Source organism: Saccoglossus kowalevskii, chromosome 7 (genome assembly GCF_978046115.1).
Source record: "Saccoglossus kowalevskii chromosome 7, keSacKowa6.1, whole genome shotgun sequence".
Taxonomy (NCBI): Eukaryota; Metazoa; Hemichordata; class Enteropneusta; family Harrimaniidae; genus Saccoglossus; species Saccoglossus kowalevskii.
In genome coordinates, this window is record NC_140647.1 from 20,830,633 (window position 1) to 20,902,721 (window position 72,089).

The following is a 72,089-nucleotide window of genomic DNA, read 5'->3' on the forward strand; positions in this document are numbered from 1 at the left end:
AAACCAAAAATTGTCATTCCAGCTCAGCAACCAATCAGCGACGCCCTCACAGTTAAATGACAATTTTGGTTTCAAATACCTCGAGAAAGTGTTCTATGTTCTTCGTGTAATTAGGTGTTCATATTTAAGGGATTTTTCCACACAAAAACGACGAATTCGGACGTTTTTTGTTATAGTTTGGCTTAATATTACCCCAACGGATCGTATTTCTGTGAAAGATTGGCATTTTTGTCCTGATTTGTGGAAATCGGAAAAAAACGCTTTTCACAACTTGTCTCTTATTTAGTTTTATGCTGCATTCAAGATGGCGGCCCCCATATAGTAAATATCGCCTTTATTTTATTATCATTTGTGCGCCAGCTGACTGTGCGTGTACCATATGGAATGCAGATCTACAGTGACTATAGATGTTTATGTATGATGTCATTGTTTTTCTCATTTTCTTTTAGTCAGCTGGAGTCTAACTTGATAAAAGATATTGAAAGTCCAATGTTTGGAGCAGGATCTACAGCGGGAGTATTAGATTTAGAGTTCAACAAGTTGACAACACTGGATGCTGATATCTTCAGTGGTATGACTCTGAAGGAAGTGTAAGTTATCTGTGGTAATGCTAGCCATCAAAGAGTATAATATATAGTGCTCTTTGCCTTTAAAAACATGGTATTGGTTTGCAAGACTGGTCACCACTTGCAATTAGCATGAAAAACAACGAAAAACTCCCATGTATGGAAATGTTGCTGGACACAAAAATCAATCAATCCTTAGCCAAAGGGCATACCAGTATACCACTGTTGGTCATGTAACCTATTTTATATTCTCATGAACACCTGTCATATTGCTATGTTTGTTTTCATCTCACATATTGCTTGTAAAACTATAATATTGTTTTCATGTACAATTTAATTGGCCTGCACACTTTGTATTGAATTTTTCTTCATCTGTTGAAAAGGGATAGAATCAAAGCATGGAATTTCAGACCCATATCAAATTATGAGAAGGATATTGAGAATAGGAGAAGATAGAAGATAGCATAGTGAGGATAGGAGGTAGTATATTGAGGTAGCATAGTTAAGGTAGCATAGTGAGGATATGAGGTAGCATAGTGAAGGCAGGAGGTAGCATATTTAGGACAGGAGGTAGCATAATGAGGGTAGAAGGTGGCATAGTGAGGATAGGCAGTAGCATAATGAAGGCAGGAGGTAGCATAGTGAGGGCAGGAGGTAGCATATTGAGGACAGGAGGTAGCATATTGAGGACAGGAGGTAGCATAATGAGGGTAGAAGGTAGCATAGTGAGGATAGGAGGTAGAATAGTGAAGGCAGGAGGTAGCATATTGAGGACAGGAGGTAGCATAATGAGGGTAGAAGGTAGCATAGTGAGGATAGGCAGTAGCACAGTGAGGACAGGAGGTAGCATTGTGAGGACAGGAGTTAGCATAGTGACACTGTTAAAATGATTACAAAAAGATCTTGTGAAGCAAATCATAGAATTAATATTAATATGAACATTCAGAAGCTAATGAGGCAGCAAAAAGTATGTATGAACAAAATGTACTCCTTAAGTAAAGATAGGAGCCTGGGGGAAAGTCTATAAGCATTGGGCTTCCCTGTTTTTGGATCTCTGAACCACTAGGCCTAGTACAATTTGCATCAGCTAAACAGTTTGCCAAGGGGTAGGGGACCTTTACCTCTATATATTGGGAAATTTAATATATTCAAATGTACTTTTAATATTGATTGATAGATAGGTTTTTTATTATTAGAGCAGATGGTAAAGCTCTCCATATACAGTGGTAATGAAAATTAAATGTCCAGAAAACAAGCGATGACTAAAGAACTTACAACCAGACAATTTCATGATTTCTATTTTTTTTTTTTTCAAACCATGTGTCACAAACAATCAACTACTAGGTCTAGGCATGATATGGACAATTATTGCAATTCTTGCTAGTCATATTGCATTGCGTGAATGAGCAGTCCAAGGTATATTGTATACCATTCAACTGTCCAATAAATCTTTTTTTTTTTTCAGTGTTCTTAAAAATAATTTGTTGACAGTCTACCCTGCTGAAGCATTATCCACACAAACATTAGATGCTATATACTTGTCTGACAACCTCATTGCAAAAATTCCTGACTCGGCCTTCACGTCACAGACTAGTCTCACCGAACTGTAAGTACATGTATACATTGCATAAACACATGATGACAAAACCACAAAGACAGTTGCCAACATCAAAAACATGCAGATACCAGCAAACAATATGGTACTCTAGTCATGTGTTCATAAAATTTCTTTAAATACCACACTTTTATGGTACTGTGAAAATAATAATTAAAAATAAAAAAATGGCAAACAAGAATCATAGTGCTATAGTGGCGTTTAAACATCGCAGAACATTTTGGGGGTATTTCTAAACTTAATGTGCTATTCACATTTGATGTTAGTTAATTTTGATGGAGTAAGCATCTCAATATTTTACTCTGTAAACTTGGCATTTCAACATCAAAGTATAAAAAAAAATTAAGTTAAAGCGAGGGAGTCGTCACCTGCGCGTACGTCAGATGGCCATAGCGTGTCATTGTTTACAAACAAGCGTCTACCCATGAGCCTTTGCGTTTCAATTCCCGCGTGTGTGCAGGTGACGATCCTCCCACTTTAAAATTCAAAATATTTAATTTCTGTGGTAGACGCTTGGTCATGCCTTTCAAACAATACACAAGATCTTTAAATGAAAAGAAAATCATCTATTAATACTTTTTGCAATTTGCCAAATATTAGTTAATTATATGTCTCATTGTGTCTGTTATAGTATAAATCATATGGGTTTTCGACAATCAACAACACATTACATGTACATTTTACATTGATTTTATTGTGTTTTGTAGTTATTTGGATAATAATATCATAACTGAACTTCAAGCTGATGTATTTGCTGATTTGGCGAACTTGCAGACACTGTAAGTATATTGGATATGATCAAATATGTTTTTAGCTAATTATATGACATAGTGTGCTATTATCAAATACATTACAGGTTTTTGTTCTCAATGTTGGAAGTAATATCACTTACTGCTAGACATTATTATATTATTTTTAGCTCCGCTGTCGACTTTGTCGAGCGGAGCTTGTCATATGAGTGGTTGTTCGTCGTCGTCGTCCGTGTCAATGTTTTACTTTTTCGACTTCTTCTTGAAAACTACAAGCCTGAATGCTTTGATACTTGGTGTATATGTACCTTGGGTAACCCTCTCTCAGATTTGTTAATTTCATGATGAGATCTTCAATTCTCTAATTTTGGTGAATATTTTTGTCATTTTTGGTAAAAAGTGATATTTTCGACTTCTAGTTAAAAATCGCAAGTCCAATGGCTTTGATATTACATATATAGGTACTACATGTGGACCTTTCTCAGATTTGTTCATTTTGCAATGATATCTTTAATTCTCTAATTTTGGTGAATATTTTTGGTAAAAAGTGATATTTTTGACTTCTTGTAAATAACCGCAATCATTTTGTAATAATATCTTTAATTCTCTAATTTTCATGAATATTTTTGTCATTTTTGGTAAAAAGTGATATTTTCAACTTCTTGTTAAAAACTGCAAGTCTAATTGCTTTGATTTTATATATACATATATAGGTACTACAGGTAGACCTCTCTCAGATTTGTTCATTTTGCGAAGATTTTGTTCTTCAATTATCTAATTTTAATGAATATTTTTAATAGAAAGTTATATTTTCAAATTTAAGTCAAGTCCGATTGCTTTAATACTATACATATTGTTCATTTTCTGATGATATCTTCAGTTCTTTAATTGAAATGTGTATTGATAACAGCAGAGCTATCTCAGCCGACAGGCTACTAGTTTGAATTATAAATGTGTCTTTTTATGGTAATCTCATATTTTGCTTAACTCTTTGATAGCCAAAGTCACCATTCACAAAACAAAATATGTTATATTTTTCACAGAATTGTAATTTAGACCTGTAGCTAATAAAATATTATGTCTGTTTGGTCTAAAATGATCGAAAATCTTATGGAAAATACTTAAAAATAAGCAAAGTATTGCACCAGAATTATTGCACTCAAAAGGTTAAGTTTGAATGGAATGTTCTTCGTCTACCCCACCTGTTGCATCTTATACATCTAATTCAATACAAAAATTATAATTTATTTATTACTTTGAACCAGTCTCAATAAATCATAGTTACAATTGTTGGCTTACATTTATCTTTATGATTATTACAGGAGCATAAAAAACAACAAAATATGGTATGTGGACCCCACAGCTTTTAATGGGTTTGATGCCATCAATACTATGTAAGTTTTTGCATATGCAACTGTTTAATATGATTTTCTTTAATTTTTACAACTTTATGAATTTTAGATCTTTCAGGCATGTTCTAACTATGAATATAATTTTTTTTTTTTTTTTAATAAAATTGAAACTAAAACCAATCAACTTGCATTAATTGAATTATTTGGTTTTTTACCTTGCCCGTACCATCAAAGATGGAAGGGAAAGGTATATTAAGGGAAAAAAATTGTCTGTCGTTGTCGTTGTCATCGTAGTCATTAATAATTGTGCATAATAACTTTACTAATACTATTCCAAACTTCATCAAACTTGGTCACCTTATTTATCAGTATAACATCTTCCCTGAGTTTGAACAACAGATGTCCTGTATTAAAATATCATGCAAAAATTGAGAAAATCTGATAAAATATTTTGACTGTTTCTTGTAATAATATCCTTGGTAATGTATCCCCCAAATCCCATGGGAATACTATACTGGGTTTCAAAACCAACTCATGGAGATATTTTGTACACAGTCTGATACTCATTTGCAAACCTACCAATAAAATCTTTACAGGAAACAAGATGTCAGAAAATCAATATAAGCACTTCTATGAACTGGGTGCCAAACTTTGATCAAGATCTGAAGCTAATAGAAAATCTGTTTAGTTCAAAGTTATCAAATCAAAAACAATACATAAAAAAATACATAAAAAGCAAAACGTTGCATCCACATTTTGAAAAGAAAATTGTACTAAAATATATGTATTCTGTATTTGACAAACAGTTCATTCGACAAATGAAAACTCACAGGAATATGTTTCAGCTATTAGAACAGAATGAGTTTTTATAATACTAGTGTAAAAATGCACTTCAAAAACAAAGATTGCAGTGTTTGAAGATGTAGATTCTCAGGAGGTATGTACGACCTAGAAATAGTGCCGTATGCGAGTACCAAGTTGCGAGTCGCAAGTAGCAAAATATGCCATATGCTAGTGGTAAAAACGGCATATGCGAGTGGTAAAATGTATTGTTTGCTAGTAGCAAAAAAGCCCTATGCGAGGGGTAATACAAAGGCTTGTAACGTTTGCTTATAATATAACAACGTACGTTCAATTGTGTTTTATCACAGTAAAATCAAATATTTACCATGGTTATGAAATGATGTGTAGATGGTTGGTTAAGATTGGCATGATGCTGTATCAAAAAAGTTCGTTCAGTCGTTTGCATAGAATCGATGTTTGCTCTTCACGAAATTGCACAGGAAAGGTGAAAGCACAATAATTTAATAAACGGCCATGACCAGCCAGCACACTCCGCATAACATGTGAAAATTGTTTTTTCTTTCGGTAAAATTAGTATGAACCCGTGGTCAGCGATTAAAGAATCATAGAATTTTAAGTGTAGTTAGTAACTGGTGCATGTTCACCGAAGGGTCACAGACATGCCGCCATTTAAATGAAGACAATGGCAGGTTTCAAAAGTAGCCACACCTGGGAGAGGTGTTAAATTTGCCACAACCCAAGTGTTAACTAGCACACAATTCCATAATACATAGTATGTAATAAAGAAATAAAGTGCATGTTGAGTGATAAGTCCGCATGTTTACGAGACGTCCCTCACACATGGAATGTATTTACACGCAACCCGGATCAAATTTGAATTGAAACAAATTGAAACAAAGAAGCGTCTGCCGTTGCTTGGTCAGGATAGAGAGACAATTTTCATGGGTAAATGCTAGTAGAAGACTTAGCCTCAATGCCCCAAATACTTCGACCTAACCACTTTATTTGTACAAGTAGAAAAAGTGTTATGTTTCGTTAAAACATAGACCTTAGAAAAGATAATAACAATAAAAATATACAGTTCACATATATACTCTCAAGCAAAGATCCTGGCATAATTATAGAACTGGCCAATTATATTTACACAACACAAAGATTTATTTAACATTTAGGAAGCAACAGTACTGTTGACTTCTCTCTCCACTGGACACCAACTAACTATTTAAGTTGATTTGCATACAAAGCAGAGCTTACAACATGATAGCTATTCATAGAGGGTGTTTTTTTTTTTTACTTTTCATATAATACAGTAGTCACACAATGAGGCAGCTCATATTTGTCTCAGTGAATCATTAATTTTTGACTGACACCTGTACAAAATACTTGGACAAAAGCCAGCTAAGATTTTCTGTTATCTTGCATGTTTTATGAATCTATTCACGTCTATGCGATGAGGCATTTGTTTTTATACTAAAATATCTGAATTACTTTGAATAAAGCTGGAAATTATGTCCCTTAAAATAATTAAACAAATAAGGCACCAATGTTTTTGTAAGATATTTACATCTTTTAAGGACATTCGGTAGACTGATTCCCCACTGTTGTTTCAACCCCAAAACTTGTTTGTAATCAAAATTAATTATGACAATGCATATTTATATTGAAACAATCTATGATAAAGGGAATTATATTATATAACAAAGGGCAAGGTCACCAGAGTTCAACTATGTTTCTTATTAATACAATGCTTTTCTTATAGAGATGTACATTACGTAGTAATTATTTGTACATGTACAGTACTTCTCCATGCAACCAGTGGAGCATTCAGTGTGACAAAAAACAAATAATTTAAATTATTTTTTGTTTAATTTTGTAATAAATTCGTCATTCTAAAATCAGTATATACCAAATAAGTTTCTCTTAATAAACACTTTCAAATTTTGAATTGCCTTTATTTTTTCTGATTCATTCGGTCTATACTGAATTAAAAATATTCTACTTTTTTATATACATGTATTAAGAATGATATTATCTGGTATTTACTCTTCAGGATTCTATGTTAATCACTCTTACTATTACCTGCTACATTGTATATCTGTAATCAAAATGTTTTTTTTCTCTTCTTATGTATATTCTTCACATCATGTTTTCATTATTATAGACTTCTTTCCAATAATGCCATAGAATACTTACCAACTTTACCAGACCTTAGTAAATTATCGTCGCTGTAAGTATACCATGTATATATATATTATATATCATGTATATATTATCCATGTTACTATACTTTTTATCGTATTCTCGTTTCGTACTTTGTCTACTTCTGTTGAATTTCTTGTCTAGTCAGGATGTTATTTTAGAACTTTAAATGTCTTTGATATGGTTGACAGCAGGGTGTTCAAACAAAATAAATAATACACATTTTAGCTAGTTTGTGAAGTGTTCCTGTCTTGTCAGGTAAGTTTACAATATTAAAACATTTGAATACACTTTTCATAACTGCAGTGCCTTCTAGCAGTGAATCGATTTTACGATGTACAAATGATACAAAAGGATGAAAAAAAGTTGTTCATAGCGACAAACTTGGTTCATTTGCCATTCATAATTTAGACAAACCACTAAAAAATTCAAATTTTTTAAATCTTGAACGAATGGATATCACAACATTGCATTGATTCTTAGAACCGACTTTCATCCATTGCAGAAAAAATGTGTCACTATAGAGGGCGCTGTTAATAAGGAAAGTTGTATTAATGACTCCACAGGTATCTAAAATTGTATGATTGTTCTATGTTTCAGTGACCTTTCTCATAACAGTATTGAAGCTTTAGGTCCTGATGCTTTTGGAAACACGCTTGTAGAAAAGTTAAATAGTGTGTAAGTAACAGTTTTACTGTCATGTAGTTCTTTGCTATGTCAAAACAATGTTGAAAAGTTGATCAAGATGTAGCCAGTGGCGAATTACTGGTACACCCTTTCATCCAAAATAAAAGTAAAATGAAAAATGTATAAGATTTAGTTGAAAAAAAATGGCATTTAAAGGGATAACAATACTTGGTATTTCTTCTCTGCAGTAATTTTGCAAATAATCCATTGGGGTGTGACTGTATTACGTATTATTCATTGAAGTATGTGAATGAGTCAATTAAAGGTGGTGAATGTACAATGCCTGCTGCTGCCAGTGGTGTAACATGGGTATACAGTGACAAAGATGAAAATAATTATTTTGACAATGTGGACAAGTCTGTGTTTCAGTGTGGTGAGTTGAATAATTGAATTTTTTTTTGTGCCAGGCAACACTTTGTTTATATGTAATGTGCAAGTGCTGAAATATAGTTATATAAATATATATTTTGCCTCTGAGACCATCTTCCAGTTTAGGACTACATGACATGATTGTGAGACTATCTTCCTATCATAGTGGTATTATGGCAATTTAATGCACTAAACTTGGCATCAGTCAGGCCCAGTCGAATACAAGCACTTGCAGATTTTAACCAAGGTTCTCCCAAAGTTGCATTCATTAGTGAATGAAACTCGGCCACTTCATTTAGCCTTGCTATTTGGACTGTGGCACACTCACCTAAGGTAGGGGTTGATGCTTTTTAGTGTTCAACCCTAGGTGGGATATCATCTTTGGTTTAACTTTCATGAGTACAAATCTACAATGCTTATAAACCATGAAGAGAGTGTCAGCCAATCAAATTCCTGTTGTGTATACACATATATAAAAGTGAAGCCTAATTTGTCGTCAATTTGTCACATATTCAAATTTGTTGGTAATATGTTGTACAATGTCATAGCCATGTTATGACATATAACCACGGTGATTACATGTATATAACTGTTCCGCAAAGGCTTTGTTCAGACAATGAACTTCCTTTGCATTCACAAATCACTGAAATGCCACAACAAATTTATTGTTGTTATTGTCTACATCCATGTATGTTCATTTAATGTTGATCAACTAAACAATTTTCATTTTAGTAAATATTCTTGTATCTTGAAAATAGCTGATTGATTTGATATTCCTGTCTCGTTATGCATCTGAAAGAGCTGAGCTATATCAGTCAACATGCTGGTTATTTTTTTTAAATTCTAACAAAATATATTCAAGGCAACTAAGCAATTATTTGGTTTTTTAGAGTATCTTTGCAAGTTCTCTGTCCGTATGTGTATTTTGTCAGTCTAGGCACTTTTGGTCATACTACATTAAACTTGACATACAAATGATAAATGGAGCCCTTTGGAAAACATAAATATCTATCTTATGTGATTTGTACTGAACGCTGAGATCCATTACCAGTAAAAAACAACACTGATACATGTACTGTGCCATGTCAATGCTAAAAACATTCTATTGTTTTGTCCCCTGTGCCTGCTTTACTGAGATGTATTATTAAAAATAATTATTATCTGTGATATAGCTGGGGGTGATGTAACTGCAAGTGCTCCTGATTTCTATGAGCTGTTAGTGGAATGGACTGAGCCAGCTGAAGAATATCCTGGTGGACCAGACAGTGGAACCAGTGCAGACACATGGTAACATATGAATGACTATTTATTTTCTGAAAGCTTAAATTCTTGAATATCAAAATTTGAATGTATCTTCTAAAGGCTATCTTTTGAAGTTTGATTAATTGTATATTCTAAAAGCTTTAATATGAACATTTGAATATGACCTCATCAGAGAATTACCATAATGGAATGAATTTTATATTGTCTTTCTGTAGGGAATATATAGTCATGTGTGTAAACGCTGCCGTGAGCACCCTGAGTGTAACAACAACTGATCTATCTCATCTTTTCACTGCATCTGATGGCGTACAAGCTGGTGTGGATTACACATGTACAGTTCAAATGAGACTTGGTACTGACATTAGTGCATCAGGACAACCTTCCTATATCTTGACTTTAGAGACTTTGCCAACAGTGAATATAACAAACATTGGTCCACATGATTTTATCCTGCCCATCACGTATTACGACTTCAGGTGAGAAAGTTCACCATCTTCTAAATGGTATGGTCCAACATTGTAAAGATATGGTTTAGTCCATTGTTGTAATAAGGGTGTTACTGGTTATATACATTGTATATATACATTAGTGTACCACTGGTAATTCAGGTTTTATTTTTATATATTTTCACACTTTTATGAATCACATGTACATTATAGCGATTGCATAAACTTACGCTTGGCATTGTATTGCATTTGCATCACATTTGCATATATGCTGCATTCTACAGTGGTAAAATTGCTGAAAATTCCACTCAACCATGTCAGCTGATGACTTGAATTTTCTCAGGTCAAACTATTAGGACAACTAACCAATTAAATTATTTTTTTACAGTTCATCTCATATTGATTTTTCCTATGAAGATGATGTAGTGAAGATAGATTCCCCGTCCTTTGTTGCCAGTCCTTATGACAGCTGGTTGGCAATATCAGACACACCGACCGCTGACACATTCTCTGATTGGTTCCGCAATACAGACAATAATATAAAATATGATCATTATTTTGTGCTACCATGGGATGACACATCAGGATTTACAGATCCCATCAACATGTGAGTACCTAACACTCCCCCCCCCCCACCAAGCATTGTACTGTGAGAACATTAAAGGAAACATCAATCCAAACAACCTAATGACCTCTAGAGAAAAAGCTCCACAAATGTAGGAGAATGCAATTTACAGTTTTTTAATATCACTTTTCAATCTCTAGATATTCAACTTTTCATCAGTATTATGTAAAAAAAAACACTATTTTGATATATTAAGAATTTTAATAAAAAAATTTCCAGTGACGCAATGAGTTGTATTGTAATTTTATGTGTTTTGCATAGATATATATAATTTAGCAGGTTTTATTTAACTGAATAATTAAAATGCATTTGCAGTATTATAAACTCATACACCTGCATGAAATTAAACATCATCTACTGTTGTACACAAATCTAAGTCCAAACAGTTTGTGTTACAAACATATACTATTCAAGTACTATTATAATTATTTATAATAAATTAAGTTGTTTTTTCTATACTAACAACATCTTTAATTTTACCAATATGTAATAATTATATTACAGTTGTAAAAATATTTGAAATTGTTGATGGTGGAATAAAAACAAGGTTCTTATGTAACTTAGTAATGTCTTGTTCAATTATATTTTATCAACAGTTTCTTTTCGGATGAGTATTGGCCAATGGACAATCTAGGGTACAGATCAGAGGGTATACTGTTTGATTGTGATTCCCAACTTAGAAATCTTGGGTGAGTATTATAGAAACATTCGAGCATTCGGTAATATTCGGAGCATGTTCGGAAGCGATAGACGAACCTCACATGTACAATACTGAAAATGGCGTCTAGTTTGAATGCTGTTGTTTCCGGAGATTTTGGCGAACTTTAATGAAAAATTGGCAGATATAACATCGATTGAGGAAGAACTGATGAACTATCATGAATCTTTTTGTATTTGTAATGGTGATGAGACTTAATCAATGATTGCCTGTGACAATAACCATTGCATTATTCCATGGTACCATTGTCATTGCGTACTAGTACGTCCACGGTTTGACGCCTGAAACTATTGAAATTTTCGACCATGGGGCATCGGCAAACACCACCAGAAAAGATAGTATCGAAAGAAGGGCATGCCTGGACACTTTCTCTGTGATAATATTTGATAGGAGTCCTCAGGAGTTTTTGTTGTAGACACTCAAAACCTTGTTCTTGTTACAGTTGCTAATAATTAAAACATGTGAAATCTGTGAAGTCAAACGTTCATCTGTTGAATTTCCGGCTGTGAAATACGTATTTTGACCTTTCACAACTAAACAAACCGAGTGCGCATATGTGATGACCAAAGTTTCATAATGCGCATACATTTTATCGTCACATTTAAAAATCGGCAAGGTTATGTCATATCCCGCTAACTTGTTACTTGTGTAAACAACCACAAACTATCATTGACATCAAAGATGAACTAGACAATGTCCTCATCTGGATTATTAAACTTGGGTTGAAATAAAAGAAAATAAGCCTGTTAAGAAGATTAAGTGGCCACCTGAGAGGCGTTGTGGCTCCTTCCATTAGTACCTTCCATGATAATAATAAGGTTATAGCCTGATGTCATCTAAAGCTGTATGGTTCATCATGCTCGATATGGGCAGTAACTACTGCCCTCATGGGGCTTTGTGTGATTATACATTTAAGAGTTTGTGTTGATGAGAGAGAGAATAATCCACTATTATTTTTAGCTCCGCTGTTGACTTTGTCGAGCGGAGCTTATCATATGAGTGATTGTCCGTCTCCGTCGTCGTCGTCCGTCGTCCGTGTCAATGTTTTACTTTTTCGACTTCTTCTTGAAAACTACAAGCCTAAATGCTTTGATACTTGGTGTATATGTACCTTGGGTAGACCTCTCTTAGGTTTGTTCATTTCATGTTGATATCTTTAATTCTCTAATTTTGATGAATATTTTTGTCATTTTTGGTAAAAACTGATATTTTCGACTTCTTGTTAAAAACCGCAAGTGCAATTGCTTTGATACTACATCTATAGGTACTACATGTGGACCTCTCTCAGATTTGTTAATTTTGTAATGATATCTTTAATTTTTTAATTTTGGTGAATATTTTTGTCATTTTTGGTAAAAACTGATATTTTCGACTTCTTGTTAAAAACCGCAAGTGCAATTGCTTTGATATTACATATATAGATACTACATGTGGACCTCTCTCAGATTTGTTCATTTTGTAATGATATCTTTAATTCTCTAATTTTGGTGAATATTTTTGTCATTTTTGGTAAAAACTGATATTTTCGACTTCTTGTTAAAAACCGCAAGTGTAAATGCTTTGATATTACATATATAGGTACTACATGTGGACCTCTCTCAGATTTGTTCATTTTGTAATGATATCTTTAATTCTCTAATTTTGGTGAATATTTTTTTCATTTTTTGGTGAAAAGTGATATTTTCGACTTCTTGTTAAAAACCGCAAGTCCAATTGCTTTGATACTACATATATAGGTACTACATGTAGACCTCTCTCAGATTTGTTTATTTCGTGATGATATCTTCAATTCTCTAATTTTGGTGAATATTTTTGTCATTTTTGGTAAAAAGTGATATTTTTGACTTCTTGTTAAAAACCGCAAGTCCGATTGCTTTGATATTACATATATAGGTACTACATGTGGACCTCTCTCAGATTTGTTCATTTTGTGATGATATCTTCAATTCTCTAATTTTGGTGAATATTTTTGTCATTTTTGGTAAAAAGTGATATTTTCGACTTCTTGTTGAAAACTGTAAGTCCGATTGCTTTGATATTACATATATAGGTACTACATGTGGACCTCTCTCAGATTTGTTCGTTTTGTGATGATATCTTCAATTCTCTAATTAATTTATTTTGGTGAATATTTTTGTAATTTTTGGTAAAAAGTGATATTTTCGACTTCTTGTTAAAAACTGTAAGTCCGATTGCTTTGATACTATTCATATTGTTCATTTTCTAATGATGTCTTCAGTTCTTTAATTGAAATGTGCATTGCTAACAGCGGAGCTATCTCAGCCGATAGGCTGCTTGTTCTAATTATTACTGTGATATTCATTTGTATTATTGATTCAATATGTTATCTTTTCCAGTGACGAGTAATGAAAGCAGTTTATTAGATATCGTTTATTTATTTTTCCTGAACTCCGCGCTAATTAGGATTGACATAAGTGTTCTCAATTCTTTTCCCCCCACAGTTTGTGTCTATCCGGATTCAGTTTGTCATTCGTTATCTTGGGAATAAACATCTAGGCATTTTCACCACAACTGGTGAAAACAATGGGAAAAACTTTCAAAAAACTGTGTTTTGGGCTAGTTCTTGAGACTCTTCCGAACAGGGTAACAAGATTACCCCTGATTGTTCGAATAGTCTCATAGTTGAGTTTTAGCTGTTTTCTCGACTTTAGTTGTTTTCTTCAACCGGCGTTTCATAGCAGCTCATGCAGAGGCCATAGAAATACATGGTACAGTATTGCACGTCTTAGCAACGTAGAACGTCCGGTGATAGACATGTAGATCTGCCCTCAAGAATAACAGTTTGTTACCTTTGTGATGATAAAAATGCCATCGAGACATGCAACTTCAGTAGAATTAATATATACATTATACTCTTTACATTTAGGTTTACCAATGCAATCCGAGCTGGTTTCCGATTTCAAGGCACAGAACGTATTGTGGTTGGTGGGGCTGATGAATTGTGGTTATTTATAAATCAAGTGTACATGATTCAAGTGCATTCAGACTCAACACAATCAGCCGATATCAGCTGTAAACAAATTGATCTGAGTAATGCTGTTAATTCTGGTAAGTTGTACTTAATACATACAAATGAGGACGAAATAGAGTCATGTACATGTTGTGCTACGGTTGTTGTTTGTGTAAACTATTACAGTAATTTACGTTTTGTAATAAGTGATTATTCACATAGTTCATAAAAGGTGTGAATCAAGCATCGGTCGTGAAAATTGAATGATCTGATTTGTACTTGATTTTTTTTCATTGCTCAATGTCAAAATGCTGATCTTTCAGATAGAAATATGGCATTGAGATACACTTACTTCATCAAAATTGACCATCATAAAATGTGTACAGCACATATATTATCAGGCTCTAAAAATATTTATGCATTTAACACGTCTCCCTAATGCTATCTTTGTTTGTCCTGGTTTTATGTTCGATTTCACACATAACGCATGATCTAACAGTGAACAGAAAATGGTGTATTATTTCATATACAGCATATGAAATTAGAAATTAATCCTACTAAGATTAGATATGGTGGTAAATTATGTTCGATTTCACACATATCGCATGATCTAACAGTGAACAGAAAATGGTGTATTCATGTACAGCATATAAAATTAAAAATTAATCCTACTAAGATTAGATATGGTGGTAAATTATGTTCGATTTCACACATATCGCATGATCTAACAGTGAACAGAAAATGGTCTATTCATGTACAGCATATAAAATTTGAAATTAATCCAACTAAGATTAGATATGGTGGTAAATAACAAAAAACAAGGACAGCAAATATTGAGAACTTGTGTCTCCTGACTCACATCATGCAAGGGACAGTATGCTGTCCTTGGCCATGTCAACCCCCGTTTCTCTGAAATAACTGGCCTGATTCAATTCATCTTTTATTTTGGGTTATAATTTTCAGTATATTTTTCATAATTCATAATTGCACCAAGCACAAACAACATATGATATGCAACACTTTTAACAGAAATATTTCCACTTGTGTTATGACTCATTTTCTCTGCTTTTTTAAAACCCCTTTCCAGCAATTTGTATTGTAAAATACAAAATGTGTTGACTCAGAACACAAATTGAATAGTGCTGTATTAGAAATTGCCACAACTGTCACTATCAAAGACTAAAAGAGTTTTTTGACTCCCGTGTGCGAAGCACAAAAAGGGAGTCTTTGCAGTTAGTGTGTCTGTATGTGTGTGTGTATGTGTGTCCGTCTGTTCCACTGATATCTCAAGAACCATACAACAGTTTTTGATGAAACTTGGTGCATAGATGCTCTGGGCCAATGCGCAGATTTGATTAGGTTTTGGTAAAAATCCATGCATATTAATTACCTAATTTACATGATAATTAGCTGATTTTTAGCTGTTTCATGACTGTTCCACTGTTATCTAAAGAACCACTCATTGGATTTTGATGAAACTTGGCACACAGATGCTCCAAACTAATGCGCAGATTTGATTAGTTTTGGGTAAAAATCTGTGCAATATTAATTACCTAATTTGCATAATGATTAATCAATTTTCGGCTTTTCCACTGATATCTCAAGTACTGATCATCACATTTCAATAAAACTTGGTACATAGATGTCATAGGACACTGCACAAACCTGAAAGTTTTTAGGGTAATATCAGTAGATATTAATTACCTAATTAGCATAATTAATTAATTTTCAGCTTTTGATATTTCAAGTAGTAATTGTCACATTTCAATGAAACTTGGTACATAGATGTCATAGGACACTGCACAAACCTGAAAGTTTTTAGGGTAATATCAGTAGATATTAATTACCTAATTAGCATAATTAATTCATTTTCAGCTTTTGATATTTCAAGTAGTAATTGTCACATTTCAATGAAACTTGGTACATAGATGTCATAGGACACTGCACAGACCTGATAGTTTTTAGGGTAATATGAGTACATATTAATTACCTAATTAGCATAATTAATTAATTTTCAGCTTCTGATATTTCAAGTAATAATCATCACATTTCAATGAAATTTGGTACATAGACATCATAGGACACTGCACAGACCTGATAGTTTTAGGATAATATCAGTATATATTAATTAGCTAATTTGCATAATTAATTAATTTTCAGCTTTTGATATTTCAAGTAGTAATCATCACATTTCAATGACACTTGGTACATAGATGTCATAGGACACTGCACAAACCTGATAGTTTTTAGGGTAATATGGGTACATATTAATTATCTAATTTGCATAATTAATTAATTTTCAGCTTTTGATATATCAAGTAGTAATCATCATATTTCAATGAGACTTGCTACATAGATCTTCTAGGATTATGCAGAGACCTAATTAGTTTTAATTGGATATTAATTACCTAATTTGCATAATGTTCCACTGATATATGAAGAACCACAAATTGGATTTTAATGAAACTTTTAAAGAGAACTGGGCAGAAACCCAATTAGTTTTTGGTAAATATTTATGCTTATTAATCACCTAATTAACATAATTAATTAACACTGATATCTCAATTACTGATCATCACATTTGAATAAAATTTGGTACATAAATGCTCTAGGACAATAGACAGGCCTGATTAATTTTGGGTTAAAATTTATTCATATTAATTCTCTAATTAGCATAATAATTCGTAATTTGTTTGTTCTGTTCTGTTCATATTAGTTACCTGATGTACATAATTAGTTTTCAGCTTTTCTATCAATATCTCATGTACAGGTACATGTAATTTTTAATTAATTTTTAATGTGTCTTCAATACTCTCAGCACACGGGAGTTCTTTCTAAGCTTTCTTTGATTGTGACTTAATTCTTAACTCAGGAGGTGGCTACATCACACCACAAGGAGGGACAGTTGTTAATGGTAAATGTGTAATCACACAGACTCTTTCTGATGAAAAGGTCTTTCTGGATCTTGAGGTGAGTTGACAATGCTAGTAGTAAAATAAAATCTAATGTACTACTAATTACTGACATTTGCTCAACCTAGTGTCTATTGCTGATCTGTACTGACAAGTGTTGATGATCACCATTGATACAATACAGTTTCTACTTCATAACTAGTACTTTATTGCTGTACATTAATTATTTAATACTTACTTTTTTTTCCTGTTTTATTTCAGGCTGGCCATGTCTACCACTTTGATATCTTTCTCACTGAAAGACTTGGATGTAGTTCCTCATTTTACTTAGAAACAGAAGGAACAGAGTTTGTAGACTATGATGTAGAACCACCGTTAGATTACCTCGTAAAACCAGATGAAGATTTTCATGTTGGTGGAATTATAGAAACTGTTGTAATAACAGATGCATTCTCCGTTGGTGATTACAATGTAACCATTTTACAAGGTGACTATTATACTTGGATGTGCACCCTTTCATGCTAGATATAAAAAATACTGTATTTCCTCAGGACACATATTATTTACTGATTTGTCTGTATGAGTTATGCAATAATATGAGGTTATTACGAAAATCTCCCACCTCAGAATATGCACGAAGACAGTACAGCTGGAGTACAACCAATGCGCAGTGGAGGTCGAGGTACGGCATACTGTCTGAGTGCATACTTTGAGGTATCTTCGTAATAACCTTATTATTATACATCTTTTCCTTCCAAGGATACACCATGGAAATACCTAAATCCAAAATGTTTAGAACAGAATCAGCAAACTTCTTTATGTTGAATTCGGTAAACTATGGTGGCAGCCATGTTTGTTTTTATATTTAGAGGAAAATACCCTGTAAAATACCGCAAAATTACAGCACGCTGTAACTTATGGCGTTACGGTGATAGATATATAATAATAAGTATATATTCTACAACTCAGAATATTTACTTTTAGTTTGATTACCAACAGCTGCAGTTTTATTTTTCCTCTTTAGCACGAATTACCGGTATTCAAAATCACTTGATGATAATGTTCGAATTTGCTGATGTTTTGAAAATTATTTGAGAATTATCGTATACTGTGAAACAGTTCATTTTTCAAAAATGCTTAAATATATCCTTTTTATTTGCAATGCGCCAAAAAAGATTTTAAATTGTATCTTTTCAGTTCATTTTCATCTTCTTTAAGTCTATTGTTTGACCTTTGTGTGTCAGTGTGTCCATGTGTGCATCCAGACCTATATCTTAAACGTAACTATACGCATACCTTAAAATTCTCTGATCGGATTCAAAAGACTGATTGGTGGCAATTTTGTTACATTGAATGCAGTTCTAGTGCCATATCAGCTAGTTCTAGTGCCATATTTTACATATTCACATAGATTTAATTTAGCGAATTTTACTTATCAGAGAAAATAGTGAAATTAAAACCCAGTAAATAATGAATGCATTCACAGTACATTAGACATTATGAGTCCCTGATGCACGTCATTTTGTTTTTCAGATTGGATTCAAGATGACTGAATGTCAATCATTTTAATGTTAAAAAATCATCATAATCGAGCAATCAGCTTCTGGATCCATATTTCTGAACTGTTTGTGTTCAAACTATATTACTATAAAACTGTATATCTTAAATTTAATAACTAGCCGGGACTGCTCCATGCATAGTATCACACAGGAATCATTATTATTAAGAGAGTTCAATATAACATAACCTATTGCAAAGTTGACATAGATTGATGTATGCGTCATATTTATTAAAATATGTTCACCATTGTTTTGTCATGTAACCAGAGATCGCAACATAACATTCCAAAAACGATTCAACAGAAAGTGAACTTCAATTATTTTACTCATGACATTAACATTACAGGCATGTGGCAAAAAAAAGTATGCTAAAATTAACCTGTCTAAAGTATATATTGAAACACTCATTCACAGGCAATGAAGCAAGACATTTTACAATTGTTGAAGACAATACTGCTAATCGTGTAGCTGCTCTTCCACCAACCACAGTCACCCCACCTTTAACTGATACTATCAATGGTACTACATTCCTGTTGTGTACGTCTCCATCAGTTATTGGTAAGTATACATGTATGTGAGTATTTATCATTAGTAAACATGTACATTTTTATTCAAAACTTATTTTATTTATTAAACGACAAAATAGGCAATGAGTCATGCTCAAATGCCAACAAAGGAGACACAAACCTATCATTGGCACTACCAAGAAATGGCTGTATGAATAATCAAGAAGAAATGTCTTTATTCAACAATAGGTATAAAAATGCATTCTCACAATCTGTTTGAAAGTTCATGGACAGTTTGTTTAGAATTCTCAGTCTTTCAGTTCTCTATATACTGTACTCAGAAACTTTAAAAAGAGAAAACATTTCCTTGTTCACCAGCTACTGAAGCTGCTGTTTCTGGGAGCCAGGAATTTAGCATTACTACAGATAATGTGTTGTTAACTCTGGATACTGGATTAGATTATGAAGCAGCTTTTCTATATATGATTATTATTGGTGTTGTTGACAATAACGCATCCCCTGCAGCTGATGGCAAAATTGTTGTCAAGGTTAGTGGTAACAAAAATACTATGATATCAAGCTCATCTTTATACATACGAAGTCTGTTTACACGATGGTCTACTAGGAGCTCCACCTATAGCCAAATTTTATGGAAAAAAACGGCGCCGGCAAGCGATGTTGTGCCATATGCATATTTTACATAGGGATATTGGCATTCTGGATGTCAAAGTAAAAACTAGATGTACTATTGAGTATGGCAATGAATTCTGGGTGATTTGAAGAATTTGAATGATTATGTAGCAAATTAATAATACAAACCACTGTTGTAAATTTTCAGGTTGTCGTTCAAGATGTAAATGACAACTGTCCAGAACTGAGTGAATCATCAACTATTAGTCTGTACCCACAACCAATTTTACAATCGGATCCACTATTTGTTGTCAATGCAAGTGATTTAGATAGTGGTGTAAGTGGGGAAGTGACTTACCATGTCTCTGAATACAGTGAGAGGTAAGTAGACATTAACACTGTAGTCAGTCATAGATGAAAAGATAAGGGTATGTTGTTAATATAGTGTTAGTGTATGGAATTCTTAACTCTTTCAATCAAAGCCTAAAGGCGAAATTACATGCAACTTTACTCCTATCCTATTCTTGTCAGCTGACAGTTTTGAAAAATCGTGTAATTCGTGTAAGACTCGCTAGTTTATATATCAGTATTTCTAGATATAGGCATTCATCTTCATTGTATTTTGTGTCAGATATTTAGCATATGCAACCATGGTTGTCACTTTTTAATTTTCTGCTTTTTTGATTGTATTGTATACATTATTTAGCACTGTCACTGTAAAAAGGAAAATATTTTCAGAAGTTTAACAGCTTTTTTTTTTAAATAGGTCAAATTACAATGATACTAGCATAGTTGAGTTTACCTTAGCTGCAATAGATGGTGGTACCCCAACACGTGGAGACACTGTTACAGTGGAAATCACTATGCATGATACGTGTTTGACTGATACAAGAGGTGATCCAATAGATATCAGTATCTATACTGGTTATACTACTGGAAAAGTATATCTTAGAGTTCCTAAATATTACATTTTAGAATTCAGTAAGTGCTATGTAACAGTTTGTTTTGTTGTACTATTTCCTTCCCAATCATGTTTATTCATTCCATGTTATAGTGTGTTATCATTAGAGTAAGGAGAATCTGCATCATTCATCATTCTCACAATCATGGAATATATCTACAGTTTTCTCATTTAGAATACAGAGACAAGTCCAACGATGGTCTTTACACTGTTTTTTTCTTCTTTTCTAAATACATATTGCAAAGTGTTTATAACTTGCTAAATGATATAAATTGATGACATGCAGGCTTTTTCTTGCAATTAATTTCACATAAGACACAAATATTAAACATTAAAAGCAAATTTTCTGTATATTTACTAGTGGATCACAATAGCAATATTGTTCTTGTTGGTCAGAAGGCTGTTTGAATTCTGTTTGAATGTAAAGGGGAATTGCAATGTGTGATTATTGTTTATATAAAGCACATTCATTGACAAACTTCAGTATTAATCAGTATATAATATAATTTCTTTTTCAGATTTCTATCAAAAAATGTATAAATTCCATTTTTCACCAGTTCCAACATACTTGTAGTCTTCTAGGTTGAAGATAATTGCAAATTATATGTTCTCCATGTGACCTTTTCAGGTTGTCGGGAAGAACTTGGTTTGAGAAATTATGTGGTACGTGATGAATGGATGTCAGCTTCATCCGAGGAAAGTGATGAGTTTAGTAAAGAAAGAGCAAGGTTGACACTAGGAAGAGATGATACTATACCAAAAGGCTCAGGTAAAGCGAGACCACTTAACCCATCTTTGCTAGCCAAGGTTCAGTTATTCGGCCTTGGCCTCAGCACTACACCTTGACAGATGGTATATAGCCAATGTTTATTTAAGTGCGATCCTCTCTGGAAATACTTGAGATATTTTCTTCAATGCATTGTCCAGTCAATTGCTCATTATAGCTGCATCACAGGCAAAATTGTTCAGTAGAAGTTTTCTTCTCAGCCCCGGATTTTACTATCTGTTACATGAGGGCTAAAAATACACCAACACTCATTTTATTAATTTGTTACCCAATTTTTCACTGTACTAAAGAAACACCGATAAGACATACTGCCACCTTGAAATGCACGGTAATATTCATGTGCGTGATGCAAATTATATGCTCTCAGTGAACCGTCATATGTTTAAAAACATAGCAACTGTATGTCTCTGAGGTAAGAACTGTGCACTTGCTTTGGGAATGATTTCAATATTTTGCACAAACCGACCCATGCTAGAGGCTGAGGCTTTGTATCCAACTAAGTGCTTTGCATTGAAAGGAACGGACACATTGAATCGACTGCGGTATCTGCGTCAAAATCGCATTGTAACCAAATCAAGTGATAGTCTACATAAATAAGTTTTAACAGACTGTAACAGTAGTTCTTGTTCAGAACCTAGGCCACATACCGGAGACAATCATGGAACTATGGCAATTAGGAACTGTGGAAAAGCCACCAAAAACTGCATCGGCAATTCTTCTTGATCGGCAACACAACGCTACATTATATATAAGACCATTTGTCACATGTTATGCAATCTTCGATTGGGCACATTCTTTAGAGACGCCTCCAATCAGATCTATTAATTTTACCAAGATAAAATACAAGACTTATCAGCTTAATCCCACACCTGTTTGTGAGAGATTATGTTTACATCAGAGCTTGCGAAAACGGGTGATGCAGTCCACCTAGCTCTTTTTATTACTCTAACAAGTGAAATAATATAGAAACAATGAGGATTAAACATAGTCACAGGGTTTTTTAAATAATAATAATAGATAATTTTTCTTTTACTGCAAGATCTCAAGTAATGCATAAAATGATCAAGCATCTGCCATAAAAATTGAATGATTTAATTTTGAACCTAAATTTCTTTTTCTATAATTCAATATCAAAATGCCAATCAGCAGGGAGTATGCTGTGGAGATACCGTTACTTCATCAAAATTGACCATTGACCCTCAAATGTACATAGCAAATACTCCAAAAATACTTTTGTGATAATTAGATTGATGCCACTCTGATGCTATGACCTTTGTTTGTTATGTTTTTCATCTACAAACATGACCTAACGTACACCATAATTGTAATGTTGATTTAATGAATTTAGTTTATGAATTCACTTCAAATACAGTGTTATCCACATATAATCAACATGCACAATGTATAATGTATGTGTAATAAAATTACAGTTATACATATCATAGCCCAATGTCTTTACCTTGCTAATATCTAGGATGGGTACCAGCAGTGTTTGATACATCACAATGGCTAGCTATTGATATGGGTGAGACATACCTCTATAATGGCATTGTAACTCAGGGTAATCCTGATAAAGAATACTGGGTTACAACATTTAAAATACAATACAGTGATGATGGAAGTACCTACACAAGCTTCACTGATGACAATGGGAATGATGTGGTAAGTGTATACATGTACTTGATCCAATCTGATTAAAATAAGATCAATTTTAAAGTGTAATTTTTCTCTTTTCTTAATTTTGCTACTGTTTTTGTTACTTTTTTATTGTGAAAGCCACACATAGATCTTACAAACTCCCATAGGAAGTCTTCCTCAAATCTTGCAATTTTTAATGGCCACTCATTCTTGAAGTAGAGTGCACTCTGATTGATTGAGTAAGTAATATATTCTGAAGTGATTGTGGGAATAGGATTTCCTGATCGAGTTGGTCAAATATGTATCAAGTTATGGGCTAGATTGAGATAACATAAAACAATGGGTCAGTACAATACATAGGATGAATACATAGAAAAGTGAATGGCCTATAACCATGGCAATGCTCAGTGGCCAATTTCTGACAGTAATCCTGTAATTCTTCTTATCTGTACTTATACAGGTATTCACTGGCAACCATAATAGTGGGTCGTTTAAGAACAACATTTTTCACAGTACCATCAAATCACAACATATACGAATTAATCCAATAACATGGAATACCGGGATAGGTTTAAGATTTGAATTATTAGGTTGCACACCAGCAAGAAGACTATTGCGTGAGTATATTTAACTGAAAATTTTTAAATGATATTCTCCTTGATATAATAATATTACAATATTATATTAATTATATTAGTATTAATAATATATGAGACAATTTTGATTGAACTTTGTAACCAACTGGTGAAAGTAACAATGGGAAACTTAGTATTGTCAGCCACACAGGTGTTTATAATCGCATACCAAGGCATTATGAGGGTATGCAACTAGGATATCTATATACATCCAATCAAACTCTATTCTGCATGAGTTCCATCTGTGTATCAACTTACTGTGGAATACTTTATTTTCGCTGGAATTAATTTTCGCTGAAAAGGCTTTTTGGGCGTTTTGCTTGGAATTTATTTTCACTGATTTTTCATGAGTTTAATGTGAAATATAGGAAAAAAAGTATATTCGCTGGATTTTATTTTCACGGAATCATCCAATCAGCGAAAATAGCGAAAATAAAGTATTCTACAGTATTTCTCAATAAATAAGGCAAAAAAATGTAATAGCATTTTTGCCCCACCACTTGATCTTAGCAGATACAGTTCAGGTAATAGCAAGTTGACATCCCTCTCTTATGATATGCATGAAAGATTTTTTACAGATAAAATCCCATTAAATAATGTAATGATCAGTATAGACTGTCAACAGTCATCTTGCCTATGAAATGCTCGTTTCTGCCTGAGCACCATAAGCTTGACATTTCATTCCTTCGGTACAGAAACGATGTTTACGCCGCTCACACAGAAACGTCAGCAAGACGACTATTGATAGACTATGATCAATAGAACAACCTAAAGGCTGTAGAACTTTTTGCAAGTCAGTGAAAATCGCAACATTTTGTTGCTGTAAAAATTTCTCTGGTGGTCCTATAACACAAAGTATCAGTAACTTTCACAACATTTTGTCGTTACGAATGCCATAAAATCCTGTGAAAATGAATAGCAGTAAATATTATTGGTTTACAGTTTATTATGCATGTTGTCAGTTTTACTTTGATAAATAGTTAACATTTCATCCTGTAGATGACACTGAGTGTGTTCGATGTGAGACTACTTACTACTGTATTGGTGATGATATCCAACGTCCTTGTGGTCGATGCGATCCACCATCACCGTGTGATAGGTCAATAACGGAGCACTCATTTGGACATGCTGAAGAGTGTTCCCCCTGTCCCATAGGATGGGTAAGTTTTAAAAGTTTTATGTGATAAAACTCCCATGATGCAATTGTCTAATATTAACAGAGTAAATGTTTTATTGATGAATTTGATATTCCCAACATATCTAATTAGTGAGTCTATGACTAATAAATTTAAGGTTTTAATAAGCACCTGTAATAATTAAAGGATGTATGCTGGCAATACCCATACATGAAGCATTTGTGAATAAGATTAATACAGTATATGTTTTAATAGTAACATCTGTTGAAACTACTCACTGTGTCTGCACGACTAAAAAGTATGTATACCCTTACATGAGGACTCGAGAATCAGAATCAATACAGTATGTGTACTAATATTCACAATATCTGCAGGATTATCATGTATAGGATTAATAAAGTAAATGTATTAATATAAAGCATGTTGTAGATCATTAACAGGATTGAGATGACAATGAGTACTGTCAAATTTGTATTGTAGCTATGTACTGATGGTTATGCAACACCATGTCCTATATATCACCATGGTCGATGTGATGAAACATCCTGCCCATCATCATGTACATTGTGTGAGCCTGGTACAGCATGTTTTGAGGGTGTTGCTTCCATATGTGGACCAGGATATTTCTCACTGGGGTATAATACAGGTAAGGAAGTACCGTCTCCTGTTAATGCACAAACAAACATTTCAGACCTTTTTTTCAATGATCATATTGTAACATGCATTGCCTTAATAGACAAAAGTATTACCATACTCAACTGCATTTATAGTGCCCAGGGTCCTCAACTCAGAAAATCATGATTTTTTTTAGGTGTGGGTGTTTACCCGAGCATCCCCCTCAAAAAAGAGTGCAAATGATAATTTTAATTCACCATGTGATTAAGGGGGATATTACGTCTTTGAGGGAAAATAAAATTACGAAAATTAGTTGCGTTGTCATCGACTTTTACAATGAAGAAACAGAAATGGTCACAAAAAATATGCACATTTTATTACAATATTAATTACGTACCACCCAAATTTATGAGATTAAAAATATTAGAGTTTGTTGGAATACAGTCAAAGTCAAAATCTTCAACATTATCTCCACTGACGAATGTGTTGGATCGTACACAAACTCTCAAGTTGAAAGTTAATTATTATTCAATATTGAAAAAATGCAAACAGTACTGTATTTTAACTTGTATGCTTATATAAAGTGTCAAGGTGATTCTGTGGTTAAAATAAATAATATTTTAATGTTTCACTGTACTTAAATTATGAGTTGCACTCCTAATAGAACAAATATGTTAACTTGTTAACTCATTGCCTGCTGACTTTCTTTGCCATTGATTTGTGTGTTGGCTTTCAGCAGGCAATATGGTAAATTGCATAATTACCTTTTTCATCCATTACCATTTTGTTGTTTTATTAAACTGAAAGCTCCTATGTGCATTTTGACCTGAACATCATCATCCTCTATTATCATCAAAGTCATTATTTCCTTTCCAGAGTTTTGTAAATGTTGTAAACCAAGATCATATAACAACCAGTCGTTATTTCCATTCCAGAGTTTTGTAAATGTTGTAAACCAAGATCATATAACAACCAGTCGTTATTTCCATTCCAGAGTTCTTTAAGTTTTGTAAACCAGGGTCATATAACAACCAGTCGTTATTTTCTTTCCAGAGTTCTTTAAGTGTTGTAAACCAGGGTCATATAACAACCAGTCGTTATTTTCTTTCCAGAGTTCTTTAAGTGTTGTAAACCAGGGTCATATAACAACCAGTCGTTATTTTCTTTCCAGAGTTCTTTAAGTGTTGTAAACCAGGGTCATATAACAACCAGTCGTTATTTTCTTTCCAAAGTTCTTTAAGTGTTGTAAACCAGGGTCATATAACAACCAGTCATTATTTTCCTTCCAAAGATCTTTAAGTGTTGTAAACCAGGGTCATATAACAACCAGTCGTTATTTTCCTTCCAGAGTTTTGTAAGTGTTGTAAACCAGGGTCATATAACAACCAGTCGTTATTTTCTTTCCAAAGTTCTTTAAGTGTTGTAAACCAGGGTCATATAACAACCAGTCATTATTTTCCTTCCAGAGATCTTTAAGTGTTGTAAACCAGGGTCATATAACAACCAGTCGTTATTTTCCTTCCAGAGTTTTGTAAGTGTTGTAAACCAGGGTCATATAACAACCAGTCTGCACAATCTGAATGTTTATGCTGTGAACCAGGTTATTCTAGTACAGAATGCAAAACAGCGTGTGACCCCTGTGACCCAGATGAATATTCAGATGGCGATTGTACTGCATGTAAAACATGTACAAGTGTTTCCAATTGTAAGTAATAATTATGCAAATTTGTTTGTCTAGTATGGTTTTATAGATTCCTTTACTAGTTTATATAAACAGGATCTCGAAATAAATAAATTGCTAAGCTTTAATATATTCCAAGAAAAAAAATCACTAATCAGGGACAAAAAGCAAAGTTTTTCTTTTATTTCAATGAAATTGTGCATAAAGCACAATAAAATCTTTTAGTTTTCACTCATCTTTATTACTTTATGCTAAATAGGTTCAGTGGAGGTCAGACATAAAATTAAACCAGATAGGAAAACACTATAAACTATAAACTATAAACTCAGATCTTTTTACATTATTCTATATACTGCAGATTTTAGAAGAATATCGTCCCATGATCTCCCAAACCCCTCAAAAAATACCATTTTGAAATGTTACAAGCAATGCTGAGCAAGTTATTTTTTTACCACAAGAGGGCACTATATGATTATTAAAACAATTCTATTTATAATATAATTTAACACTCGATATATTTTTTTGGATATTTAAAATCCAGTAAAAGAGGTCTGTGTGTAATTTATGTCAAGTCTGTGAAAATAAAAAAAAACAAACGCAAACAGATATTTTCTGTTGTAATATATTCCAGCTAAAATCAGTGATCCACAATGCTTTTAGAGCATGGCCAGTGGAATACTGTAAAAGGGTTAATTATTCACTGGGTTTTAATTTGGCTTTTTTCGCTGACTGGAAAATGCGGTAAATTAAAACCCAGTGAATATGTAAATTGAGCATAGAACACATTATCCAAATGATAAAACCGTGAATTTTAAACCCACTAAATATGCCTGAAACGCTAAATCAGTGAAATTTAAACCCAGTGAAAATTAGTCATTTTACAGTAGTAGAATTCAAATATGTTCATAATAAAGTGTTATTTCAGGTCCATGTTGGGCTGACGTTAATCCATGTTTTGGTGATGTACAATGTGTTAACACTGGTGGCAGTACATTTGCGTGTGGTGAGTGCCCAGAGGGATTTACTGGTGATGGCTTAACATGCATCGATATTGATGAGGTAAAGTTATCAATACATGACCTTTTACTGCCACATCCTTCATCTCTTAGTTCCATTTACAAATATATTTTATAAGGCAATTTCTTCTCATTGCTTTTTTCAATCACACTCCTTAAAGCAATCTTGTTATAAATATCTGTTTTCTGAAATAATTGTCACATTTTATCTGTGATTCTCTTGATTTGCCTAAATATAACTATAGTACAAGGTGATGATCATTGTATGGCAGGCAAACCAACAATGTATGTCAACACTTGATTTGTATGTTGCATACCGAACACAAGGACCACCATGCTTTAAATATTTGCATCAGGTAACCACAATGTGTTGGGATAACATTGCATGTCTTCCATATTAATTCCTAACATCTCTTTTTCACCATATCTCCTTTCAGTTTCCCGCTTTACCCTACAAAAATGTAATGTGTGACTGAGAGTTCTGTGACAGTGTTTAATAATAAAACTGTTATTTGTAACAAATATAAATATCATAAATATCTAAATATCATGAATAATAATAACTTCCACGTCCAGACAATATCATTTACAGACACCTAACAAGCCATATACCGATATAGCAGTAACGGTAGTTCTATTCTTTTTTTACTGTAGACTAATACTAATAAATGTGTGTGTATTTTCAGTGTGCTGCTAACCCAGGTGCATGTTTTGAAGAATGTATTAATTTAGCACCTGGATATACATGTAGTGGATGTCCGTGTGGTTATAGTGGATATGCACCACATGGTGTAGGAATAGAACACATACTTACTCAGACCCAGGTAGGTAATACATTATATACTGTAGAACCATTAAATGTTCACCATTAAATGTTAATTTCATGATTTTCTTGAACATTTTGGATCCTTAAAAGTTGTCGTCTTTCAGAGCTGCACATGGCAGGTCATACTGCAATACATAAATTTTCTTGGTATGTACTTCATTCTTAGTTTTGATTGTAAACATCAAACCAGGAATATATTACCATGCACAAACTTTAAATGTGAAACAGTAATTAGATGACATCTATATGGTCTGGGTTTTAATTATATTTTACTTCATATTGTTCAGGTTTGTGATGATGTTGATGAATGCCTCACTGGTGACAATAACTGTGATCCACTGTCAGTATGTACAAATACAATAGTAAGTATGTTTTGCTACATTATGCTTATACATATTCTAACAAATAGATCCCAGTATGTAAAATACATTAATCATTCTTGACAGCCATGCCAAACATTCCCATATTTGTGGTTGGTTGGTAAACATTGGTGCATATATAGCTTTCTCCATATTCTAGTTATACATGTAGCATGTTTATTACAATTTCCACTGACTCTTTCTCTGATGAATTTCAATTGAAAACTGAGTGGTCTGAATGAGTTCTCCCCCTGGTAGGATTTTGGATAAAACCCAGCACATGACAAATATTTTCTTTAGTAAAAATACTCTCATTCTTCTCAAATTCAAAAATAAAATTGGCATTATGTTTTACCTACTGTATTTGTTCTAAGAAAATATAATGATTCAGTATACAATAAATACAACTGTTAGTTTACATGCACTTCTATTGGAGATGTGCTTCGGATAGAGCAAATCTATTGCTAGTTTCTTTCTGGTTCTCTTAAATTGGCATCACTGATGAAAATGAAAGTTAGTTTGATAATGGCAGTGATGGAGATATGTGTGACACTGATAATGATAGTGATTTAGATAATGATGATGATTGTGATGAAATTGGCACAAGTTTACTAATGTAACTTTGTTATTGGTGTGTAATTACTACATTATGCAAATTCTCTATGTTTTCAGGGAAGTTATACCTGTGGTACCTGTCCACCTGGTTACATAGGAGATGGATACATTGGATGTTTAAGTGGAAATTACTGTGACTTGGGCACAAATAATTGTCATGATGATGCTACCTGCATATATACTGGACCTGGAACTTACATATGTGAGGTAAATACACTTATCTCAATCTTCTGTCAAAGGTTCAGTTACTGTAGAATACTTTATTTTCGCTTGGAATTTATTTTCGCTATTTTCGCTGGATGTCAACTTGCTATTACCTGAACTGTATCTGCTAAGATCAAGTGGTGGGGCAAAAATGCTATTACATTTTTTTGCCTTATTTATTGAGAAATACTGTAGAATACTTTATTTTTGCTATTTTCGCTGATTGGATGATTCAGTGAAAATAAAATCCAGCGAATATACTTTTTTTCCTATATTTCGCATTAAACTCATCAAAAATCGGTGAAAATAAATTCCATACAAAACGCCCAAAACGCCTTTTCAGCGAAAATTAATTCCAGCGAAAATAAAGTATTCCACAGTACATTGTTAACTAAAATGCACAATTTTTCTTTGTATTTGCAAGTGTATAATTTCACAAAAGTTAAATTTTCATTTTCAATATGTGAGACCTGGTCCATGTAAATATAATAAGGGCATTGGATTTTGTATGTTTCATGAGAAATCCTATCCAACAGAATCTTGGAATTAAATTTAGAATAATAAAATAGCGGTTTTGAGTGATTACAATAATGAAAAGTACATTTGATTTAGTAATTACATACCACAACCATGTTGCAGGTATTCAGTTAGCTCAGTATTCCAGTATTTCTGGTCAAAACAACCTAATTTATCATTTTTAATCGGTGGGAGGTGTTCTGCACATAATACAAGATGGGGATGCAACTAAAGTGAGGTATGAAAATATGATGCCAAGCAGTTTAGAAATGTACAGTCATGAATGAAGAATCTGGGTTTCCACATTAGCCAATCAGAATGTGATCTTGCTAGCAACTGTGTCATGTAGCAACTCAGTAGATCATAAACATCCTTTCTTATTTCTTACTGTATTTTTAGTATTTCCTTTTATTTTTCATTTTTTTATTATTACATGTTTTTGACTTTATTGTACTTTTTGTCAAGATCTCAAATGGGATACGATAGCAATAAAGAATTACTTACTTACTTACTTACTTCAAATAACAGCACACCTGATAGATTTTAATTCTTCTTCCAAAGTTGTAAACACCCTTTGTTATGTAAATCTCAAGCACACCTGGTAGATTCTACTTGTCCTTCCAGAGTTGAAAACAAGTACATTGTATGTCCTGTCAATCACCTTTATGACAGTTATCACACGGCAATGCACCATGCTTCTTCCCATGATTCCATGCACACTTCTATTTGCAGGGTTTGAGGTAATATGACAAAAACCTAAAATAAAGGATGCTGACAATTCCCTTAGTTTGTTTTCCAGATTTGATCTAGAAATGTGAAAAAGTTCGATTATACAACTTTCAGACTTTCAGAATTTTTGACATTCTTCAATCTTGACCCCATTCAAAAAATTCTACAGTTCTCATTGTAGAGTCGGTATCAAAACTCATTTTCCAAAATATAGTGAAACAGTGTTATTACATACATTATTGAAATGTATTCTTGTGAATTCATCAGTGTAATGATGGGTATGCTGGTGATGGTGTTTACTGTGGTTATGACATCGATGGCGATGGGTACCCAGCCATTGCGTTGCACTGCAATGAAGACATTTGTAAAGCTGACAATTGTGATGTCATTCCAAACAGTGGACAAGAAGACAATGACCATGACAATAAAGGAGACATATGTGATAGAGATGATGATGGCGATGGCATCTATGATGAGGATGTAAGTATAAACACTGCCCTCTAGTGTCTACTACTGATATGCCTTCTCACTTTTAAAGGAAGACACCTCTTTCAAAAATATCTGATGTGCTTCTCTATTTGATTTGTAGGATAATTGTCAATATGTCAAGAATCCTGGTCAGACTGACACTGATGGTGATAGTGTTGGTGATGACTGTGACAACTGTGTCAATGATCTCAATCCTGATCAGTTAGATAATGATGATGATGGAGATGGTGATATATGTGATACTGATGATGATAATGATAGTAAGTTAGATAATGATGATGATGTAGATATATATGTTACTGTTATAGTGATAAAAATATTGATGCTAAGTTACAAGATTGATTTGTTTCAAGAATTTTGAATTTTGTTCATGTTGGCATAGTTTTAAAAGCTGAATTGAGTCTGTCCTATGTTCTGTAGACATATCCAGAGCACTGCATCAATTTGGGAAAAATCCTTCTGAAAAGAAGATTACAAAATACCAGGTCAAACTGACACTGTAGTGGCTTCGGGTCAAAAAGCCAGGTCAAAAAGTCATTACAGACCACATTTCTAACATTCAATATGTTAATTATTTAACTTGCATATGTCTAACCTATCAAACACTGTATTGTTTTTATGGCAACAATTCAATGTTTTTTTCAAGACACCAGACTAAAAGGTCTTCATAAAAGGAAGATTGCCACACAGTTTAACGTATGCCAAGTTCAGATCCATTGCAGTCATATGTGTGCTGAAATAATACAGTGTATCTGGTGATGCGCTAATTTGTTTCATGTTTTTCTATCTCTATCTAGGTGTTTTAGATGATACAGACAATTGTTTATTTGTTGCCAATAGTGACCAGGCAGATGGGGATGGTGATAGTGTAGGTGATGCATGTGATAACTGTGTTGATATTGGCAACACAGACCAGACTGATAGTGATCATAATGGATGGGGTGATGCATGCGATGACCCTGATGGAACAGATAAAGACAGGTAAATACAACTTACACTGCTTATGCACTGCCCTATTTCTTATGCATACCTCTAATAAAGAACAGTACTATATAACCATTTGTTTTCACTGGATTTAATTTCACTATTTTGATGTGAAAACTATGAGTTTAGCGAATTTTACCTATCAGCAAAAATAGCGAAAATAAAAACAGGTGAATAAATATTGCATTTACAGTAGTACCATATTTTCAGTAAAACAATGAGTTATGTTATTTAAGTTCACATATGTTTAATATTAATAGCAAATTTCACTTATCAGCACAATGTAATCACAGTAGTTCCGCCACTAGAATCTGAAAATATTTCTTCAGCCTTTATTAAGTAGGAATTCCATACATGAAAATTTAATAAATTACCATTTGTATGATTTGCCAAATATATTTACAATATATACTACAAAAATATTGTTGTGATTGTTTTTTTGCTCATTAAAAAAGCGACAGACAAATCACTGGTTGGTCTGGTGAAACTTTATATCCCAGTCAAAATCAATGTTTTTATTATTTCACAGAGATGGTGATGGTATTCCCAATTTTGCTGACAATTGTGAGAATGTACCAAACTCAGATCAGTTAGACACTGATGGAGATGGTGTGGGTGATATGTGTGATGAAGATAAAGATGGTGATGGTATCCCGGATACATCTGATAATTGTCCACTGGTAGCAAATCCAACACAGACAGACTTGAATGGTAATCTTAACATAGTACAGTATATAGCAGCTATATGATGAAACTTACAAATTCCAACACTTGTTTTCTTTCTATTAGCAACGTAACTGAATATTTTACATGATATAGTATTTAAAAAATTGTTTGAGAATTAAGTGAGCAATGATAATACAGTGCTAAAGTCATTTCTGTGACATAAACAGGCGGACGGGACAACATTCAACATGTTTATTTCATTTGATCTGCCGTTTTGATCTCTAGTTGTGGTTGTCATATACTAACTGATGAACCACTGCACAGCAAGCAGATCGAAATGTCAATTCAAAGAACAATCTATGCTTTCATCCATCTAGATCATTTTGCTGACTGGGTGACATAAACTGGAATCAGCTAGATTTGAAAGTCTACTGTGACTATTGTATTGTTATATTTCAATGGTTATGTCCAAGAGTGGTCAGCTATCTGGTTAATTAGATTCTGCTATATTGAACAGCCAAGGTAGCATTATAGTAGGTTGCATATTGTGACTTGATCACATTGTTTAATCGCTTCAATCAATATTTTCTCTTCTAGGTGACTTGGTTGGAGATGATTGCGAGGACGACTATGATGGAGATGGCATTGATGATGAATATGACAATTGCCCAAAAAATATAAATTATCAAACAACTAGTTTTGAAGATTATATATCAGTTGAGTTGGACCCTACTTTAACAGACGCAGCACCCCCAGTATGGTATTTAGTTGATCAGGTAGGTATCATCATGTTGAGTTTCTACTGTGCGCATGACAGTATTTATTGAACAAGCAAAAGAGATTACTGCTTTCAGTTATCAAGAATATGCTGTTTTTCATGGAGACTTCATTATTTCAAGTTCAGGTTTATGCCAAACAAGTCGATTTTGTACTGTCAGCATTCATGTTGCTTTCAAATGTTATAAAATGTTCATAAATTGTGAAAACAGATGAAAATTTTGGGCATTGATATTTAGATCCCCAGATATCTCTCATGCAGGGTTTGTTAACCTTTTCACCATCAGACTTCCTCGTCCAATTTTTTCTGCACTGTTTTCTTATATTTTTCAATATTTCTGGAAATGAACCCTAATTTTTGAGCCAACAAACAAAATTTGAGTTATTCTTCAATTTTGACTCAAAAAATTTCGCTATTTTTGTCACAATGTTCTGAAGGAAAGTGCAGACTATAAACTGGACTATTTTGTGAATTTGTGATGAAAAGACTATACTTGTGGTGAAAAAATTAAGAGCCAGCACTTAGATAAAAAGACAACAATTACCAAATATTATCCTCTATATACCACTTAAATAGCTGGTTACTGAGCTATTTAAATTGACTACTTTGTGTTTTTAAGGATCACAATCTATAGATGAACAGAGTCACATTATGGACTCCTACTTTCTAAATCTATATAGCCACCTACTTCAGAACTTAGCGGAACTCCTGATCATGAATCCCCTTTCACTGCCATTTTGGATTGTTAACCTACCAATACATTATCACTACAGACAGCATGTATGTAAGGATGCCTCTACAGGGTAGTTGCGCGTGACAGAAAAAGATGTATATTAATAAGAGAATACTGCAAAAAACTTACAAAGGCAGTATGGTGATTGTATCTTCCATCGGTCTGTAATATAATTTATTATTATTTTTACAGGGCAAAGAAGTTCACCAGTTAGCAGACACTGAAATGCCACTCATGTTGATAGGTCGTGATTACTTTGGACCAGTGGATTACTCTGGTACATTGTTTGTAAATTCTGATGTCGGTACAAATTATATGGGTTTTGTGTTTGGATATCAAAGCAGTAGAAAGTTTTACATTGTGATGTGGAGACATAAGAATTTAAATTATCCTGATTATAGAGCTGGTATAAAAGGTTTACAGATAAAGGTGAGGATCAGTTGAAGAACAGTAAAACATAATTTCACTCACACTATTTTTTAAATGATTTATGTGGTGAGGGAGAGGTGCATAGTAGTGCTTAAATTTACAATGAAATTCTTTGATTGTATCAATTTAATTACATGTAGGTATCTGTTCTGCAAAAAAAAAATCATAAACCAGACATTTTTTCAAGGATTTGTATCCTCAAACAACACTAGCTAAAAGAGTTTACATGATAAATTTATGAAATTTGTTTTTTCATTTATATGATTCATTTTTAGCAGTTATGAATTATGACTTTTGGGCATAGTTTGTTTGACATTGATCACCCAACATTGCGATGATGATTTGTACTAAGAAGCTTCATTACTTCTTTGTTCTACATAAAACTTACTTTGTTATTATCCGGTATACCATACTTGCTGCGTTAGTAGTGCATGTGTGCATATAAATGACAGAGATGTGTGTATAGTCAAAATAAATAATATTATAATGGTTCAGCAAATTTTTATTTGCTTCTTTTAAAAATGTGCTTAGAGTTTTATTTTATTGTGATGTACCGGTAATTGTTGTTGACCATATTTCTACTGCCCTCAAATTAAAAACCAGTAGTTATTCTAGTCTCAATAGAAGATAATATTAATGAGAGGTCCAAGATTTCCATGGACATGGTCATTACTAATCTTATTTTTTTTTTGGATATTTTTTGTTTCAGAAAGTTATATCCAGTACTGGTCCGGGTAAAACATTGAGTGATGCACTATGGCATTCATATGATACAACAGATCAAGTCACGTTATTATGGCATGATCCAGAAATGAGAGGATGGGAACATAATGTGGCTTATACATGGACGTTGACACATAGACCATCTATTGGACTTATAAGGTTTGTATGTCATGCTTTCACTAAATAGTGGTCGTGATGTAGCATGTATCAAAGACAACATTTGTAATTTAATTATCAGTCTTCTTCGTCTAAGATTCATTTAGTAGTCTGGCTGAGTGTGCACAGACTCAATGCAACTCATTCACTCACAGTCCTTTGTTTCCTGAATAGTGCATTAACCTTTTCACCATCAGTTCACTCTTTTCATCACAAATTCACAAAATAGTTCTGTTTCAGAAGATTTAATTTCGACGAAAATGGCCAAAGTTTTTGAGTAAAAATTATGTTAATTGACTTACTGTAGAATACTTTATTTTCGCTTGGAATTTATTTTCGCTATTTTCACTTAAGAAATGATTCCGTGAAAATAAAATCCAGCGAATATACTTTTTTTCCTATATTTCACATTAAACTCATCAAAAATCAGTGAAAATAAATTCCATACAAAACGCCCAAAAAGCCTTTTCAGCGAAAATTAATTCCAGCGAAAATAAAGTATTCCACAGTATATAAAAATACATGTATAAGGAAAAAAATGCAGAAAAATGTTGGCGAGAAAGTGGTGGTGAAAAGTTAAACTTACCATATTGCTATTATAAATAGAAACTTATATCTGTAGTTCCAAAAGAAGTGCATACATTTGAACAGTACTACATGGCTTTAACAATTACTATTTTATTTTCTAGGGTGGTTGTTAAAATTGGCAGTGACACTATAACAGACTCTGGAGAAATCTATGACACAGCTATATCAGGAGGTCGTTTGGGAGTATTCCAATTTGCACAACCCAATATCATTTGGTCAAAACTGAAATACAAGTGTGCTGACAGGTAGAAAACTATTTTTTATAGTATTATTATTGAATATGAATCCCTATTAAGTTACAAAGTTTTGTAATTTTCATTTAGTTTAAATTTGTAAGTCTCCAAAGTGATAAATAATATTCTAATATTATGTTGGATGACAGATTGTCTCTCATAATGCATTATTATATGCTCAGTAAATGTAGAAATTGAATTAGGATTGACTCGCCTTAGACCATCGCCACTATTTATGTATGCAATCTTTTTCTGATATTCTGGTTACAGAATTGATAATTCAGGATAATTAACTCAATGCTTTGATAATCTAAAATGATCTCAACTTGGTAATAGACAGCTTCATGACTTAAAATTATCACACTGTTTTACTCTGCTGTAGAAACCATGAACTGTGGAGCACAACTCGTTAGCTTTAAATCTATATCTCATTTTATATTTCATTTGTAGAGTCAATCAAGCCTTGTATTTTGATGGTGTGGAAGACTATGTTACACTGAACACCATTCAGAATCTGAACTTAGAGTATAGTTTTACCGTTGAAGCGTGGATTAATTTGCCAAACAACTATCCTTCCTCCAAGATTCCTATTATTTGTTCAATTAATGCTGAGCTGTGTCTTTATGTGGAGAACAGGTAACATTAAAATCACATTGCACATTAGCCCAAACCAAGGGTAGATAAGAAATAAGGTTAGGAAACTTTCATAATCATGCTTGGTGATATTGAACACATATTTCAAAAGGTTATTGTGTTTATATTTGTTCTTACCTCAAATTAAATTTTCTGAAAATGCAGTTTTAACTACATGTATTACATAACACACATGCAATTGTAAATAGGTTACTTAAACACTAACAAAGAAAAAAAATGACATGTTTTTTTAAAAAACAACTGATTATCTGAAAAAAATAACAGAATGTGTTATTGGATGATAAGGTATACTGTAAACCACTTAAATTTTGCTGCAATGAATTTTTGTAGTACCACAGATAAAAGTTCACGATTTTCACTGACTTTCACAAAATTTAAGCTGTTTACAGTATTTTGTATGACTGTGTTTTGTTGTCTGATGAACAGATAATAAATAAAAATTACTCCAGACAATATGTTCAACAGATATTAATGAAATACTATGCAAATGCCTTGTATTGTATTATTGCAGGTGAATCTTCTAAAATTGTTTTTTTTTAGTTTGTTAAGGGGTCAAGTTGGCAAGAATCTGGTTAATGGAACAACTGTTGTCCAATCAAATACCTGGAATCATGTTACCATGAGATTTGATGCTCAAAGTAAGTGTAGTGCTTTGGACAATTATTTATTTATTGAATATGGTGCTTTAAATATACACATCTGCTTAATTATGGATGCTTTGGATTACTTTTATTTTTTAGCTGTAGCAATATATCGCAATATTCAATCCACAACCATGCGATACTTTATGACCTTCTTGTTCTTTTTTAACTCTGTTATTATTGACTAGGTTCCACAAATAACAATGGCACACACAAAGCGTCTTATAATCCAAACATTTTCTGAAACCTTGCCATTATTGGTCACTTTCAATAATCATTATTGATATTGACAATAAAACTATTCCAACTCATAATATGTTACCGTACTCGTTTTCAGCAAAGAATCAACTCTAAAAGTAGAATCAGCGAGATACATTAGAATGTTTCCATTTCATTGCAATACTTTCCATTCCCAAATGTGGATATTCTAAATACATATATGCATGTTTCAGTATTACATATGCTAATATACCGGTATCAGGAAATATTAAATATTTTTTTAGTTTTAGATATAAATAATATAATAATAATCCAATAATTCGGCAAAGCAAAGTGTTTGATGTGCATTCCAGAGTATGCATATTTTCTTGGATGCTACTTTTTATGCTATTGCTTATTTTATGGTCAGCTCCAATATTTCCAGACTGATGCAGTTGCACATATGATGAAGATGTCCTTCCCAGCTTGTGGTATCATTTGAAGCAATATTGATATTTCATTTCTGTTAAACATTTGTTATTTCCAGTATTAGCCACATTTGACATCTGAATATTGTGAGGAGACATCTCAGAAACTATGGGATTGTATCAATCTTTTTTACTTGATTAGTCAAAGTTTCATCATTATTACTTTTTGCATCTTAGAATCTTGAAAATGTTTGTACAATCTCTATTTATTAGATTTACTACTGGACATATTCATCAATGGTACAACATTACCTATTACTGGACCTGAAGCTTCATTAACAGATGCCAACCTGCCAGCCTGGGTAATTAAGATTTGACCATCAAAATGCCTTTTCCCTTTATTTTAGTGTCCATTTATAAGCACATTTTATTAGTTCCTGTCAATTGAAGTAAACTACAGGGACTATTAATTTTTATTCTGTTCATCTGCATTTGTCAAAATTTTACACAAAGACAGTAGATAATGACATAAATGCACCACAAGTTACTTAACGGCTGATGACCATTTAGGATTCACAATTTGCTATATCCTGATACCCATGCCACTTCTCATAGATGATGATGATGATTTTGATCAAACTTGGTAATGCATATTGGGTTACAAGTGCACGTCATGTATTTTTTTTAAGATTTGGTCAAATATGGTAGCCATTTTGTTTTTATTCATGTCTGTGCCAATTCTTCACTAAGTATTGCTTATTTCAATTGAAAGTTTGCACACAAGTACTACTGTCATACTACATGTTTTGATGTTGTGCAATTTGTCATATCAACTGCCATTTTGTTTAAAATCGTAAAATTGTATTCTGTATACCATTTTCTCACGGATGGACAGAGCAATTCACACTTTGTATCATTATCATGCACTTTGGGTTGCAGGTGCATGTCATGTATCAGTATGTCTGTCTAGATCTTTATATAATATATCAAACATTCGATGGGTCTGATTCAAAACAATGAACAAGTGGTCATTTCCTTCTCAAGAATGCTATTCCAGATGTCTCGACATACCTGGATGGGTTGCATTCACCCTTTGTACAGTTCACAATTACCAGAAACTTTTGGCCAAAGTTGTGATCCAATTGTACATCAAGCATTATCAGGTTTCAAATCGAGATGGCTGCCTGGTGGCCATTGTCCTTGTACAAGTATCAAAATCTAGCTATTTGCCATATTCCTGTACTCCTATATACATTCATACATATACTTTGTATATACATAATGTACTCACTATTAATCTATGAAGGGCGGCAGTCGTTGTGCCGCGTCCTGTTCGATATGGGACTCATAGCGACGTATACAACGAGTATAAATTACATTGTTTATTTACATGAAATTCGAACACACGCTTTAAAATACTGATGTATAGAGAATGTCATGACTTGTTCAGTATCATTAATATATACCTAATGAAATTGTGCTCTATTGTTTTTTAAAGGCTGCTGATACAGTGATGAATCTAGGTTATGATAACAATACATATTTTATTGGTATGATGGATGAGGTAGGTTGTGCAATTTATCCCATGTACTGACATAAATAAATACACTTTCATAAAATACTACCATGGAAATGTCACAGAGTGGGCAAAATGTATGTCATCTGTGAATTATGCATGCATAATATAACAGAATATATATCGCTCCAAAAAGTCTAAAACTGAATAGAGCAACTTACAACACCAACTTGGCATATATGAATATAAAAAAAACATATTTTTTGAAACTAACATGGAGTATTGAACATGTTTATAAACTGGAAACTGATTGAAAATTTTATAATAAAGAATTATAAAAACATTCTCAAACAGTCTGAAAACAGGGACTTATGTTTTGACCTCCGTGTGTCCGTTCGTGCGTGCGTTGGGATCTGGTTCTTAGAAATGCCTGGACCAATCACAATCAAACTTCACACATACATCATACATGATATTACACATATGCACGTCTATTTGTTTCACGATCTGATTCAAGATGGCCGAATGGCAGCCATTTTGTGCTAAAAATCATCAAAATTAAGCATTTTTCAGCTGTTTACAGATGGATTTTGTTCAAACCTTGTATATATGTTGGATATTATTGGACCTTGATGCACATCATTTTGTTTTACGATCTGATTCAAAATGGACGAATGGTGGCCATTTTTGTGCTAAAAAATCATCAAATATCAAGCATCAAATATCTGGCATTTATGGATGGATTTCATTCAAACTTGGTACATATATTAGACATTACAGGTTTCTGATGCACATCATTTATTTTTCAGATCGGATTCAAAATGGCTGTCTGGAGGCCATTTTGTTATAATGAATTGGCTTCTAGACCCATATCTCTGACTTGTTTTGACTGATTATGTTCAAATTTTAAATATTCATTATACATCATGTCATAGATAGACAGATATATTGGTTTGACAATCCTATTCAAAATGGCCAAATGGTGGCTATTTCTTGCATTTATGGATGGATTTTGTTCAAACTAACATACATTAGACATTACAGATTCCTGATGCACGTCATTTTATTTTTCAGATTCGATTCAATGATTGGGCTTCTAGAGCCATATCTCTTAAATGCTTTGACTGATTATATTCAAATTTTATATATTCGTTATACATCATGTTATATATATATATACATGTATTCAAAATGGCTGATTTTGAATGCCGTTCCAAAGTACTTGTTTGACAATCAGATACAAATGTCAATCATTTTAATGTTAAAAAATCATACTCCTGACATGGTTATATTCCAGCTATATTACTATAAACAAAAGTATATATCTTAAATTCGATAACTATTTTAAACGGGGACTTGTGCCATGCATGGCTTGTTATCTTCTAATATAAATCAACAAATTATTTCTTGTTAGGTTCGTATATGGGCATTGGCGTTATTAGATTCTGAGATCGATGAACATATGCAGTTAGCAGGACTTGAAAGACAAAGACACAAAAAGTTACTTGAAACGCATTATAATATGGACTCAGAAAGTGAAGGTATGCCTAATGTGTAACAGTTGAAATGAAATTTTAACATGAGGTCCGGTGCTTCAAATAAGTCTCCACATAAAGAACTTCCCTCTCTGCTGTACAGTGCCCTCATTATGTAATATTATAAATTATTTTTTATATTACAGTTCGGTTATCTATAATGTAATTATCTGCCTGTAAACTGTAATAAAATATATATTTAGTGTGATGTTGAAGTGATAACATTTCATATTTTTTTTTATTTACAGGAGCTACAGTGTTGTTAGACAGTGGTTTGTATGGACATGATGGCACCATAGAAGGCAATGCTGTATTTGTAGCAAGTAGTTTAGACCAAGGAAGATTTCAAGTTACATACACAGATGCCAAACGACGACGTAAACGAAGTATTACTTATGACCACTCAGAACTTTAATTTGTTCCGTGAACTAAAAAAAAAATTCACCATGGTGAGGCAGTGCTGGGTTGTAAACAGTCACAGTTATTTACAATTTCATCCTTGTGCCAAAAGAGATATCTACAAAATAGTTTCAGGCTCTCTGGTTGCTTAGTTATCATGCACTTGAATTAACCTTTTAGGCAGCATATTTTAAACATTTCTATGTATTTTTTGACAATTTCTCTGTTAATTTTCGACCTAATGTACATATTTTCACTGTCTAAATCAGGTCTTGGGCGAAATATTTGAAAACATTTATGGGCTACTTTCATTCGATCTATCGATCGCACTTTTCAGACTGTGTTTTTTACTTAGAGAATCGCAAAAAAGACCATTCATATACTATTTGTACTGAACGAAGGAATCACTACCGTTTAACTCCCAATGTAGTTTCAAGTATCACAGGTATTATTTCGTGATGAGGTTTACAACACACAGAGCAATGTTGTTGCCACCAAATTGAACTGACTGCTTAAATGGTTGCTAAGGTGCATGAATCGTGGTCATGCGTGATCCCGTAGCTTGCGGAAAATGGCTTCACTATTTTGACCGCCAAAATTAAATTTTGATTCTTTTCATTGAGTAAACCCCCATTATTATTTTCAATAATTTGTCTATTTGATACAAAATTGAAAAACAAATACAGAAAAATGTGCAAAATTGTGCACAAAAATATTAGCAATAAAAATATATGGTTAAACATAAAACTGTTACACACAGATCCATCCTGCTTTCACCATGATGTGAATAATGCAATACAGGATTTATACCCAAAATTTATTAACTAGTAGTTATATTATTATAAATCTGGATTACTTTTCTGTAAATATAATGTACTGTGCCAAAGAAAACTATATTTTTTTGATGTGCATTTAAAATAAATATTTGTATATTGTTCACAACAAGCTTAGTGTTCAAACTCTAGGAGGGCGGTATTGTTGGTTTACTGTCATTTTAAACTCTATTTTGGTAAACTTGTATTAAAATCAAATGTTATTTGATAATTTTTGTAAAGTCTGTGAATATAAATCAATGCTTATTATATTCATTTGTCATTAGCTAACATAATGTTGTCATTTTATAAACTCAGATGTTTGTGTAAAATTGTGTTGTTTTTTACTTGTATTCAAAACAGGCTGGAACCTTGTTTTAACCATTATTGTACATAAAGCACTGAATTTTTGTGTACATTATCAATCTCTAAACATTTACATTAAAATCACCCAGGAGGTGTTGTTTTCATATTTGATTGCAGTATATCTTTTTGAAATACATGTAGTAGTACCTTAGAAATTAATAAGCTGATATATTAGACCTATAAACAGGCATCCATGTCATTCATTGTACCACATATATTACATTGTCAAATCTCAATGTGTTTATTGACTTCTTTTCATGATGGCAGTTCTACTATGATTAAAGCGTGGTAGTCGTCGTTCCACGCACGTGCGAGATATATGGGTCTCATATAAACAGAGATGGCGACTTTGACTGTTGCCCATATCAAAGAGTACAAACTGAGATGTTTCCAAGCTTTAATCGCCGGTGGTATTCAGTGCAAGTCGTGCCCAGGTCAAACCTCATACTTGTGATTTCCATTTGAAGAGCATTGGATTGTGGGAAAATCAATGTTTATCAACACAAATGTCGCACATACGCAGCGCAACAACCGCCGCACTTTAAATTACATTTTTTTTTTTGTATGTGCCTAAATTCTAAAACTCTAAATGATTGGTTTTCATGTAAAGATAATCACAATTTTGACAAATGTTGTTTTAGTTACTTGTACCAGATTTATAAAGTCTGGTATGAATCTAGGCTCTATTTATAGTATAGGAATGCCAGCATATTCACATTTTCTATCAGTAGTGTATCATGGAATGCTTTACAAACTTATACATGTAACCATGTAATAAAAAACAAGTTCTGTGATATTAAAATTACTGATTCAGAATCTTTTTGATTTTATATATTTTTTTAATTTTATTTTTACAGGATGGACTATGTAAGAACTGTACTTCTCATATGATAGATGCAATAAATGTTACATATGACTGATTTCATTCATACATATTCATACTAATGATATGGTGGAACCCAGCATACATTGTATAGTTCCATACAAATGATATGGTGAAACATAGCGTATAGAGTTCCATACATATAATATGTTGAAATACACCCTATAGAATTCCATACAAATAATATGTTGAAACACACCCTATAGAATTCCATACAAATAATATGTTGAAACACACCATATAGAATTCATACAAATAATATGTTGAAACCCACCATATAGAATTTCATACAAATAATATGTTGAAACCCACCATATAGAATTCCATACAAATAATATGTACGTTGAAACACACCCTATAGAATTCCATACAAATATGTTGAAACCCACCATATAGAATTTCATACAAATAATATGTTGAAACCCACCATATAGAATTTCATACGAATAATATGTTGAAACCCACCCTATAGAATTTCATACAAATAATATGTTGAAACCCACTCTATAGAATTCCATACAAATAATATGTTGAAACCCACCATATAGAATTTCATACAAATAATATGTTGAAACCCACCATATATAAATTCCATACAAATAATATGTTGAAACACACCCTATAGAATACCATACAAATAATATGTTGAAACACACCCTATAGAATTCATACAAATAATATGTTGAAACACACCCAGTAGAATTCCATACAAATATGTTGAAACACCCTATAGAATTCATACAAATAATATGTTGAAACACACCCTATAGAATTCCATACAAATAATATGTTGAAACACACCCTATAGAATTCCATAAAAATAATATGTTGAAACACACCCTATAGAATTCATACAAATAATATGTTGAAACACACCCTATAGAATTCCATACAAATAATATGTTGAAACACACTCTATAGAAATCCATACAAATATGTTGAAACCCACCCTATAAAATTTCATACAAATAATATGTTGAAACACACCCTATAGAATTCATACAAATAATATGTTCAAACACACCCTATAGAATTCCATACAAATAATATGTTGAAACCCACCATATAGAATTCCATGCAAATAATATGTTGAAACCCACCATATAGAATTCCATACAAATAATATGTTGAAACCCACCCTATAGAATTCCATACAAATAATATGTTGAAACACACCCTATAGAATTCCATACAAATAATATGTTGAAACACACCCTATAGAATTCCATACAAATAATATGTTGAAACACACCCTATAGAATTCCATACAAATAATATGTTGAAACACACCATATAGAATTTCATACAAATAATATGTTGAAACCCACCATATAGAATTCCATACAAATAATATGTTGAAACCCACCATATAGAATTCCATACAAATAATATGTTGAAACACACCCTATAAGAATTCCATACAAATAATATGTTGAAACACACCCTATAGAATTCCATACAAATAATATGTTGAAACACACCCTATAGAATTCCATACAAATAATATGTTGAAACACACCATATAGAATTTCATACAAATAATATGTTGAAACCCACCATATAGAATTCCATACAAATAATATGTTGAAACCCACCATATAGAATTCCATACAAATAATATGTTGAAACACACCCTATAGAATTCCATACTAATAATATGTTGAAACACACCCTATAGAATTTCATACAAATAATATGTTGAAACCCACCCTATAGAATTCCATACAAATAATATGTTGAAGCACACACTATAAAATTCCATACAAATAATATGTTGAAACACACCATATAGAATTTCATACAAATAATATGTTGAAACACACCATATAGAATTCATACAAATGATATGTTGAAACCCACCATATAGAATTCCATACAAATAATATGTACGTTGAAACACACCCTATAGAATTCATACAAATAATATGTTGAAACACACCCTATAGAATTCCATACAAGTAATGTGTTGAAACACACCCTATAAAATTCCATACAAATAATATGTTGAAACCCACCATATAGAATTCCATACAAATAATATATTGAAACACACCATATATAAATTTCATACAAATAATATGTTGAAACACACCCTATAGAATTCCATACAAATAATATGTTGAAACACACCCTACAGAATTCCATACAAATAATATGTTGAAACACACCATATATAAATTTCATACAAATAATATGTTGAAACACATCCTATAGAATTCCATACAAATAATATGTTGAAACACACCCTATAGAATTCCATACAAATAATATGTTGAAACACACCCTATAGAATTCCATACAAATAATATGTTGAAACACACCCTATAGAATTCCATACAAATAATATGTTGAAACACACCCTATAGAATTTCATACAAATAATATGTTGAAACACACACTATAAAATTCCATACAAATAATATGTTGAAACACACCATATAGAATTTCATACAAATAATATGTTGAAACACACCATATAGGATTCATACAAATGATATGTTGAAACCCACCATATAGAATTTCATACAAATAATATGTACGTTGAAACACACCCTATAGAATTCATACAAATAATATGTTGAAACACACCCTATAGAATTCCATACAAGTAATATGTTGAAACACACCCTATAGAATTCCATACAAATAATATGTTGAAACACACCCTATAGAATTTCATACAAATAATATGTTGAAACCCACCATATAGAATTCCATACAAATAATATGTTGAAACACACCATATAGAATTCCATACAAATAATATGTTGAAACACACCATATAGAATTCCATACAAATAATATGTTGAAACACACCCTATAGAATTCCATACAAATAATATGTTGAAACACACCCTATAGAATTCCATACAAATAATATGTTGAAACACACCCTATAGAATTTCATACAAATAATATGTTGAAACACACCCTAAAGAATTTCATACAAATAATATGTTGAAACCCACCCTATAGAATTCCATACAAATAATATGTTGAAACACACCATATAGAATTTCATACAAATAATATGTTAAAACACACCCTATAGAATTTCATACAAATAATATGTTGAAACACACCCTATAGAATTCATACAAATAATATGTTGAAACACACCCTATAGAATTCCATACAAATAATATGTTGAAACCCACCATATAGAATTCCATGCAAATAATATGTTGAAACCCACCATATAGAATTCCATACAAATAATATGTTGAAACCCACCCTATAGAATTCCATACAAATAATATGTTGAAACACACCCTATATAATTCCATACAAATAATATGTTAAAACACACCCTATAGAATTTCATACAAATAATATGTTGAAACACACCCTATAGAATTCCATACTAATAATATGTTGAAACACACCCTATAGAATTTCATACAAATAATATGTTGAAACCCACCCTATAGAATTCCATACAAATAATATGTTGAAACACACCATATAGAATTTCATACAAATATGTTAAAACATACCCTATAAAATTTCATACAAATAATATGTTGAAACACACACTATAAAATTCCATACAAATAATATGTTGAAACACACCATATAGAATTTCATACAAATAATATGTTGAAACACACCATATAGGATTCATACAAATGATATGTTGAAACCCACCATATAGAATTTCATGCAAATAATATGTACGTTGAAACACACCCTATAGAATTCATACAAATAATATGTTGAAACACACCCTATAGAATTCCATACAAGTAATGTGTTGAAACACACCCTATAGAATTCCATACAAATAATATGTAAAAACATACCCTATAAAATTTCATACAAATAATATGTTGAAACACACACTATAAAATTCCATACAAATAATATGTTGAAACACACCATATAGAATTTCATACAAATAATATGTTGAAACACACCATATAGGATTCATACAAATGATATGTTGAAACCCACCATATAGAATTTCATACAAATAATATGTACGTTGAAACACACCCTATAGAATTCATACAAATAATATGTTGAAACACACCCTATAGAATTCCATACAAGTAATGTGTTGAAACACACCCTATAGAATTCCATACAAATAATATGTTGAAACCCACCATATAGAATTCCATACAAATAATATGTTGAAACACACCATATATAAATTTCATACAAATAATATGTTGAAACACACCCTACAGAATTCCATACAAATAATATGTTGAAACACACCATATATAAATTTCATACAAATAATATGTTGAAACACATCCTATAGAATTCCATACAAATAATATGTTGAAACACACCATATAGAATTTCATACAAATAATATGTTAAAACACACCCTATAGAATTTCATACAAATAATATGTACGTTGAAACACACCCTATAGAATTCATACAAATAATATGTTGAAACACACCCTATAGAATTCCATACAAGTAATATGTTGAAACACACCCTATAGAATTCCATACAAATAATATGTTGAAACACACCATATATAAATTTCATACAAATAATATGTTGAAACACACCCTATAGAATTCCATACAAATAATATGTTGAAACACACCCTACAGAATTCCATACAAATAATATGTTGAAACACACCATATATAAATTTCATACAAATAATATGTTGAAACACATCCTATAGAATTCCATACAAATAATATGTTGAAACACACCCTATAGAATTCCATACAAATAATATGTTGAAACACACCCTATAGAATTCCATACAAATAATATGTTGAAACACACCCTATAGAATTCCATACAAATAATATGTTGAAACACACCCTATAGAATTTCATACAAATAATATGTTGAAACACACCCTAAAGAATTTCATACAAATAATATGTTGAAACCCACCCTATAGAATTCCATACAAATAATATGTTGAAACACACCATATAGAATTTCATACAAATAATATGTTAAAACACACCCTATAGAATTTCATACAAATAATATGTTGAAACACACCCTATAGAATTCATACAAATAATATGTTGAAACACACCCTATAGAATTCCATACAAATAATATGTTGAAACCCACCATATAGAATTCCATGCAAATAATATGTTGAAACCCACCATATAGAATTCCATACAAATAATATGTTGAAACCCACCCTATAGAATTCCATACAAATAATATGTTGAAACACACCCTATATAATTCCATACAAATAATATGTTAAAACACACCCTATAGAATTTCATACAAATAATATGTTGAAACACACCCTATAGAATTCCATACTAATAATATGTTGAAACACACCCTATAGAATTTCATACAAATAATATGTTGAAACCCACCCTATAGAATTCCATACAAATAATATGTTGAAACACACCATATAGAATTTCATACAAATAATATGTTAAAACATACCCTATAAAATTTCATACAAATAATATGTTGAAACACACACTATAAAATTCCATACAAATAATATGTTGAAACACACCATATAGAATTTCATACAAATAATATGTTGAAACACACCATATAGGATTCATACAAATGATATGTTGAAACCCACCATATAGAATTTCATACAAATAATATGTACGTTGAAACACACCCTATAGAATTCATACAAATAATATGTTGAAACACACCCTATAGAATACCATACAAGTAATGTGTTGAAACACACCCTATAGAATTCCATACAAATAATATGTTGAAACCCACCATATAGAATTCCATACAAATAATATGTTGAAACACACCATATATAAATTTCATACAAATAATATGTTGAAACACACCCTATAGAATTCCATACAAATAATATGTTGAAACACACCCTACAGAATTCCATACAAATAATATGTTGAAACACACCATATATAAATTTCATACAAATAATATGTTGAAACACATCCTATAGAATTCCATACAAATAATATGTTGAAACACACCCTATAGAATTCATACAAATGATATGTTGAAACCCACCATATAGAATTCCATACAAATAATATGTACGTTGAAACACACCCTATAGAATTCATACAAATAATATGTTGAAACACACCCTATAGAATTCCATACAAGTAATGTGTTGAAACACACCCTATAGAATTCCATACAAATAATATGTTGAAACCCACCATATAGAATTCCATACAAATAATATGTTGAAACACACCATATATAAATTTCATACAAATAATATGTTGAAACACACCCTATAGAATTCCATACAAATAATATGTTGAAACACACCCTACAGAATTCCATACAAATAATATGTTGAAACACACCATATATAAATTTCATACAAATAATATGTTGAAACACATCCTATAGAATTCCATACAAATAATATGTTGAAACACACCCTATAGAATTCCATACAAATAATATGTTGAAACACACCCTATAGAATTCCATACAAATAATATGTTGAAACACACCCTATAGAATTCCATACAAATAATATGTTGAAACACACCCTATAGAATTTCATACAAATAATATGTTGAAACACACCCTAAAGAATTTCATACAAATAATATGTTGAAACCCACCCTATAGAATTCCATACAAATAATATGTTGAAACACACCATATAGAATTTCATACAAATATTATGTTAAAACACACCCTATAGAATTTCATACAAATAATATGTTGAAACACACCCTATAGAATTCATACAAATAATATGTTGAAACACACCCTATAGAATTCCATACAAATAATATGTTGAAACCCACCATATAGAATTCCATGCAAATAATATGTTGAAACCCACCATATAGAATTCCATACAAATAATATGTTGAAACCCACCCTATAGAATTCCATACAAATAATATGTTGAAACACACCCTATATAATTCCATACAAATAATATGTTAAAACACACCCTATAGAATTTCATACAAATAATATGTTGAAACACACCCTATAGAATTCCATACTAATAATATGTTGAAACACACCCTATAGAATTTCATACAAATAATATGTTGAAACCCACCCTATAGAATTCTATACAAATAATATGTTGAAACACACCATATAGAATTTCATACAAATAATATGTTAAAACATACCCTATAAAATTTCATACAAATAATATGTTGAAACACACACTATAAAATTCCATACAAATAATATGTTGAAACACACCATATAGAATTTCATACAAATAATATGTTGAAACACACCATATAGGATTCATACAAATGATATGTTGAAACCCACCATATAGAAATTCATACAAATAATATGTACGTTGAAACACACCTTATAGAATTCATACAAATAATATGTTGAAACACACCCTATAGAATTCCATACAAGTAATGTGTTGAAACACACCCTATAGAATTCCATACAAATAATATGTTGAAACCCACCATATAGAATTCCATACAAATAATATGTTGAAACACATCATATATAAATTTCATACAAATAATATGTTGAAACACACCCTATAGAATTCCATACAAATAATATGTTGAAACACACCCTACAGAATTCCATACAAATAATATGTTGAAACACACCATATATAAATTTCATACAAATAATATGTTGAAACACATCCTATAGAATTCCATACAAATAATATGTTGAAACACACCCTATAGAATTCCATACAAATAATATGTTGAAACACACCCTATAGAATTCCATACAAATAATATGTTGAAACACACCCTATAGAATTCCATACAAATAATATGTTGAAACACACCCTATAGAATTTCATACAAATAATATGTTGAAACACACCCTAAAGAATTTCATACAAATAATATGTTGAAACCCACCCTATAGAATTCCATACAAATAATATGTTGAAACACACCATATAGAATTTCATACAAATAATATGTTAAAACACACCCTATAGAATTCCATACAAATAATATGTTGAAACCCACCATATAGAATTCCATGCAAATAATATGTTGAAACCCACCATATAGAATTCCATACAAATAATATGTTGAAACCCACCCAATAGAATTCCATACAAATAATATGTTGAAACACACCCTATATAATTCCATACAAATAATATGTTAAAACACACCCTATAGAATTTCATACAAATAATATGTTGAAACACACCCTATAGAATTTCATACAAATAATATGTTGAAACACACCCTATAGAATTCCATACAAATAATATGTTGAAACACACCATATAGAATTTCATACAAATAATATGTTGAAACCCACCATATAGAATTCCATACAAATAATATGTTGAAACCCACCATATAGAATTCCATACAAATAATATGTTGAAACACACCCTATAGAATTCCATACTAATAATATGTTGAAACACACCCTATAGAATTTCATACAAATAATATGTTGAAACCCACCCTATAGAATTCTATACAAATAATATGTTGAAACACACCATATAGAATTTCATACAAATAATATGTTGAAACACACACTATAAAATTCCATACAAATAATATGTTGAAACACACCATATAGAATTTCATACAAATAATATGTTGAAACACACCATATAGGATTCATACAAATGATATGTTGAAACCCACCATATAGAATTTCATACAAATAATATGTACGTTGAAACACACCATATAGAATTCCATACAAATAATATGTTGAAACACACCCTATAGAATTCCATACTAATAATATGTTGAAACACACCCTATAGAATTTCATACAAATAATATGTTGAAACCCACCCTATAGAATTCCATACAAATAATATGTTGAAACACACCATATAGAATTTCATACAAATAATATGTTAAAACACACCCTATAACATTTCATACAAATAATATGTTGAAACACACACTATAAAATTCCATACAAATAATATGTTGAAACACATCATATAGAATTTCATACAAATAATATGTTGAAACTAACCATATAGAATTCATACAAATGATATGCTGAAACCCACCATATAGAATTCCATACAAATAATATGTACGTTGAAACACACCCTATAGAATTCATACAAATAATATGTTGAAACACACCCTATAGAATTCCATACAAGTAATGTGTTGAAACACACCCTATAGAATTCCATACAAATAATATGTTGAAACCCACCATATAGAATTCCATACAAATAATATGTTAAAACACACCCTATAAAATTTCATACAAATAATATGTTGAAACACACACTATAAATTCCATACAAATAATATGTTGAAACACATCATATAGAATTTCATACAAATAATATGTTGAAACTAACCATATAGAATTCATACAAATGATATGTTGAAACCCACCATATAGAATTCCATACAAATAATATGTACGTTGAAACACACCCTATAGAATTCATACAAATAATATGTTGAAACACACCCTATAGAATTCCATACAAGTAATGTGTTGAAACACACCCTATAGAATTCCATACAAATAATATGTTGAAACCCACCATATAGAATTCCATGCAAATAATATGTTGAAACCCACCATATAGAATTCCATACAAATAATATGTTGAAACCCACCCTATAGAATTCCATACAAATAATATGTTGAAACACACCCTATATAATTCCATACAAATAATATGTTAAAACACACCCTATAGAATTTCATACAAATAATATGTTGAAACACACCCTATAGAATTCCATACTAATAATATGTTGAAACACACCCTATAGAATTTCGTACAAATAATATGTTGAAACCCACCCTATAGAATTCCATACAAATAATATGTTGAAACACACCATATAGAATTTCATACAAATAATATGTTAAAACATACCCTATAAAATTTCATACAAATAATATGTTGAAACACACACTATAAAATTCCATACAAATAATATGTTGAAACACACCATATAGAATTTCATACAAATAATATGTTGAAACACACCATATAGGATTCATACAAATGATATGTTGAAACCCACCATATAGAATTTCATACAAATAATATGTACGTTGAAACACACCCTATAGAATTCATACAAATAATATGTTGAAACACACCCTATAGAATTCCATACAAGTAATGTGTTGAAACACACCCTATAGAATTCCATACAAATAATATGTTGAAACCCACCATATAGAATTCCATACAAATAATATGTTGAAACACACCATATATAAATTTCATACAAATAATATGTTGAAACACACCCTATAGAATTCCATACAAATAATATGTTGAAACACACCCTACAGAATTCCATACAAATAATATGTTGAAACACACCATATATAAATTTCATACAAATAATATGTTGAAACACATCCTATAGAATTCCATACAAATAATATGTTGAAACACACCCTATAGAATTCCATACAAATAATATGTTGAAACACACCCTATAGAATTCCATACAAATAATATGTTGAAACACACCCTATAGAATTTCATACAAATAATATGTTGAAACACACCCTAAAGAATTTCATACAAATAATATGTTGAAACCCACCCTATAGAATTCCATACAAATAATATGTTGAAACACACCATATAGAATTTCATACAAATAATATGTTAAAACACACCCTATAGAATTTCATACAAATAATATGTTGAAACACACCCTATAGAATTCCATACAAATAATATGTTGAAACCCACCATATAGAATTCCATGCAAATAATATGTTGAAACCCACCATATAGAATTCCATACAAATAATATGTTGAAACCCACCCAATAGAATTCCATACAAATAATATGTTGAAACACACCCTATATAATTCCATACAAATAATATGTTAAAACACACCCTATAGAATTTCATACAAATAATATGTTGAAACACACCCTATAGAATTTCATACAAATAATATGTTGAAACACACCCTATAGAATTCCATACAAATAATATGTTGAAACACACCATATAGAATTTCATACAAATAATATGTTGAAACCCACCATATAGAATTCCATACAAATAATATGTTGAAACCCACCATATAGAATTCCATACAAATAATATGTTGAAACACACCCTATAGAATTCCATACTAATAATATGTTGAAACACACCCTATAGAATTTCATACAAATAATATGTTGAAACCCACCCTATAGAATTCCATACAAATAATATGTTGAAACACACCATATAGAATTTCATACAAATAATATGTTAAAACACACCCTATAAAATTTCATACAAATAATATGTTGAAACACACACTATAAAATTCCATACAAATAATATGTTGAAACACACCATATAGAATTTCATACAAATAATATGTTGAAACACACCATATAGGATTCATACAAATGATATGTTGAAACCCACCATATAGAATTTCATACAAATAATATGTACGTTGAAACACACCATATAGAATTCCATACAAATAATATGTTGAAACACACCCTATAGAATTCCATACTAATAATATGTTGAAACACACCCTATAGAATTTCATACAAATAATATGTTGAAACCCACCCTATAGAATTCCATACAAATAATATGTTGAAACACACCATATAGAATTTCATACAAATAATATGTTAAAACACACCCTATAAAATTTCATACAAATAATATGTTGAAACACACACTATAAAATTCCATACAAATAATATGTTGAAACACATCATATAGAATTTCATACAAATAATATGTTGAAACTAACCATATAGAATTCATACAAATGATATGTTGAAACCCACCATATAGAATTCCATACAAATAATATGTACGTTGAAACACACCCTATAGAATTCATACAAATAATATGTTGAAACACACCCTATAGAATTCCATACAAGTAATGTGTTGAAACACACCCTATAGAATTCCATACAAATAATATGTTGAAACCCACCATATAGAATTCCATACAAATAATATGTTGAAACACACCATATATAAATTTCATACAAATAATATGTTGAAACACACCCTATAGAATTCCATACAAATAATATGTTGAAACCCACCCTATAGAATTCCATACAAATAATATGTTGAAACACACCATATAGAATTCCATACAAATAATATGTTGAAACACACCATATAGAATTCCATACAAATAATATGTTGAAACACACCCTATAGAATTCCATACAAATAATATGTTGAAACCCACCTTATAGAATTTCATACAAATAATGTGTTGAAACACACCCTATAGAATTCCATACAAATAATATGTTGAAACACACCATATAGAATTCCATACAAATATAATAATAATATTTATTAACCCAATAATAATAAGAAGAAATACTTAAAAATAATAACAAAAGTAAGCCACACACAAAAACAAATACGAAGAAAATCAAATGGTAAGAAATATATATATATATTGGGTAAAAAGGAAATCAGAAAATAGCTTACTGCTAGTCTAGTCTAATTTCCAATATACACTATACATACAATTATAATGTATATAGTGGATGGCCAAAAATAGTATATTAATATGAAGATTAACTAACTAAATTCATAAATAAATGAATATGTAAATTAATACAAATCAGTGATGAATAAACATATAGCTTATTGATCAATAAATGAACAAATATATCTGCACGGCATCTCGCTTAGCCGATACCACCACCACGGAAACACTGGCAGTGCCCTATGACTGGACCACAAACATGGATGATTATACTGCCACTCCCAATAGGACGTCATTACCAACATCCCTCACGTTTGTGGTCAACCACCCCCACCACACCATAGTGCAATCACGACAGTGGTGCCGCCAAAACCAACCTGATGCCATACAGAACTTTGAAGTCTAAGAAAATAAGTTTTGGAAAAATAAAGCAGGTTAAAAAATGAATAAATAAACAACTTAGCAAACAAAATCATATGTGTCAAGTTTTCTGTCAACAATAATTGTTAAATCATTTTTTCGAACGACCTGCGTGAGATAATTGACCTAATTTGTAGCCGGGATATTATTCCATATTTTTGCACCTGAAACATCGAAAACTGGCCAAAAGTTGTACGGGTATATTCAACAATAAGATTTTGATTGTGGAGTTGTCTGGTTTGATATGGATGATGGATAGGTTTGAAATAGTCATTGATATTATGGGCAGAATTATGGTGGATTAAATCATGGATGAAAGTACAGGTGACTAATTTGTGCATTTTATAGATATCAAGGATGTTTAACTTTTTGAATAAAGGAACCGAGTGTTCAGTGAACGAACTAAACGTCATTGCACGAACTAACATTTTCTTGGTCATATAAATGGCATTTACGTGTGAGTGATATGTATTACCCCAAACCTCCATACCATAAGTAATATTCGGCTGTATAATGGAGTTGTAAAGAAATATTAAACGTTTAAGGGGTATGACGTTTCTAAGTTTAAATAATAGGCCACACTTTTTTCTAACTATACTGTTGATGTGATCGATGTGACTGGACCAAGTAAGATGTTTATAAACAAATGAAACTATCCTGACTTCCTGAACACATTCTCTTCTGATGCTAATTGAGCCCGCCACATTAGGTTAAGTTTTGCTTGTAACTAAAAACGATATAATTCATTTTCTTTTTATTTATGGGAAGTTTGTTGGCATATCACCATAGCAGGACATAATTTAAATTGACGGTTGCATCATGTAAATTGAGTATGCATTTTTTTTTTCATAAGTATGAAATAAGTTGGAGTCGTCAGCAAAAAGGTAGTCGAATTGGGAAGATCGTTTATATAGAGTACAAATAGTGTTGGGCCTAGAACAGAACCTTGGGGTACTCCGTAATTAATGCTTGTTTTAGATGATGATAACCTATTGCAATATACATATTGGAACCTGTTATGAAGATAGCCTTTGACCCATTGAATTGAGAGCCCCTACTACCCGCAATCTTCTAACTTTGATAATAAAATTTTGTGATTGATCGTATCAAAGGCCTTGCTGAAATCTGTAAAGTTATCCCAGCCACAAGACTTCTTTGAGTCCAAGTTATTTAAAAGGTGCATTACCTTACTCACAGTAGTTGGGTGGAGAAAAAATGTATTTACATTTGATCGACCAAGACAGTTTAAAAAGTTGTTAGAGGCCGATATTGGTGAAACCCAGCATGTAAAATTCCAAACAAATGATATGTTAAAACCACAAAAGACGGCGCGTATCGCGTGGACGGGTTTCATGTTCTCTGCACGTAATAAGCTCGGTTATTAAGCATCCTTTTTTGCGGATGCCCGGTGGCCGAGGGGAAGACGTGTAGTGGCGTGAAGCTAGGCGATTAGGTGCCGTACGCGAGCGCCGGTTCGAGTCACGCACGCAGTACGTATTTACTGTATTAGACATAGTCTTTACCTTGCCGTTTATTCGGTGTTATTTGCTTACTTTACTTCCTATGTCGACAGCAACTATGAGTTTAAAATTATTTCTCAGTACTTATTCACTGTTACAATGCTGTACCATTACTTTCACCATTCTACTACAGCCAGATCTGAAGGCCTTTGCCGCATTCTGGCCATGCTGTGTGGCGCGTATCGCGTGGACGGGTTTCATGTTCTCTGCACGTAATAAGCTCGGTTATTAAGCATCCTTTTTTGGGGATGCCCGGTGGCCGAGGGGAAGACGTGTAGTGGCGTGAAGCTAGGCGATTAGGTGCCGTACGCGAGCGCCGGTTCTAGTCACGCACGCAGTACGTATTTACTGTATTAGACATAGTCTTTACCTTGCCGTTTATTCGGTGTTATTTGCTTACTGTTAAAACCACAGTCGCTCAATAGGTGATTTTCCGAACAATTGCGAGATCTCGCGAGATGCATGAAAGACGCGCGTCGAACGTCTGCCGCAAAAATCGAACGATTTGATTTTGAACTAGAATTTCTTTATTTCGCAGCTTACATTGACCGGCAGATCTTCGACAGAGGAATATTGCTTCCGAATACCCTTACTTAATCGAAATTGCCTATCATTAAATGTGGACAGCACATTATTAAGCATGGAAATGTCCCCGAAATACTTTCGCGTTTGTCGAATCCCACGCGATGTTTGACGCGACTACGACGCTATGACCTTTGTTTGTCCTGTTTCTACGTTCGATTTCACGCATAACGCGTGATTCTCGCAGTGTACGGAAAATGGTCTATTGAGGGACTGTGGTTGAAACACATCATATAGAATTCTATACAAAAAGTATGGTCAAACCTGGCCACAGAATTCCATACAAATGATATGAGGTTCTTCGGGTTGAACATTTCGTAGTATCCATTCTTTTCCGAGCACGAGTCTTAAACAGTAGCAACAGCGACGCTCGTTCTTCTTTGACGGTATTTTCAAAATTGGCGCCGATGTACTTCTCCGTGCACGCAAAACGCCTTTGAAGCGGTGGCAGTATCTGCCAACGTTTTCTGAGAATGAAGTTTCTCGCATTTCATTCATGTCTCCAACGTTGTGGGACCAAAGCAGGCATAGAATTTCCCTTGGCAAGAATTGAAAAATTGAATACTAAATCAAAATTACCGGGAGATCCATCCGCAGAAGGAAACTAAGTTAGTTGAAGAGTTTCCAGACTACACCAGCATAATGTAAACAAACCAACGTGCATACCAGTAAAGAAACTTGAACTGCCATAACCATTAATTCTATATAATCCTAACTGCTGTTATTAAACAGTTTTAGTGACTCCCAGGTGATCACATTCAGGCCAATCAGCATGACGACACACAATCAGAATACTGATTATGTTTCTGGCCTTTGATGGTTCAATTTGCAACCACTTAGTGCAATGTACACGTGAAACACATCTCTATCAATATTGTACTTTGATGCTAATGGATAAATTCGATTATGATTTGTCATAATTATACAATTGTTTCTGCAACACATTGTTAATCGTTCGATGAAATTGAACAAGGATGTATGCTACAAGTAACAACATACAGTATCAAGCAATAGTATTTGCTCTTGTCAACACTGCATGTATGTGTTCATGGGGATTAGAACATGGCTCTGAATGTGGTCAATTTCTGGGGGTATTCTAATTCAGAGCATAGTTTTTCAAAAAAAAACCTCTAAACACATACTTATTTTTTGGGAAATTATAACACTTTTTAAGTGCAGAAACAAAAAACAGATACCCTATACACATACTAAAATAATACAGTTTCCAAGTTGAGATAACATGAAATAATGAGATTCCTTTTTTCACACTTTATTACTATATTCTAAGTTACATCCGGTACACGCGTATACGTGTCAAATAATTATATAACACCCCGTTTACGGTTCACGCATTTTTTTTTACTTCAGCTTGCGTACCATATTTTATTTAGGAAATCACCCTGAGGATCCAATATTACAAAGTTGAAACCCACCAAATCATTACTACAATCTAAAGAAACGTTACATGGTTACTGATAATATGCGATCTACGGGAAACATACATCAGATACTGTACTAGAAATAACGAACACGAAACAACGAACAAATTACACTGCATTCGTTTAATTTCCATATTCAAGGTTAAATTAGTTTACAAACTACAATTTTGTGTTTTATTAGATCGAGAATCGAGTCGCCTCACGGATGAACTATGCCCTCAGTGGCAGCTATTTTAATTGCACATGTCGTGAGGTCGTATTGTATACGTGTTAGTGTTAAGCGTGTTATTGCTATGGTTACACCGCCACGGTTATGTTAATAATATTGCTGTCATTGCTATGGTCACACCTCTCCATGTGTCAGCATATGGTTAATAGTATGGCTGCCATTCGTCTTGTTTCTCCTTAGAGTGATGACAGTAACATGGGCCCCAACAACAAAGTCGACATTTCTGTGAAACACAAAAAATAGTAAAATAACAGATTTATGAATACAGTAATCTAAAAAATTATCCATATATGCAGACGGCACCGGTGCAGTATAATATGTATTTCATAAAAGCATATATATGTACATGTACAAATATACATGTACATAAATGCCCATAACATTCAAATGATGGTGAAAATCGCTAGACCAATCAACACGCGTTTAAGATGCGTGGCCGCAATGGGCAATGACTTCAACAAATGACTTTATAGCCACTGAAAGTGTTCTCTTGGGGTTTGAGTGAAATGCGACGATATTCTGGGTAAATGTTTTATAAATACATATAAAACAAAATCATGCCTTCATGAAACAGTTATAGTAAAAATGTTATAAGAGATGGATCTCGGAGAATATACAAATAAAAAATTATCATTTACGTGACAATGTCCTTCAAGTCTGCCTTGACACTTCTTGCATACCCTACAGTGGTTACGAGGTCTGCCTGCTGCAAGCTCCATAAGATCCTTATCACACCATGAATACACAAGTGGTTCGATACAGCCATCTACGGGACATCGTAGTTTACCAGGTATTATTTTATATACCTGGATTTGTTCCTCGCAGCAAAACAATTCAATTTCGCTTTCTAAGCGACGGCGAAGCTCTTCGTCCGTCATCTGAAAGGGTGACACAAGTTAACATGTACTTTTCTTGCAGATATAATTGTGGGAAACCATCAGAGGGCTAAATTTGTTTTGTGAACACATGGACGTGCTTACTACTTAGTACGTTCATAATGAAAATTACTGGTAAGTAAGTGACATAACACTCGAAGATAAAACGAAATAAATATGATTGGATTCTCTGTGAAATGAAGTGTTTGAATTTGAATGAAATAATACATCGGTTATGGCTGTTATGTTATTATTATTATTCATCTAAAATGGATTTAAATTTAATAACCATCGTACCAATGATTTATTTTATATTTACGTCCTGTCGCAAGGTGTACATGTTTACTGGATACTGATCTTATATCGTCACATGTCATAATTTGACAGTGGGCAGAATGCGCATACACGCTATTCTATAATTCACGACGATGGATCTGCTTTAAAAACGAAATGTATAAAATATTATTTGTGGGTCACGGCGCCGAGAGACTGTGGAATATATAAGTATGATCATGGAGGTATAATATTATTACCTCCATGGTATGATGAAGTTAGGAAACCGTTTTCAATACATACTAATGACATTCCACGGCTAAATTGCGCAAAACATAAGTCACTCCAAGGGGCTTTAACGACCAGTTTTTAAACAACTTACCTTAGTAATGTTCTGCATAAGACATATGTCTTCTTTACATTTCTCGACATCAACACCATACTCAGCGATGATCTCTAATTTATTCATAGGATTAGAGCAATTACAATCGCATTTACAATTATCCCCGCACACCAGACCATTTTTACGGCATCTACAGCGATTTGAGTCACATGACAACTTGCATCCGCATGCCCTTGGTGCGCTTGATCTGGCCAGTGATGGCTTGCTGGCAGTTGACCCACCGAGAATAGTGCCAGCATCGGCTGATGTGTCAGGACTTGAACCTGATGAGGTGTCTAATCCGTCGCTGGTTGACGGCGGACTTGCTGAAGACGTCGTGTGCCCAACTTTCTTTCTCTTTTTTGGCACAGCAGACGCATAATCTATAAAACACACAAACAATGATGATTCGTATGCTACTATGGATACACAATGTATACCATATGTTTGAAAATACATACTAGTATGAATATGCGTGGAATATATGGAATATTGGGGGCGTGGACGACTGGTGTTCGCCTGGATTCTTCATTGTTTCGAATCACTTCCGGTAGCAGGTATTCGGATCACAGGCGATTCCATACTCGTCGACACAAGTAAAAAATAGGAATCTGAAACGATTAATACATATTTTTCATACTTCGCTCAAATTCACATTATAAATTATTTCACATCATAAATAATTGACCTAATATCATAATTGGAAACTTTCATTTTGAAACACAAAATACTCTCGTTTCCATGGGAACCGAGCTTTCTTCGTACCACAAGAAAACGCACTCGAGATCCAGTACCTGGTCGGTCCTAAGAAAGGTAATCCTGTCACAGATGTGATAGCCTAAGGTAGGCGTGAGTAGGCCCTCGCCGACCGAACGGCATCAGACCTCACTGGACTCGGAGGGCGTAACTCACGCGACTCGTCGGGCTACAGATGTAAGAGCCTCTTCAATCTATGCCACCAGTATCTTTCCCAGGTTAATCAGATCATGGAGGTATCAGATTTAGCGTTTTTCAGAAGGGCGTAAGTTTATTTCGAGTGACCACGAACTGAATGGTATGACCCAATGACTCAGCCCCCCCCCCCCCCCCCCCGTTTCCAATGATACTGATACGGGCGTCATTCTGATGTGAATCAGTTATAAATAAACAAGCTGACAACGCGGGAATATTGAATACTTGGTCAACAATTAAGGGTTGACCATTAGAAATTATGCAGGTGGCGGCATGCACGGCTACAGTCCTGACTTGTATTTGCGCCTTTAAATATTCATATTTGCAGAGCTGGTGGATTAAGGAAAAATACAACAGAAGAGACCATTTATTAATTAAAATCTGTCAAAAAACTAAGTGCAGAAGCAAACATGAATTAACACCTACTTGACCTCATTTGCATTATACACCGGGAAAGTTTGGGCACTTTTTTCTTATTATTAAATGCGTATCATGGTGGCAGTGTACATATTAATTATGCATGCAGCATTCTTGTAAATTGTGTCTCTGTGAAAATCAGTTTTTTACCACCCCAATGTTTGTATAATAATGGTCTACCCCTTTCAGTCTGTCCATGGAGGTAAAGTGTCTTGTTTTACCTCCATGCCCTGTCTAAAACCTTAGTGTTCTTGGACACAGTATGTACCGGATGTACAGCAGGTTGACCGCTTCGTCCATCATGCATCATCCCCGGTCTGGGAACGGTCATTGTATTAGTAGGTGTGAATTGGCCTCCTTCCCTGGCAAAGGCGCGTTGCGGGTTTGTGCAAAGCATTGTCGCGTGATCAGTACACAGTCGGTCTCAATTTTTTTTTTATTCCAGAATTCGAGCTTTTTCACCTAATTTTTTAATCAGGATATCTGTATAAGGTCATATTTTAGCCGGCGAGTATTTTTTTAATTCATCTATTTTACCACCAGCGACACATTTTCGCAACACATTTTCATACCTTTACCCACAGTCTATGTGGGCGACAATATGTTTTAGCTTGTGAAACCCTCTGTCTTCGTGAACATATTACGGTAATCGATAATTCGACAGTTTTATAAACTGTTACAAAATGAAGGAAGGACTGAAGTGAAGTGAATTATTACAATAATTCAACCAAATGTGGCTAAAATTCGGAGTTCGTAGGTATCTTATAAACAAGCAAGTCATATCTACCATGTATCTACTAACTTATCCATCCAATGATTAAATCGTCGGGAATTTACACTTACCTATCTCAAGATGTTTTAGACCAAGAGCATAATACCCATGCGTCAAGATGTCAGTTCCATCGGGACTATCAAAAATTGAAGACAAGTCGACATTTGCCATTTTATCGCAAGCAGTTCTATGAAATGTACATGAACGATTCAGTCGCTGAAGTGTATATGTATCAGAGGATGTAATTTTCGCGCCCGATTTGAAAACTATGAATATTCATTAGGGTTAAACTATTTATTAAATCCTGCAGCTTTTAGGTACACAATCGCTGATGTATAATAACTATCTATGCAGACGATATCTGGCAGAACGTTTACGTCATTCGCGTATTAATCGTATCTCAAATGATTCTTTTCCAAAGATAGTACGTGTGGGCGATCACAAAAATAGACAGGACTCACACCCCTCCCCCAAAATTGAGTGCATCGGGTGAGTTTGGCCAATCAGATTTAGCGTTGCGTGGGCAGAAATCAAATCTGAAAACATGTGTTCAACATCAAAAGTAGAGGTAAACTTGACGTTTGTTTAGCTTCTCAGCTCCACGATCAAACTGCAAATAACTGTATAGTTATGGTCACATTGATTTACAGTCACATTTGGTGACGGAGTGAGATAGTACAGTGAAACTGACAACAACGTAAATATTACAAACTCAGTCCCACTATCACTTCATGGACCTGTTTATGGTTCACGATGTGATGGACTGTATTATAAATTACGATGATTTGGCGAAGGGCGAATGCCAGTATTCGAAAGAACGGAGGTGGGGTAACTCTAGGACAGTTACACAAACGGGTTAAAATATATCTAGGATGAACAAGCATCTATTGATTACCTAAAATGTACCTTGTTTGAAACTAAGATAATTAGATGCTTTTATTATTCAATTTCTTTTCAGTCTTGGATTACGCATTGTCAATTGAATACTTATTAAGTACTACGATTATCTACTATAATTTTATCGGTCTGAGCAGTTTTCTCAGTTTTCAAAAAATAAACAAGAGACTGTAATGCAATGTTAATGGGGCACGGTGACTGGAAAAATCCCACTTCACGGATAATAGTAAAAAATGATTTATTACGGACGTATCTGAAACATGATATTAACGCAAAATTGACTTTAGTTCTACAGCTCACTGTATGGCCATTTGAACTCAAGGGTAAATTGTCTTACGTATACTTGTACCCTAAACTATTTACTGAAATCTTCTGTCCACCCAAATTTAGTTCAAAGTGTGAGTATTAATATTTATCTAACTTTTTAAGACTTCGATTCCTTGTCTGACTCCGTGAACAAATGCTGATGGCTTGCAACATTTTTCTCAGCATTTACCTAGCCCCTGAAAATATTTTATTTATCTAAACTTTTCTTTGGGCTTCCATCACATATGGAATAATAATAAACACTGACCCGAAACCTTCAAAGATACGGTCATTAATAACCCAGGGTGACGTTTAGATTGCTTTGATGATGAATGAATGTAAACATATGGCGTACAAAGTTAACAGCGCGGGAATACTTTGGACGTAGATAGCATCAAATAATTCATTAGCCAGAACTGTGTAGACATGTAGTTATTTTGATCATTCTGACTTGGTGTTCACGAAAATTGAAAATCTTACTTTACAAGCTTCTAGCAATAGCGTCGGTGAAACAAGAAGTTTTAGTGGTAATCTCTCGGGCTACCGGAATAGCTTTTCATCGCGGATATTTTAAGGGCCGACTTTTAAATACATATTTTCAATAATCATGTGTAGTTTGTCCTGTATTATAATACTCTACGTACTAGTATCTACTCTACGTATTCACTTTATCATTTTATGGCAAATTATCCAAGAACATACTGTATTTCGCGATTTGATGGTGCTTTTTGTGTAATTCCAAAGGACACACGGCATTGTACCATCGTCACCAATGAGTTCTGTCGTCAAAAACAATGTTATTATATTATTTCTCCTCATAGCTTGACGAGGTTGCGTGAGTTGCGCCCTCCGCGGTGCTACAAACCCAACACAGTGGGGTATGATGTCGTTCGGTAGGCGAGGGCGCCACTCACGCCTACATGTCAGGTTAATCTTCTCATTAATTGCTCTAAAATGTAACGCAATAATTATTCGTACATGTCCGTACATCCAATAAAATTAAATGCATTGTGCTTCTCTTGCGTGTACGTCTCATTATCGCGGAGGCTCCCGGGAAGATTCAAGTTCTGAGAACGTAAGTCTTCTGAACCACTGACTTTCGTATCGAGTATCGCGTAAAACATTTACATTGATTCCCGATACTGCAAATTATTTGTATTTGAAAAGATTGTAACATTCCAATAGACTGCATTAAATGTTTCAATCAAATACAAAAATGAAGCAGGTTCAGTGATTTAAAACTTTGAGATAATTGTGAAAACTCTGGTCATAATTCAGACTAATATAGAAAGGTGTGATTTTGACTGGAGTCGAGTGACTTCATTTACGGTCTTGCCTCTGTCTGGACGCAGTGACAGTAATCCTTTTTGTCAACTAGTAGACTCGGTCCCAGTCCTGCGCCGCTGTCCTACTGTAGTTTAGTAGTCTCGGGCAACCGACGGATGCGGCGAGCCGCTTGCGACGACTGTTTATTTGTGTATAATAACAAATGTTGTCTACTAGGAGTCTACCCAACTAAGTAATTCATGACTATTGTAAAACAACAAAAATTCAAAACACTTTCCCCAAAATTGAAATTACAAGTAACGAAGATTACTCGTGTCTGTTTGTGTTACTGAAAACTGTTACAATTCAGATTATATATTTGTTTCCAGGTTTGTTCTTTTTCTTTAGATTGTTGTTTTATGGTTAGCCGTTCCATTATATATCGGGTTACGTGTTTAGCCTCTTAACCATTTGTTCAACATGTGGAAAATAGTGACTTATTGAGGTTAAGTATGATAAGAGCAAGAAATAAACGAAAGAAACATCCCATTTCGACAAAACAACTAGGCGCTACACACCGACAGAGGGCGCGATTAGCGTTAAAAATAGTGCAAATTGTGGGGTAGCGGTTTTCGTATCTTTTCCATACAGCTAAAATAAACTGTTAACCTCTTTTTTCAATCAACGCGTTAGTTAGTCCTTTGCAAAATCTAATATGGAGTTAACATATTTCTACTCTATACAAGTAACCTGTAGAATGCTGTGTGGGTAATATTTTTATATTGATTTTTGTTGCATTTGCAGCAAAAATAGTTACCAAACAATGAGAAATCTATAGGATTGAATATACCTCTCGGCTGGCTTCACATGCATAGTTCAAGCCTGTCTAACCGGTGCGTATACAAGGGTTTAATTACAGCACCTAGACGGTCTGTGGTTATAGCTTCATGTTCAGAGTAATTACCCTTCACTGTGAAGGACAATATGGGAGTTGACTTAAATGACTGGTGGAAGCAAGGCTGGTAAAATTTTGCGAAATAGTAGTTTGTTAGAATTACCAGACACGCAATCGAGACATTGAGGGATATCGAAATATTGATGATAAACGGCAAGTGATATTTCCAGAGATATAGTTGGAATTGAAGCAAAGGAGTGACCTATTAACCCATGAAACTAGCCATGAGTACAGTCCTGTCGGTTGGCCTCCTTCCGTTGATCATTCGGCCCCTACAGTCCTGAGAAGTCGCATAGACCGAGGATTCGACACCCGCCTAAAAATTTATGGCGGAGAACCGTTCTGCAGTTTTCATGATTGTAAGCAGCTAAAACATCTATCGACCAATCTAGCGATCACAAATACCTCTTTTTTGACTGGAAAATGAACCTACAGCACTGGAACGTTGGCGAAAGCTAGTTTTACGCAACGAAAGAAGTATTGGAATAGCCTATTTGCAAAATCGCTAGCGAATTGGCTAACTGCTTGAGATGCTGAATTGTTCGAGTTACGGACATCGAGTTACAGAAATGACCACGCCCATATTGTTGAAACTACGCCCAAATTATAACGTTTAACAAAAATAAAAATATATGTTGTCTGTAACTCGAAGTTCTGTTAACTGTTGATTGAACATCGAGTTACAATTTGGGCGTGGTTTCACAAAAGTGGGCGTGGTTTTAAAAATATGGGTGTGGTCATTTCTGTAACTCAATATTTTCGTAACTCGATGTCCGTAACTCGAACATTTCAGCATCTCTAACTGCTTGGGTTAACTGAGATTCGAAAGCCAACTGTTTAGACAAAACCCAAGCAGTTAGCTAATTCGCTAGCGAGTTTGCAAATTTGCTGCCCCAATATTTCTGAGATTTGCTGCAACAGAACCATAACATTTATAAAAGGCACAGTGCTGAGATTCAATTCGAGTATACCTGAAATATACTCTTGCAATTGCACACGAGTCGTCAAAACGTAGTTTGGTGACAGTTGGGAATGATACCAAGATTTAACAATTCCATGAGAAAATCGCGATGTTCTTTTAACACGTGAAACGGGTGTGCATAGAGCGAATTTTGTATAGTTTCATTACGCATACACGCATCAGTATATATTTTGACAATAAACCACTCTTTCACATTATGCAAATACAAACAAGACATTAAACCTTCCTGACAGTAACATGTGTTGTAATATAAACCCGAATAAAAATTACGGACTCACGGTGAATACTTCTAGCGAGTCACCCCTCTATAAACGTCTTCAACTAGCCTAGGCCAATCACTAATGTGCGGGGTTAATTATCTTTGCTCTTCCATAAAGCATCAGTTTCCCACTTCAAATAATCATAAATACCCTTGATACCCTGGAGAAAGTCCATTGTTTCACAAGAACGACTGTCTTCTAAATTTTCTCAAGATAAACATCCCAGGGTTGTTTTGTTTACTAGAAGAAAATGTCTTTTGGCAGCATTTCGTGTATTAATTTTCATTGCACAAAAAAGCAGCAAATACTGTTACTGAAGCACTGAATTTGCATGATTTTTTTTCCGGCCATTCACGCAAACTGCAAATCAAGTCTTTTACTGAATCCATAGTTGTTAACACTTTGCAGCCGCAATGATGGTTGCATCGTGACGTATTTTGACCCCCGGAATCTGACCTTGCATTCTGGCTACATTTACCTCATTTTCATACCAGTTCAATCTCTTTTATTTCATCCAGATTCCATGAAATTTAATATTTTAAACCAACCTTTATGTCACTTTTCTAAAATTATTTTATTGATCAAAAGACCTTTCACTCCCATCATGCAATCTCCCATAGTACTTCCGCAGACACAGCGGCGTCCGCCAACATAACTACAAATAACCTCGCTCTCAGGAGCTGAGGAATAAAGACAAGGTAGTTTATTTAATCAGTGCTGAACTAGAGGCTGAAATTATAATTAAGTTCGTTGTCATATAATTTGTTTATTTCAATTTCTTCTGAAGTCAAATAGAATGCACTGGTGAAACACGGTAGTAAGCGTGAGTGAAAGGATGTTTTTGGGGGTATAGTTTACATTGTGTATGGAGTGGTAGGGTCGGGTGTCATATAATTTATGAAGTCACATAGAATTTCACTTAATGTATTTTCGCTGAAACGTTTTCAAGCATAACACGTGAATCCGATTTTCCCTGTACTGTGTCTCAATAGAGTATGAGGTAAATGGCATTTTCACTGGAATTTATTTCAGGGGAAAAATGTTTTCAGTAAAAATGAAGTATACCACATGATTACATATGTACTGCAGTTTATTTTGATTCGTCTATGAAATCGGTATTTCCACACCCCATAAGCAAACAAAGTAGTCCTTTCAAGAGTAGCGTTTTCGAAACATAGCAGGAATAAATATTTAGAAGTGCGATATTTTACCCTTGGGGTACATGAATATACTTGCCGAGTGAAATGAAATTTGAACAACAGTAATGGTACTTCTAGGCAGTCACTTATTTTGACTAAAACTAATTTTCATATCACCCATGCAATAATGTTTTCAGTATTTTCACGGTCAATATGCTAATGAACATGGTATTGGCGATCCGCTTCACTAAGATTGCCCCTCAAATCATTTGTGTGTGTGATTTCCAGTGTTTTCACGCATTAGCTCTGTGATTTTTTGGCTTGGCCAATTTCACTAAAACATGGCAGGTAGGTCACACCTTCACCCTAGTTATTAGGAAAGAAATCTGCAAAAAAATGTTGGTCCACCGTTGCCATAGCAACAGTAAAAAAATGATTTTTGGATAGCTTCGAGCTAAATGTATCTACTACAAATTTAGGATACAACACTTCAGACATAGCTCATTGTACTCGGCTTGAGTGTGGGCACAAAGTTACTATTTGAATTTTTGATATCTTTTTTCATCAATGAGAAAGTTGATCCCAAATTTAGAGTAACTTTTCACCAGGTATGGCTTTTTAACTAACTCTTCTGTGATTTTTTTTTGGCTTGGCTGATTTTGTTCATACTTGACAGGTAGGTCGTACCATCACTAATTGGATAAACAATCCTGACCCACCACTACTATGACAACAGCCAAAATCTGTTTTTTGAATACTTTCGCCCCGAATTTATTACCTCCTACCAGTCTTGTAATAGCAGTGTTCAAATGATCATGCCTTTTATTTTGGCTACGTTGCGCACTGGTAAGATATCTTTCAGCAACATTTTTGGCATATTAGCTGTACACCACATGGAATACTACGATTGAGAGAACTTGATGTATGTTGACTGAGCTTTATCATAGACCATCAACATCAAAGTTATAGGAGGTTTCTGCTGGCGACGTTGCGGCGTTACCCAGTTCCAAATAAAGATTACCAACGCCAAATGAGCGACATTTTTACCGGAAATCAAGATTCATTTAATCCACAAGCAACATCACAAGCGAAGTTGTAGCGTGCAGCTCATCAACGACCGCTGTAGACGAAAGTCATTCCGTCAGTGGAG

The 72,089-nt window shown here is 33.1% G+C and overlaps 2 protein-coding genes across 2 annotated transcripts; one reads left to right on the top strand and one right to left on the bottom strand.

Annotated features, from left to right (window-relative positions):
• The first annotated feature begins 19,815 nt into the window (after positions 1-19,815).
• LOC100367144 (uncharacterized) lies at positions 19,816-44,948 on the top strand. The gene is made up of 27 exons (XM_085501276.1): positions 19,816-19,889; positions 20,180-20,352; positions 20,738-20,952; positions 21,561-21,701; positions 23,194-23,381; positions 23,818-23,974; positions 24,992-25,152; positions 25,609-25,774; positions 27,269-27,448; positions 28,350-28,483; positions 29,127-29,264; positions 29,554-29,628; positions 30,298-30,447; positions 31,957-32,169; positions 32,279-32,438; positions 32,976-33,159; positions 33,692-33,873; positions 34,426-34,604; positions 35,532-35,768; positions 36,478-36,650; positions 37,337-37,480; positions 37,919-38,104; positions 38,663-38,760; positions 39,663-39,751; positions 40,888-40,953; positions 42,320-42,446; positions 42,689-44,948. Exons 1-27 carry the CDS (start codon positions 19,824-19,826, stop codon positions 42,853-42,855), a joined length of 4,149 nt encoding a protein of 1,382 aa, XP_085357402.1. The 5' UTR covers positions 19,816-19,823; the 3' UTR covers positions 42,856-44,948.
• A 16,658-nt stretch (positions 44,949-61,606) lies between these two features.
• On the bottom strand, positions 61,607-65,305 carry LOC100366988 (uncharacterized). Its single transcript, XM_002739952.4, has 4 exons — positions 65,206-65,305; positions 62,995-63,377; positions 62,103-62,342; positions 61,607-61,687 (listed from the first exon to the last, which is right to left on the bottom strand). Exons 1-4 carry the CDS (start codon positions 65,303-65,305, stop codon positions 61,607-61,609), a joined length of 804 nt encoding a protein of 267 aa, XP_002739998.1.
• Between the last annotated feature and the right edge of the window lie 6,784 nt (positions 65,306-72,089).

Coding starts and splice junctions, on each gene's coding strand:
- LOC100367144 (XM_085501276.1), top strand. CDS start 19,824: ATGATTATTATTGGTGTTGTTGACAATAACGCATCCCCTGCAGCTGAT. Junction 25,775..27,268: donor CTCACTGGGGTATAATACAG/GTAAGGAAGTAC, acceptor TTTTCCTTCCAG/AGTTTTGTAAGTGTTGTAAA. Junction 37,481..37,918: donor AAATACAAGTGTGCTGACAG/GTAGAAAACTAT, acceptor TTTCATTTGTAG/AGTCAATCAAGCCTTGTATT.
- LOC100366988 (XM_002739952.4), bottom strand. CDS start 65,305: ATGGCAAATGTCGACTTGTCTTCAATTTTTGATAGTCCCGATGGAACT. Junction 63,378..65,205: donor TCTAAAACATCTTGAGATAG/GTAAGTGTAAAT, acceptor TGTGTTTTATAG/ATTATGCGTCTGCTGTGCCA. Junction 62,343..62,994: donor TTATGCAGAACATTACTAAG/GTAAGTTGTTTA, acceptor TCACCCTTTCAG/ATGACGGACGAAGAGCTTCG.